A 53,705-nucleotide genomic window follows, 5' to 3' on the forward strand; every position below is an offset into this window, starting at 1 on the left:
GTCGTAAAAACTTCAGAACAGGCACATTTACTTGGTAATTCAAAAGGCTAGTGCCCTTTTTAATAGTCGAAAGTGATTGGAGGGCAACTAGACCCCCCCCCACGCCCATCATACCCCCAAACACATCCCATCAAAATTTTGAGATACACATCCATTTTATCCAGCGTATCTGATTTCCACCTAGAAAATATGTTTTTGAGGAGGAAACTCCCCCACAGCCCTCAGGTCAAGGATTTTTAGTTATGCCCTGGGGGCATATAAGGTTTTTAAAGAAGGCGTTGTCGTTGAAACTTCAAAAAAAGCTCATTCGATTGGAAATATAAAGGGCTAGTGCCATTCTCAATAGTCGAAAGTGATTGGAAGGGGACTAACAGCCCTTCCAAGCCCACCATTTCCCGAAACACATCCAATCAAAATTTTGAGATAACCATTTTGTTCAGCGTAGTTGATTTCCAGATAAAAATTATGTTTTTGAGGACAGTCCCCCACAGTCCTTAGGGCAAGGGTTGTAAGTTATGCCCTGGGGGCATATAAGGTTTTTTATAGAAGGCGTTGTCGTAGAAACTTCAAAAACGGGTCATTCGATTGGAAACTCAAAAGGCTAGTGCTCTTTTTAATATACCAAAGGCATTATAGGGCAACTAACCCTTCTCTCACGCCCACGTTTTCCCCAAACACATCTAATCAAAACTTTGAGATGACCATTTTATTCAACGTAGTTTTAAGTTCTAGAAATTAGGTCTTTGAGGATGACAACCCCCCCCCCCCCCACACACACACCCAGCCCTCAGGGAAAGGGTTGTAAATTATGCCCAGGGGGCATATAAGGTCTTAATAGAACACGTTGTCGTAGAAACTTCAAAAAGGGCTCATTCGATTGGAAATTGAAATGGCTAGTGCCCTTTTTAATAGTCGAAAGTGATTGGAAATCAACTAACACCCCTTCCACGCCCACCATTTCTCCTAACACATCCAATAAAGATTTTGAGATAGCCATTTTATTCCATGCAGTTGAAAGTTCAGGAAATTATACCTTTGACTCCCCCCACAGTCTTCAGGGCAAGGGTTGTAAGTTATGCCCTGGGGACATATAAGGTTTGTATTGAAATCTTTATCGTAGAAACTTCAAAAGGGGCTCATTAGATTTGAAATTCAAAGAGCTAGTACTCTTTTTAATGTTAAAAGTTGATTGGAGAGCAGCTAACCCCCCTTTCACGCCCACATTTTTCCCAAACACATCCAATCAATATTTTGGATAGCCATTTTACTCAACGTAGTTGAAATTTTTCTAAATTAGAACTTTAAGGAAGGCAACCCCCCCCCCACAGCCCTTAGGGCGAGGGCTGCAAGTTATGCCCTATGGGCATATAAGGTTTTATTGAAAGCGTAGAAACTTCAAAAGGGTTCATTCAATTGGAAATTGAAAAGGCTAGTGCCTTTTTAATAGTTGAAAGTGATTGGAGAGCGAATAACGCCCCTCTCGAGTCCACCATTTTCCCAAACCCGTCTAATCAAAATTTTGATATATCCATTTTTTTAATCTTTGTTGAAAGTTATTTAAATTATGTGTTTTAGGATGATAACCCCTTCACAGCCCACGGTACGAGGATTTTAAATTATGCCTTGGGTGAACATAAGGTTTATATAGAAAGTTCCTGTAGAAATCTCACAAGGGACTCATTTGATTAGAAATCGAAATTGCCCTTTTTAATAGTCGAAAGTGAGTGGAGAGTAAGCCCACCATTTCCCCACAAACATTCAATCAAAGTTTAGAGATAGCTATTTTGTTCAACGCAGTTGAAAAATCTGGAAATTATGCATTTAAGGATGACAAACCCCCCAGAGCCCCAAGAGCAAAGTTTGTAAGTTCTGCCCTGGCGGCATAGAAGGTTTTTATAGATAGAGTTATCGTCAAACTTCAAAAGGGGCCCATTCAATTTGAAATTGAGAGGGCTAGTGCCCTTTGTAATAGTAGAAAGTGATTGGAGGGTAACTAACCCCCTCTCACGCCCGTCACTCCTCCAAATACATCTAATTAATATTTTCAGATACCTATTTTATTCAACTTAGTAGAAAGTTCTGGAAATTAGGTGTTTGAGAATGACACCCCCCCCCAGAATTCAGGGCAAGGGTGGTAAGTTATGCCCTGGGGGCATATAAGTTTTTATTGAAATTTTGTCGTAGACACTTCAAAAGGGCTCATTTGATTGGAAATTGAAAGGGTTAGGGCCGTTTTTAATAGTTGAAAGTGATTGGAGAGCGACTACCGCCCCTCTCACGCCCACCATTTCCCCAAACACATCCAATCAAAATTTTGAGATAGCCATTTTGTTTAACGTAACTGAAAGTTCTGGAAATTTGGTCTTAGAGGATGACAACCACCCTAACAGACCTTAGGGTAAGGGTTGTAATTTATGCCCTGGGGGAATATAGCCTGAGGTGTTTATAGAAAGCGTTGTCGTTTCCAAAAGGGCTCATTCGATTGGAAATCGAAAGGCCTAGTGCCCTTTTTAATAGTCGAAAGTGATTGGAAGGCTTGATATTTTCAAACAGTTCGTGGTAACGAACTGTAAGCAAGGAGCGACCCGGCTCAATGGTAACCGAAACTAGACGGCATAATAGTAAAATATTGTCCTGGCACCTTAACAAATTGAGAGGGAATAGTCAACCCGGACTTGGCCCAGTTAAAGATAGGAATGGGGTCGCAATTAGTGATAAGCAAAAAACTAAAGAGAGATGGGCCGAACATTTTGAGAATTTGCTTAACCGAGATAGAGTTGCAGGAAAAAATTTAGAGGAAAATGAAAAAGTTTGTGATACCTTGGATGTGAAGGAAGATTTGTTTTGTGAGGAGGAATTAGCAACAGTACTAAAAGGATTAAAAAATAATAAGGCTCCAGGTGCTGATAGGGTTGTAAATGAGATTCTTAAATATGGTGGCTCTGAGGTTAGACATAAGTTACTGAAGATTATGAATATGATTTTTGAAAAAGGGGAAGTACATAACGAAATTAGGAAAACCTTAATTAAGCCACTTTATAAGAAAGGTGATAAAAGTGAGTGTGGTAATTATCGAGGCATTAGTCTGATCTCTGTAGGTAGTAAATTACTTAGTAATATGATGCTTTTTAGATTGAGAGATGCCGTAGACAAAGTTTTTAAGAGAAGAGCAGTGTTGTTTTAGAAAAGGTAGAGGATGTGCCAAACAAATGTTCACTCTTAGGCTAATAATTGAGAAGTTCCTGAGTTTTCAAACACCTTTGGTCCTCAGTTTTATAGATCACTAGCAAACGTTTAATCTTTCTGATAGAACGACTTTGACAAAGGTTTTATGATTGTACTTTATACTAGACAAAAAACTGAAGTGGTCGATGATTTGTTCGTGAATAGTGCCGTGCCGATCAAGGCAGAACATAAGGCCCGTTGCTAGCTCAGTATTAAATCAGGGGTCAAGCAGTGCTGTGCTCTATCCCCCTTTGTATGAATTATTTTGATGGACATCGTTTTAAGGAGCACAGGAAAGGCAATGGGAGACTACGGAATCAAATGGAAAGGAAAAAGTCTCCTGGACTTTGATTATGCTGATGATATAAGCATCCTAGATGAAAGTGTGAGCAAAATGAATGAATATTTAAAGGTTTTGTGAGTTCAGGGTACTAGAATTGGTTTGAAAATTAATGTTAGGAAGACTAAGTCACTAAGGCTAGGAATAAGTGAATATGAAAAGGTGACGTTGGGTAATGAAAAGATTGATCAGGTGGGCAGCTTCACTTACCTTGGTAGTATTATTCGTAAAGATGGTGGGGGCAGTGAAGATGTTAAATATAGAATAGCCAAGGCTCAGGGTGTTTTTTCAAAGTTAAAAAAAGTCTGGAAGAATAGGAAGATAAGTCTGCAAACCAAGATTAGAATATTAGAAGCTACTGTGATGACAGTGGTTAAATATGGCTCTGAACTATGGACGCTCCGAAAAGCGAATGAAGATTTGTTAAATGTTTCCCACAGAAATTGCTTAAGGATTGTTCTGGGTACCCGGCTGATAGGGTATATCAAACAATAGGGTATACGAAAAATGTGGTTCAATACCGTTCTCTAGGGCTATAATGAAAAAAAGGTTGAGGTGGCTAGGGCACGTTGTGCAGATGAAGGATGACAGGTTGCCGAAGATTGTTCTTTTCGGCCAATCATCTAGGGCTAAACGGAAAGCAGGTCGTCCCCGTCTGGGGTGGAAGGACGTCATAAAGAAAGATTTAAAGGAAATGGAAACTTCGTGGGCGGGTGTAAAAAGGGAGGCTTTGAATAGATTGGAGTGGAGGAGGAGCGTGCGTAGCTGTGTTGGCCTCAGGCGGCTTGGAGCTGCGGTGAGTTGTTAGTAGTAGTAGTAGTAGTATAGATACATCAAAAGAATCAGATTTTAATCCTGACTTCAAATATATACGTTTCATCAAGTTTAGTCCTACCTATAAAAAGTTGGCTGATTTTCGAAAAAAAGGGGCTAAGACCCCCTGAAAGTTATAGAACCTTATGAAAATCACACCATTATATTCAGCGTATCAGAGAACCCTACTGCAGAGGTTTCAAGCTCCTATATGTGGAATTTTGCATTTTTTGCCAGAAGAAAGATCACGGATGCGTTTTTATTTGTTTTTTTTTTGTTTTTTTTCCCCAGGGCTGATCGTATCGACCCAGTGGTCCTGGAATATCGTGGGAGGGCTCATTCGAACGGAAATAAAAAGTTCTAGTGCCTTTTTATGTGACCAAAAAAATGGAGGGCAACTAGGCCCCCTCCCAAGCTCATTTTTCCCAAAGTCGCCCGATCAAAATTTTGAGATAGCCATTTTATTCAGCATAATCGAAAATATGATAACTATGTCTTTTAGGATGACGTAATCCCCCAAAGTCCTCGGGGGGAGGGCTGAAAGTTATTAACTTTACCCAATGTTAACATATAGTATTGGTTATTGGGAAGTATACAGACGTTTTCAGGGGCATTTTTCTGGTAGTGAGGGGGGGGGGGTTGTGGGATGGGTAGGGGGTTATGTGAGAGGATCTTTCCATGGCGGAAGTTTTCATGGGGGAAGGGACATTGCTCTGAAGGGGGCACCGGATTTCCCAGCATTATTTAAAAACAGATCAGAAATTATATATAAAAAACAAGTTTTTCAACTGAAAGTAGGAGCAACATCAAAACTTAAAACGACACAAAACATTATGTATATGATTGGGTTCACCCCCTAGTCAATACCTCGCTCTTTAAGCCAAGAATTATTTAGTACTTTCATAAGTGCAATTTATTCTAATTAACGGCATTTGTGATTAAGGGGTCATTTTTAAAGAATTGGAACAAAATTCGAAATTTAGCTTAAAAATCAAGGTATTGACTAGGGGCGAACCCTCTAATATACGTATTAAAAATATATGAATATATAAGTTCGTTATGTAAGTTAATTCGTAAGTTACGTATATTTATTACTCATAAAAACGTTCGAAAATAAAATTAAACAGGTTTCGAGAAAGCCATTTAACCAAATAAAAGTAAAATTAATATTCAGATTTTGTTATAATTATTCATTTACGGTTAGCCAAAATCAAAACCTGCATTAATTCAAAAACGTTCAAAAATTAAATAAATAAAAAAAAAGTTTTTTTTTAACTAAAAGTAAGGAACGACGTTAAAATTTAAAATGAACAGAAATTATTCAGTATATGAAAGGGGCTGTCTTCTCCTCAACGCCTCGCTCTTTACGCTACAGTTTGTTTCTCACAACTCTATTTTTTTTTAAATGAATGTGCATTGTAAGTTTAATATACATTTACTGAAATTTAGTAATCAAAAGGTTAATATTATTTGATTTATTAAAGTTATAAAAGTAAAAACATTTATATTTTTTCAGTAAAGTGCGAATTTTGTTCTGGCCTTGGGAAGGCATAGGGGTTTTGCGCCCAAATTATGTTAATTTCTGCTCGTTTTGAGTATGACTCGGTTATTTATTTAATTTCTGTTCGTGTTGGGTTTCATTTATTTATCGATGCTGATTTGTGGTAGCTTCACACTTGGTAGATTATTTTTAAATTATTTTTAAATTATTTAAAAAACAGTTGATTTTTTAAGTTAAGTTGTCACATAATGTCAAAACTGTACCTATGCACGTCATCAAATTTCCAGTTTCAACAAGTGTCGACAAATTCATGACAATCGTGCTTCTGGAATGAAGTCTGGCAAGTTTTTTCAGGACACACTAAATAATGTAATGTGGAAATTTATGCTCTGCTTTAAATCTGACACAAAAACTTGGAAAAACGCTTGGAAACCGTTGTTGATAGTAAAGAAGAAAAAGTGCATAGAGCTCGCCAAAAATGATGCTGTCTGTCGTCTGTAATACCTATGTCTTTGACTTTTTTTTTATTCCGTAAAAAACCTAAAACACGGGAGGATTAAAAACTTAGCCACATTTCAGGAGCTAGAGGAAGTTCAAGAATCTCCCTGAGGTAAAAAAAAAACCGAAAATAGAGAAAAAGTTTGCTTTTTTTCAAAATGAATACATCAAAACAAAGACATGTAACCACTAATGATAGTGTGAAAATAAGGCTAAGGACGGCAAGTAACCCCCATGGTATAACTTTATGAAGTCAACCAAGAATCTTCATATTCTATGGTTAAGGGTTTGAGCAGCTTGTGATCGGGCTGGCCGTATAAACGTGTTTCAACTGAGGCAGAAAACTAGAATGGAGTTCTTTCTGTTTTTGGAAACGTGGGGTTTTCGACGTTGTAATTTTTAAGTAGTGCATTGACTTGTAAAAAAAGTCGTGATGTTTTTTAACTCAAACTACCAAATGGTTGAGTAGTAAAAATTGTGCAGTTCTGAATACCTTTTCCGCTCTACTTCCTTTAACATCGTCGTCAACCCGTGATGCCTTTTAGTTTGAAAATGTTGCTCATAAACCTGATTTCCAGAACTTTAAACTACGTTGAACAAAATAGTTATCCCAAAACGTTTATTGGATGTGCTTGCGGAAATGGTGGGCGAGCGAGGGGGGTTTGTTGCCCTTCAATCACTTTAGACTATTAAATAGAGCACTAGCTCTCTCAATTTCCAATCGAATGAGCCGTTTTTAAAGATTCTTCAACACCGTTTTCTGTAAAAACCTTATATGCCCCCAGGGAACAATTTACAACCCTTACTCTGAGGGCTAGGGAAGGATCATCCTTAAAGACCTATTTTTTAACTCTCAACCACGTTGAAAAAAAATGGCTGTCTCAAAATTTTGATTGGATGTGCTTGGGGAAATGGTGGGCGTGAGTGAGGGTTTAGTTGCCCTCCAATCACTTTCCACGCATTAAAAAGGGCACTAGGCCTTTCAATTTTGATTCGAATGATCCCTTTTTGAAGTTTCTACGACAACGCTTTCTATAAAAATCTTATATGTCCCAAGGGTACAACTTAGAACCCTTGCCCTAAGGGGTTTGAGGGGGGCTATCCCCCTCAAAGACCTAAATTTCCAAATTTTTCAACTGAATTGAACAATATGGATATCACAAAATTTTGATTGCATGTGTTTGGGGAAATGGTGGGCGTGAAAGGGGGGTTAGTTGCCCTCCAATCACTTTTAATTATTGAAAAGGACACTAGCCATTTCAATTTCCAATTGAGTGAGCCCTTTTTGAAGTTTTTACGATAACAATTTCTATAAAAAAAACCTTTTATGCCCTCAGGGCATGACTTACAGCCCTGGTTCCGAGGGTTGTGGGGGGTTTATCCTCCTCAAAGACCTAAGCTCCAGAACTTTCAACTCCGTTGAACGAAATAGCTATCTCAAAATTTTGATTGGATTTGTTTTGGGAAATGGTGGGCGTGAGAGGGGGGTTACTTGCCCTCCAATCACTTTCAATTATTAAAAAGGACTCTAGCCATTTCAAAGGACATGAGCCCTCTTTGAAAGGCAAAGGATATGAGTCCTTTTTGAAGTTTCTACGACAACGCTTTCAATAAAAACCTTATATGCCCCCAGGGCATGAATTACAACCCTTTCCCTGAGGACTGTGGGGAGAGTCTCCTCATACACATAATTTCTAGATCCTTCAACTACATTGAACAAAATGAGTATCTCAAAATTTTGATTGGATATTTTTGGGAAAATGGTGGGCGTGAAAGGGTGCTAGTTGCCTTCCAATCACTTTCGACTATTAAAAAGGGCGCAAGCCGTTCCGATTCCCAATCGAATAAGCCCTTTTCGAAGTTTTTACGACAACTCCTTCCATACGAAGTGCCCTGGCCAAAACAAAAAGAAAATAAATAAAAAAATAATGCATTGCGCCAACATCGTTCTTTACTTAGGCAGCGGTATTGCGCTGCCTATGATATTCTACACAATACTGAATACTTAGTAAAGAGTAACGGGCATTGCTTTTTCTCATTTTAATTTTATTATCTTCGGCTTCTTATAGGAAAGATGATTATAAAAAAATTGAGAGAAGGGTTGTTCGATCAAAAATTTAGACCCATTGGTCTTTTTGAGGGACGGCCCCAACTTCTTGAGGAACAGTAGCGGTTTTAGTCCTAATTATCTGGAAGGGAAGATAGAGTATAACCTACAACATGAGTGTAAAAATATAAAATAAAAGGAATTTAGAGCTAGATGTCTGAAAAAAAGGGGGGGGGGAGATGCCCCTCAGCCCAGATCTAGAAATGCCGCTCTTGAGTTGTTAACAGTATACGTGTATCCTCGCGGCAAATGTCAACAGCTTATACCACTAGCCGGTTTCAAAACAAAGGGTTTAAAGATGCAATTTAGTACAAAGATGATCAGCCATACATTGTCGAAATCAAAGCCATGCAAGTTTGAATAATGTGCCAAGTTATAAACAGGCTCCGTGCCAAAAAAAATTAGCCTAAAACTTCGGAAGAAAGAACCTTAAATATGAATATGTGCGATGTTGGGACAATATAGTTCTAATGAAAGCGGTAAAAATGTTTCGTATAAATTTAATTTTAACGACGATGTTTGAAAAAAATTAATTTTCAAAGAAAAGTAAACAGCCATATAAGAACCATAGACGAACAACAATTAAGTCTTATTCAAGCTTAAAATAAACATAAAGTACTAGCTTATAAGTGAAATAATGAAATCCAAAACAAAGAGAAATTAGAAAAAATTATCAAATGAGATATAAAGATAAAAGATGCTAGTTATATAAATGAATCCTAAAACGAATAGAATTAAAATTAATAATCCAGTCAAATTTAAAACAACCATAAACTAACACAAACAAGAGCAAGTCAACGCCCCCTAAGTCACCGCCAGTCTAAACATCATAGCATCATTTGCCCTTTACTAGAAACAACTTGTATTTTGAGGGGTATACAAGTATTTTAATTTTTTTAATAAAATATAAATAAAATATAACAAGAAATAAAAAAAATAAGACAAAATAAAATATAATCACCCTAATAATCAATATGACCAAAAACAAATGAAAGTACAATAATTGTTTAAAATATAACGATATTTATTGCTGGAAATCAAGGTGATCTTTGATTTTCCAAGATTGTAACACTTAATTATGTTTTGAATATATATTGTTATTGGTAAAGCGCAAGTGATGTTGTGACCCTTAGAAGGTTTGGTGGGTTGTAACCTTAGTACTATTATTCGTAATTTCTGTCCCTTAGAGTTTGACTGGATTGTTGACTTTAATCTCTGCTTGTTTTCTGTTCCATTTATTCATATATAGCAGTATCTTCCTTTTGGATGTAATTTTAATTTTTCTTCATTTTGGATTTCATTTATTCGTTAGTAGTAATTTCTGTTCATTTTTAAATTGAATTATAACAGAACTTTGTTTCCACTCGCCTGAAAAATAAATGTGGCGCTTTATATTTCTTAGAAAACTTCATTTTTAGCATTTTTTTTTAATTTATCTTTGTTCATTTTTATTTGAAATAGTTTTATTGTTAGCTAACACCATGAATATTTGTGAAGTTTTTGGCTCAACCTGTGTGCGTAAACTCTTAGATGTAAACAAATTCTAATGCCCACTGGGACTTAAGTAAAAAAAATGTTTATGTGGATCAGAGACATAGCACTTCTTGAGTTTTCCACTCATTTTGACACCCTAGATGGTTTTTTTTTATTATTATCTAAGTCAACAACTTCCTCGACATTCCCCAAAATTCACAATTTAATAGCCTTTGCTGTTCCTGAGGTATTACCGGTATGTCCTTTTGACGTCTTGTATACTCATTGTGTCTTTCCATTTAGTCCAATACCCCCTCAAAATTTCCTCAATGTTTCAACTTAATACCTTTAACCGCTCCTGAGATATTGCTGAAACGTTTTTTACAACTGCCAATATGCATTATTTACAGTATCTGGGGGTTACAGAATATGGGGGTTATTTAATCACCAGAGGCATATCTATAGGGCTTTTTGCAATTCCTAAGCAATATCCAAGAATTTGTTAAATATCTTTTCAGGTAATGGAAGGGGGGTAAATATAAAAAAGGGCAAGGGCAGGGTGCTGGTTGCCCTTCAATCACTTTTGCCCTCTAGAAAGATGGTCAGAACTTACAAATTTCCAATTGAATGAACTTCTTCCAAAGTTTCTATGTTAGCTCTTTCAATACGAAATGGTCTTGAAAAAAAGTAGACGAATAAATACATTGGAGGCTTATGGCTGTTTGCTATGGACAACGCCAGAGCGTTGCCTCTGAAGTCAATAGCGATCTTCATAAGTTTTCATAATTTATAATTTGAAAGTTGTTCACATACTTTAATCTTAAAATATACTCAATTTTTTGGGGGGTAAATCTGAGGAGAGTACCGACTTTACTTGCGCATAATGTACATTTGTGGAGATTAAAACCTTATTAGGTATAGTTTTGTAAAATTAACTGATCTGTAAAAATAGAAGTCAGCTTCATATGCAATGATTGTCGCTCTAGTTACTGGAAACAAAAGAAACAAAAAAGGGAATTTTTAAGGGTTATCATGGGATAAGGTACATGCGTGGAAATAAGACTTGCCTGAATAGGAAGAAATCCCACAAGCGCCGTCGCCTTCTCTGATGATGAAATCCATTGGGGATATCTTGTAGAAGATGCAAGACAGTCTCTTACAAAAATGGCATGATTACAGACTGAATCCTACAGGCTATAGTGTAGTCTTAGAGTATAGAAATGGGGAGAAAGTTTACTAAATCGCTCTTAAAGCCCCTTGCTTCCTTTAATATAGTAAATCATTTCTCAAGATACAAGAAACGGCCTGAACCCGTAAAGCTTTTGAATGATGATGAGGATGAGCTGCTAATTGATGCGAATAACCCGGATCATATTGCTTTAGAAAGTTTAACGAAAAATGATAGCTCACCAAGGAGAGATAAAACAGAAAATGGTCAAGTGTCTGTGACTGAACATGAATTGAAGATGCTTAGTGAAAAAATAGTAAGTAATTCACATTTTCTTGATTTTATGTAAAGTTTCTGCCAGTATATCTCTATGACGATAAGATCAATAAATAACATTTATTTATACATACTTGTGAAATACTATTGTAAATATATTTGCTAATAATATATATTAGACAACAGACAATTTTAATAGGATAGATATGATATACAAACATTCTTGTAGTAAGTGAGCAGGTAAACCGTCACTGTAACCCCCTCCCCTAAGAAATATTCCCCGCTCTTACTTTTTTTATTGGAAGGGGGTAAATATTAAAAATATATATACATATATTTGATAATTTAAATTAGAGTCAAAAATTTCAAGAACGTCGAGAGTTTCGGGGATGGGGGCTCCAAGCTTCCCCTCTATGTTTGTCCGTGCAATTGGTTGCCATTTTTTTTAAATAAGGAAAATTATATTTTCAGATATTAGCTGTTACAATTATGCTGAAACAGTCGTTCAAACACTGACAACAACGCAATCGACAACCCAGCATTGTGATCCAGGGGATTTCCCCCTGATCCACAGATGAACACTCATCTCTTTTACTGGTGTATAGGTAAAACAGATAAAACAGCTGTAGGCCTTCTCCAGCACTAACTAGGGATGTAAACATAATCCTGGAAATCTTATTCACCTTGATAAAAAACTTTCCAAGATAGCAAACAACCTAAGTCTTGGAAAATGATGCCAAAAAAACTAAAAGAAACATCTCATTGCAAAAATATTTACAGGACTTAAAACGCATGAAAACAAAAAATATCTGAAAAGTCACTTAATTCGAGTCTCATTAGTTGCAAACAAAGACTTATTGCTTGAATAGATAACATGCATTATGGGAAAATCATTGCAATAAGTGAGCAAGTAAACAGGGATTATGATACCTTGCAGCATTGTAAACAAAAAGATATGTCAGGCAACACAGACGGTTATAGTCACCAAATGTTTTTCTTGGAAAAAAATAAGTTCAGTTTCAAGAAATCCCCTACCATAAAATGGCTAAAAACCATCTTTGTTTATAAGTTATTTAAAACATAGTTGATTTTTTAAGTTAAGTTGTTACATAATGTCAATAGCAAGGGCAGATCCAGGATTTTTTTTTCGGGGGGGGGGGGTTTACAAATTGTTTACTCAGTTTTCGACTAATTTACTGATTTTTACCTAGGTTTTACTAATTTTCGACTTATTTTCGACTCGGTCAAAAATTTCGGGCGGGGGGGGGGTCCAACCCGGGGGCCCCCCCCCCCCCCTGGATACGGCCTTGGTCAAAAGTGTACTTATGCACGTCAAAAAATTTCCAGTTTCAACAAGTGTCGACAAATTCATGACAATCGTGCTTCTTAAATGAAGTCTGGCAAGTTTTCTCAGGACACACTAAATAATGTAGTGTGGAAATTATTGCTCTGCTTTAAATCTGACACAAAAACTTGGAAAAACGCTAGGAAACCTTTGTTGATAGTAAAGAAGAAAAAGTGCATAGAGCTTGCCAAAAATGATGCTGTCTATCGTCTGTAATACGTATGTCTTTGACTTTTGTTTTTTTTTAATTCCGTATAAAACCCAAAACACGGGAGGATTAAAAACTTAGCCTAATTTCAGGAGCTAGAGGAAGTTCAAGAATATCCCTGAGGTTAAAAAAAAAAAAAAAAAAAAAAAAAAAAAAAAAAAATAGAGAAAAAGTTTGCTTTTTTTCAAAATGAATACATCAAACAAAGACGTGTAACCACTAATGATGGTGTGAAAATAAGGCTAAGGATAGCAAGTAATCCCCATGGTATAACTTTTTGAAGTCAACCAAGAATCTTGCTATTTTATGGTTAAGGGTTTGAGCAGCTTGTGATCGGGCCGGCCGTATAAACGTGTTTCAACTGAGGCAGAAAACTAGAATGGAGTTTTTTTTTTAGAAACGTGGGGTTTTCGACATCAGAATTTTTAAGTAGTGCATAGACTTGAAAAAAAGTCGTGACGTTTTTAACTCAAACTACCGAATGGTTGAGTAGTATAAATTGTGCAGTTCCGATTACTTTTTCCACTCTACTTACCTCAATATCGTCGTCAAGATTATCGTAAAATCCTATGATGCCTTTTGGTCTGAAAATGTTGCTAACTTTATCAAAATTTAAGTAAAACTTGATCGATCTTGACGATGTTTGTCCTCACCATGGGGATATTGTTTCTTCTGATTTTCGGTTAAATTTACAGCTATTGTTTCAAATGTACCTGTGTCACTCAATAGCACTTGATTATTTTTTTGTGTGGGACGATTGGTTTTACCCATAAGCCATTGGTCCTTAGTATGCCATACCAGCTGCCCATGAAAATGTCGCCAACTCTCTTATGGTTTGCTTACACATTGCGGAAATTCATGTGGATTTAGGAATCCGTGCGGAAATTCCGTCCGTTTTTGTGCTAGAAAAAATCTCTAGCTTTCCGCAACGGTTTGGTCAAATCAGGACGGAATCTTGGCAGAGGTTTTAAATTAACAATACCATGAGTATGGATTATCAAAAACTACACGATCTTATAACTTTGGATCAAGGCTACCCCAGCTTGTATGATCCTGCACACCTAGGCTAAAAGAAAACTAAGAAAGCGGTGTCATTTGGCTCTCTATTGCTCAACAGCTTTCAGAAGAGGGTAAAAACATCATACCCATCTTGATGTTTTGATGATAGCCATAGGGGATATCCACCATATGACTACCAATAAGTCCTTTCACCTCTTTGACTCTAGGTCACGCTGTTGCAATAATTTGAAATCTTCGCCTTAAAACGCAGCGTTATTTAGCCATAGTTCGAACAGAAACGGACGGATTTCCACATGGATTTCCGCAATGTGTAAACGAACCATTAAGGGTTAAAGTTGGCTATTCTGTTTGTTTTTTCCATCAGTGTGCTGCTTCTTTTGAATTTCTACCATATTAGCATAATTTGTTTCAAATGTTCTTGCGTCAATTCTTAGTCCCTGATTATCATTATTTCTTTTTCTTGGGACTATTATTTCGACTCTTAAAACTATTAAATAAAAAAAAACAAGTTTTTTTTTAACTGAAAGTAAGGAACGACGTTAAAACTTAAAATGAACAGAAATTATTCCGTACATGAAAGGGGTTTTCCCCTCCTCAACGCCTCGCTCTTTACGCTAAAGTTTTTTATTGTTTAAAAAAAGAGAGTTTTGAGAAAGTTAAACTTTAGCGTGAAGAGCGAGGCGTTGAGGAGGGGACACCCTCTTTCATATACGGAATAATTTATGTTCGTTCTAAGTTTTAACGTCGTTCCTTACTTTCAGTTAAAAAAAACTTGTTTTTGTTTATTTAATTTTTGAGCGTTTTTGAATTAATGCAGGTTTTGATTTTGGCTCACCGTACATGAAAATTTAAAACAAAATTTGCATATTAATTTTACTTTTATTTGGTTAAATGGCCTTTTTCGAAACTTGTTTAATTTTATTTACGAACGTTTTTATTAGTAATAAATGTACGTAACTTACGACTTAACTTACGTAACGAACTGCTATGTTCATATATTTTTAATACGTATACTAGGGGGTTCGCCCCCTAGTCAATACCTCGCTCTTTAAGCTAAAGTTCGAATTTTGTTCCAATTATTTAAAAATTACCCATTAATCACAAAGACCGTTATTTAGAATAAATAGCTCTTATGAAAGTGCTAAAAAATCTTTGGCTTAAAGAGCGAGGTATTGACTAGGGGGTGAACCAAATCATATACATAATATTTTCTGTTCGTTTTAAGTTTCGATGTTGCTCCTTACTCTTAGTTGAAAAACTTGTTTTTTTATATTTAATTTCTCCAATGAGGGATCCAATGATCCCTCCCAAGATGTTCTAGGACCACTGGGTCCATACAATCACCCCTTTGGAAAAAAAAACAACAACAAAAAAAACAAATAAATACTCATCCGTGATCTTTCTTCTGGCAAAAAATGCAAAATTCCACATTTTTGTTAATAGGAGCTTGAAACCTCTACAATAGGGTTCTCTAATACGCTGAATATGATGGTGTGATTTTCATTAAGATTTTATAACTCTTAGGGGGTCTTTCTACCTTTTTTCGAAAATCAGCCAAATTTTCTCAGGCGCATAACTTTTGGTGGATAACTTACGTAACGAATTTCTATATTTATATATTTTTAATACTTATACCAGGGAGCTCACCCCCAAGTCAATACATCGCTCTTTAAGCTAAAGTTCATTTTGTTCCAAGTCTTTAAAAATTACTCCTTAATAACAAAGGCGGGTAGTTATAATAAAAATCTCGTATGAGAATACTAAAAAATCTTTGGCTTAAAGAGTGAGGTATTGACTAGGGGGTGAACCCAATAAAATACATGATATTTTCTATTCGTTTTAAGTTTTGATATTGCTCCTTATTTTCAGTTGAAAAACTAGTTTTTTTTTTATATTTAATTTCTTATCTTTTTTTAAATAATGCCGGGAAATTCGGCGCCCCCTTCATAGCAATCTCCCTTTCCCCATGAAAACTTCCTTCATGGAAAGATCCTCCCACATAACCCCCGACCCACCCAGCCCCCCCCCACGACTAGAAAAAAAAACCCCTGAAAACGTCTGTATACTTCCCAATAACCAATACTATATGTTAACATTGGGTAAAGTTCATACCCTTCAGCCCTCCCCCCGGGGACTTTGGGGAGTTAAGTTATCCCAAAGACATAGTTATCATATTTTCGACCATGCTGAACAAAATGGCTATCTAAAAATTTTGAGCGGGTGACTTTGGGAAAAAAATGTGCTTGAGAGGGGGCCTAGTTGCCCTCCATTTTTTTGTCACTTAAAAAGGGCACTAGAACTTTTAATTTCCGTTCCAATGATGCCTCCCAAGATATTCTAGGACCACTGGGTCGATACGATCACCCCTTTGGAAAAAAAACAAACAAAAAAAACAAATAAACACGCATCCGTGATCTTTCTTCTGGCAAAAAATGCAAAATTCCACATTTTTGTAGATAGGAGCTTGAAACCTCTGCACTAGGGTTCTCTAATACGCTGAATATGATGGTGTGATTTTCATTAAGATTCTATAGCTCTTAGGGGGTCTTTCCCCCTTTTTTCGAAAATCAGCCAAATTTTCTCAGGCGCGTAACTTTTGGTGGGTAAGACTAAACTTAATGAAACATATATATTTGAAATCAGCATTTAAATCTGATTCCTTTGATGTATCTATTGGTATCAAAATCCCGTTTTCTAGAGTTTCGGTTACCATTGAGCCGGGTCGCTCCTTACTTACAGTTTCTTACCACGAACTGCTTGGTCTTACAGTTCACGTAGGTAGATCACTGGTGCATATAATCTTGGTAAAATGCACGGGTAAATTTTGATGATATTTTTGATAGATGATGTAAATTAATTTGGGAATAAGATCCATTTTGGCTGCCAACAAGAGTGTCATGTATTTGTAAATCTTTCTGTGATGCTTCGTGGAAGGGAAAACTATTCCTTCCACATTGCCTAATTCTAGGCTCCACAGTTTCGTATCCAAATGTACTTCTACGCGTAATACTTTCTATACCTTTAAGAAAACCATCTTAGGATTTTTCTGAGATATAGATAATCGGAAACTACACCCTCGCTACCAATATCAAGAATATAGCAGGTAATTTTTAAATCGAGTGATTTTTATAGTAGAAAGGCCCCTATTGATACAAACGGGGCACCATATACGGGCATAGAGTCCCTAGGGAGATTGTTTTCTCACTGAGAATAAAAAAAGAGAATTTTTCTCACTTGAAAAAACAGGAATTTTCTCACTTTTATGGATGTTTCTTGGACGGTTATGAGTGTTGGTCAATTTATTTGATATTTTTAATGGATGTCAACATCAATTTATGTCTGTTTCATGGTTTTTGTCAGTGAGAATGGAAAAACAGGAATTTTCTCACTTTGATGGATGTTTTCTGGATTATTGAGTCCAACGGGGACCGGTGTTAATGACACTTCTTACGAATGCTTTAAGTTTCCATGAATTAATAAACATGATCAAGTGTTTCCTTTTCGGTCAATCATCGAGTTGGTTTACACATTAATGACGGAGGGTATTTGAGGAAAGGATTTTCGTAATAGTTTTATTAGTCTGTAACTAGAATTCAAAGGGGTGAGATGAACAGTTTGACTTTACTCATTTGGATATATATATATTTGTGCTGATGATGAGTGGAATGTTTACCCTCTTAGAAGTTGATAGTGGAGTTGATGGTAATAATACAAGAGCACCAAACATTGCGGTGGAAATCACGAGAGGATCACAGTTTTGTCTGGAATGGGATGAAGTATATGCAAGATATGTGATATCCTTGAGCAAATTTAAAATGGAGGATCAATTATATTTCGCTGCAAAAGTTGATATAGCACATGTGAATAGACTTCAATGTGCTTTAAGTGCATTAGTGAAACATATTGAAGACAATAAACTGTATCGCTAATTGTACATGCTTAGTATTATTGTTGTTGTTGTAATTATTCAATAAAATTGTTTCGAAATCGAAAATGTTCCCTTTCTTTTCGGGGCAGGGTTAACGAATCAGGGTCAGTCTAGAGTCAGCAGTCAGAGTGAAAGGATTGAAAAATGAATAAATTTGAGAAAGAGAGAATTAGATCAAATCTAGTGTTTATGGAAAAACATTTGATTTTGGATGATGATTTTCTCGAGTTATCTCTTCAACGCAGGATATTCTCTCATCAGGGAACACTTGACAATATAATGAGGAGTGATTCTCCCCCATTGGACTATTGTATGAAACTTCTAAAATGTGATTCAAATGCTTATAGTCAATTTATTGAAACATTAATTTGAACAAAGCGGGATCATACCGTGGATATACTTTTGTAAACGTTGCCAATAAATTCAGTGTAGATGGCGCCTCCTTCGAAAGAGGTAACTTCGCAGAGTAACTCCTCACACTATTCCTCTACCCTTAATTTATCCGTCGGCAGGAACGATCAGTTTTGTGTTAGCTGTGAGAGAGTTGACAACCGGAACCAAAAAAATTTTCTATACATGTCCATTGTGCATGTACACTCTTGGCAGATGGACTCAATGGGAGAATTGTACAATTATTGATGACTACAGTGAAAAGTGTAAGTTATGTAATCCTTTTAAATTACATAGATGCTATGCAGTACAAATTGAAGGATGTAATTCATGTCTTGAGGAGGTGTGTGACTCTCACCCTAGAGGACACCTGTGCTCCAATTGTCACTATGATAAATGTTATCAATGGGAGAATACTTACCCCGCTATTACTGGAGAGAATCCCAAATGTGATTTTAGTTTATTTCTACGAGATTGGTATCGTCGTGGATTTAAATTATTCTGGGAAGAGGAATCTGGTCTACGATTCAACTGTTGGGTTAACAAGACAATTTGGTTTCTATGTCATCGTTGTGACGACACTGCCTACTATGACTATAAACCAAGTGATTTTTATTTGGCAGTTACGGATTGTGATTCAATATTTGAAAACACTGTATGTGATATTGCTTCAAATAGACAGATTGAAACTCGTGAATTTCATAATATGAATGTAAATAGCATCATTGACTATACAAAGAGATATAACAGGAGTGAAGTTAAATTGTACTGTAGAAAATGTAACACTGACTTTGAAGTCAAACAAGATCAATATACAGTGAATCCAAATGATATACCGGCATTAGTGGTTCACGACAGTTACCTATACATCGATGAAGAAGAAGAAATCTAAAGTGAAGATTTAAAGACATGATTAAGACAGATTTTATGATTATGAAGATTTTAAGACAAGATTTAAAGTGAAGATTAAAGGAAATACCTCTCCTCAACAGATGCTTTCATTTTGCTAACAAATGCAATAAATGAATCTTTCTAAAAAAATAATATCCTAGTGGCAGCTTTCCTACATTTTGAATGGGCATTATGACAATGGGAACCTCCAAATCCTTTTAAATAAACTTGCAAACCTTGGAGTACCCCCTAAGCTAGTATCTTTTATTAAATCCTTCATAGAAGTGCAAAGTTTCATTGTTTGTGTCGATTCAGCCTCTTCACCACAAAAAGCAATATCCAAAGGCCTACCTCAGGGAGCAGTCCTCAGTTGCCTCCTATTTGCCCTATATCTCTGGGACATGAACCTACCCCACACAAATCTAAAATATGCTGATGATCTGGTGCTATGGTCATCTGGCAACACCTTTCAGATAGCACAGTCAAATCTACAAAAGTCACTTTTCCAGTTTGAAAAATTCTCTCAACATTCAGATTTACCCATTGCACCCACCAAGTCAAAAATAATCCAATTTCACCGGAAGCGAAACCATGTTAATGCAAAACTAACTCTAAATAAAACAACTATTCCAGAAGATAATAATATTAATTACCTAGGTCTCATGCTTGACCAAAAACTTAATTTCCACCTCCACATTTCAAACACAATAAAAAATGCTATAGAAAAGCAAATATACTAAAAAGACTTCTTTCCACACCCTGGAGTTGTAAAGAGAAAACCTTACTCCAGTTTTATAAATCACATATAAGACCCCATATTGACTATGGACTCATCGTCTATGGTGCATGTGCAAAGACCCAGATGCAAAAAATTGAAACAATACAAAACGATATAATACGTCTCATATTTGGTCTTAGGAAACCCACAAGCACCAAGTTTCTGCTTATGGAGAGTGGATTAACAACAATAAGGGAGAGACGTAGCTTTCTCTTGACAAAACATCTTACAAAAAAATTGAATCAAATAGCTCACACACATTACATAATTGGTTAAGAAATCCAGCCATGTATAGAGGTATTGCAAATGAGTATGCCAATATTCAAAAGAAGTTCCCTGTACCAGCAAAGTCTATTGCACCTACTTTCCCCCAATCCTCTCCATGGAATTGGTCATTTCCCATAATAAATACTGAGTTTTCAAAATGGAATAAAGATTTAACCCCCATTGCTTTTGTCCAGAAAAAATTTGCAGAACTTAATACAATTACCTATAAAAATCACTTCCAAATATTTGTTGATGGGTCAAAAATGAATGAGAAGATTGCAAGTGGTGTTTTCCTTCCTCACCTGAAAATTGCAATGGCCGAGAGATTATTTAATAATTTATCTATAATGTCTGTTGAGTTAAATGCCATAATCATGGCATTAGAACACCTTAAGCAAAACCAACCTTTGATTGAAAATTCGAATAATATTATCATCTATTCCGACTCTTTATCAAGCCTTGAGTTGCTGGCCTCAGCTCCTCAATATAAGTTGGACATTGACACTTATCATTGTCTCAGTATTGTTGATAATCTTGCTTCAAGTGGCATAAAAACTTATTTTCAGTACATTCCTAGCCACTCTGGCATAAGTGGTAATCATCAGGTTGATTAAATAGCAAAAAATGCTATAAATATTGACCAGCCAAGTGGGAGATCAATCCCAATTAGAGATATTTACCGATGGAGGCTATCAGATATTAATTTTAATAAGATTAATCCTATCCTTTCCCCCTTTCCCAATAAGTATATTTCTAAAATTTATCATAGAATTTGTTCTGGAACAAATGGACTAAATTTCCTTGCATTCTCATATAAGCTTTCTAATTCAAGTGGTTCAATTCCCCTGTCCCCTCTTTGCAGGCATTGTAATATGATTAATGAAACAATTGACCATTGCCTATTTGAATGTAATATGCTGACGTCTGCACAACATACCTTGCTTTGTAAACTGTTAAAATACTTCAAACACCACAAAATCCCACTATCAGCCAAGAGCCTAGCCATTTATACCTGCACACAGAGCATAGAAATCGATATCTATCATCTTAATTTGAACTCCTAGAGTCGAAAGATCTGCTGAAAGATATCTGAATATATCTAATAAATATGAGGCAATCAAGGCAGTAGCTCTGTAGCCCACAGAGTGAAGCAAAAGGAAAAGGGCTAAATAGTTTTACTGAAAAGCCCGCCTGCTGTTAAATAGAAGAAGAAGAAGACATTGTTGTATATATATATGCATTCTATTAATAAACAAATTCACAAATATATTTTAAGCACTTTACTCGTAGGACACTGTAACCAATACTGTATAGATCCGAAAGGAAATTTTCCACTAGAAAGCCGTTCAGACCAAGAGTGTCTCCCCAAATGTGGACGAATTGCCTTTAAGCAAAGCTGTAGCATTATAACACAAAATATAATAGTGCTTGGAAGCCACAGCCTTTAGTCGTTAGATCCTGCACCCTCTTCCGATTTTGAATAATAGTTTTCCCACTGCTCTCAATATAGTTGCTGATGTGGGGTGTGTAAAATGTATAGGGTAGACCAAGAGGATCAAAAAATTCAATCGTCTTCATTGTTTGAAAGATGCACAGCCAATGACCCGTCAGCACAGTCGACGGACTGATATTAACAATAATCAAGGTATTGTTGACACGTTGAATTTTTCCAAGATAGTCCGAGGGTAGACAATAGGATTGGTACTGGGACATGTAGGGGTCCATATTAAATACATTGATTATTTGACTGGTGTTCATGGCGCCAAGTCTAGTAGAACACTGCCTTCGGGAGTGATTTCCCAGTAGGTTTCATATTGATTTAGTGAGATTAGTGCAATACTCTCAGCCAATGGGTCGGCAAATGTACACTCTAAACGCACACTCCCCGTACGTACTATACTCATATCCTGTGTGCCAGACAAATCCAGTACAATGATACCATGTGTTTTAGCAAACATATCTTCGGTTATACCATTTTCAAATAGTTGCGAATCATGATCTAAGGTTTGTATGGTCAACTTATGCAATGTTCGATAGGATTTATCAAAAGATAGATTGTAGAGTGGGATACCGTTTACTTTGCACACAACAGATGAAAGTCCAAACATCTCGAATTTATGTGGGCATTCAGTCCACGATCCTATTGCACTGGCGCTTTTTACAAATACCAAAGCGAGTTTTGACGGAATTTCGCCATTGATAAAGGATGAATCGGTGAAGGTGCGTGAGCCCATTGCAATATGACGTTGATTGGTGATTGTATAAGGAACAAGTAGTTTAATATTATTTCCATTGGCTCTCAGTTTTTCCACTGCCAAAGCAACAGAACTCATGACCTGTTGTTTGAGTACATGAAGTATTGCCGAGGTGAGGGAGAGACTTAAATCAGGATTGGCAGCAAGTTCTTTTCTCAATATGAAATTGGATGGTGCAAGCGTTAGTTTTATATCCACTTTAACATTGGGCGGCAGCCATTGGGGTATATTAAATATTTCATTATATATTTTTCCAACTATATGTAATTCACTAGTTGTAGCATTTTTAATTGCATCTGTACTATCAGTATTAGTAATATATTCATATCCATTGGAGGTGCCTCGCAATTCCTTGTATGACTTGGGTGTCATCAGCATGAATTGCATATAACTTGTATAATTTTAGAGATTGTTGCTTGTGCTCAGCAGTCTGCCATTGATGTAGACACTGATTTGATGAAATAGATTATGAAGTATATAATTTTCATAGGATATTCCATCGGCCCGAATTGGCATTGTATTATCGGATTTCCGGACTTTCATTTGTAAATCTATAAATGTTGAAGACATGTCCTTAAAGTAGTCTTCATTGGAATAAATTTAAAGTGGATATTGTCGGAGAGGGGTTGAAATGGATAAAATTGTTCATAGTATCCATATTTGACACTCACATCAACATTTTCGGCATTGAATAGATTCAATGAGGTGGTGATTGAAGGCTGAGAATCCTTATGCGGTAGGTAGGACATTTTAGGAGAAGAAATCTAGTTTCGATCTAACAATTTTCTTTCTGGGGCTTCTTCTTCTGTTTACAGCACGTGTCGGCTTTTTCCTTCTTTTCTTTGACAAGAGGGATGATGTCTTTCGTTTCCGACCTGAGTGGAGACTGATGAGTGATGCATTGTTTCTCGACCTTTTTAAGCCTTTACCATTTTGTTTTAATCTCTCTCCAAGGGTTCGCGCACTGGACCTAAGATTTTCCTTAGCACTTTTTTTAAAATCCTTGCCAGAGCCCCAATCGTATAGTGTAGAGGATGCAAAATCTGTCGCAGCCGGTACAAGATATTTTCTAGCCAGTGGTAGTGAAGTGCGAAACAGCTTAGCAAACCAACTGCCAAGACCGTAGCCAGACATTGACGAGCGACCTTTGTAATAGTCCATTCCATTGCCCTGTTGTCTTGGGCGAAGAGTATCAACATAGCAGTCAATATCAGGACAAGTGAATACCACTTTTTTATTACACATCTTGTTGTTGAACAATAGGACGGAAATGTCCTGTAATCACAGCCAAAGCTTTTGAAATTGCTATGGGATACCCTAATTCGGTAATTAGTGTTAACTGTCAGAGTTAAAAACATGAAGTTTGTTCAGGAATCTAATGATGGTGCTGTGTTTTGTTGGGGTGAATATGCTCTTTAGTGGTTTTTCGTTAAAGAGCTCGTTTGAGGGGAACATTTGAATTACCAACCCGCGATGTTTACACAAATGAAGCGTAGAGAAATATACAAGTGTCTGTGGAGAAGGCAGGCGGGTAGTCAGCAAAAATGAAATGAGTGTTTCTGACAATTTTACCATTCATTATATTGAGCTTAAAGCCAAGAACATCCTTTAGATTATCATTGAGAATAACCTTTTCACTGGCAATAGGTGAACTAATGTAGATCTTACCCTCCTCCTTTGAATAGTTGAAATGAAAAGCTCCCTTTTTACGAGCGGAAATTCTTTTATTAATAGAACGACATAAATCATTCATACAGGTGAGTTCCTCGTAGGGTAATTCAATATGTGGATAATCCATCCAATTGATTTTTTGAATTTGTTCTTGATCACTTGAGGATGGTGGTGGCCAATCATAGGGTCTAATTTTTAGTTCATATTTACGATCCTTTCTCAGGATGTCGTAGGTATTTTTGAGAATACAGTCGACAAGAGCCACTTCATACTTTCCGTTGAATTTGATGGTGGGGGGAGAGTTTCGTCCAAAAATCACTTGTTCTATTCAAGTCATTGTAGAGAGGATCAGAAACATTGGACATGAAAGTCACATAGAAGTCATTTGGGCATTGTTAATATATTCAGCACTGACCCAAGAATCAAAATCTAAGTTTTATCCTAGCCAGCGAACAAGCAACTGTCTCTTGCCCCTATGAGTACGACTCTTTAATATATTTTCAATTTGATAGATTTCCCTAGTGTTTCTAACTTTTTGCAGTTAATATTCAGAAAAACCGCCGAGAATCTCATCATCTTTGGTATATCGCCGTCGATAGGTCGTGTGCTCGGTATACAGGATTTTGGACACTTTAAAAAGTTCGATGCTCAATAAATAATTCCCCTTTTCAAAAATATTGGTGGTTCTATTAATTCGAACAGTATCACCAACATTGAATTTCTTCTTCACATTTTTTTCTTTTTCACCATTGAAGTATTGCTTTAGAAAAGCATCAAATGTATTTTCACTGCAATGAACTTCCCGTGGGTTTGAGTTGGACAGAGATGAATGGGATCCATGATTGTACATCCACATGATTTTATCTGAATCATGAATAAAAACCAATATGTTTTTCAGTGTACAATAGCTTGAAATTAATAGACAAATCGTTCTTATTAATCGTTCAGCCATTGCAGCCTTTATCGGGATGTGACTATGATAAAGTGCTGTATTACATTTCAATAGAACTTTTTGCACATGGGGATTAACAAATTCACTGCCACGATCCGATTGAATTTTTCTATACGAATCCTGTTCAAGAATATTTTCAATGGCCCGAGCAACTTCAACATCTCTCTTTGACCGTAGTGGAATGGCATTGGCATGGCGACTAAGGACACTGATTGCCACCAGAATATATTTGTAGGGTGTATTGCGATACTGTTGAAGAGCGGCTAAAGTTAAAAGATCCGATTGCATTACATGCAGAGGGTAAAAAGGCTTTAGTTTATCGATATTGTTTGCTGCGAAGCCTGTTATTCCGATGCAGTGTGTAACTCGGTTCATTTTCTAGATACTCTATTGCTTTGTTAAATATGATGCCGGAGACACCTCTAGATAGCGTTTTGGGAGAAATTAAACTTCCCGCTTCACCAACATTTTCGTAGAGACGTTTCAGAACTTCATCCATTTTGAACCTAAACACGTAGTGTAATGTCCACTCCCCTTTTGCACACTGGAGGGTGAATCAATTCGTCTTCGCTTTTGACTAGCAGCCATGGGTGTTGTAAAATCATTGCTGCTGCTGCTAGTATTTTCAAATATTGAATCTTCTTCTTCTTTTTAAATGGTGGTGCTGGTGTTGGAAGAGGACTATATTCTCTTAGTTTCTTTAGAATTTGCTTACTGCCAATAAGACTTTTGGGGAAGTTTGATACACTTAGAAAGGTGTATAGGTTATTGTCAAAGGATAAAAGTCCTTTACGATTCGTCACCATATCGCAAATTAAATCAAATAGATTCTAACTTTTTCCCTGAATTATAATTCGTTTCCCTGTGCTTTCGAATTGAACTTGATCACCACCAGTTTCCAACATGAGATATGATAATACTCTTTTACTCTGTTCTCAATAGGTGAGTTGCAATAGGTTTCCAATTTTCGATACATTCGAATTCAATTCCTTCTCCTTTGATGCTGCTGAAGAATCGTGAGGAGATGTTTCCTGTTTAGAGGGATCAGTGGCGGCGGTGGGTCTCTCACGATAAGGTTTATGTTTGTCCACACGTCGCAATGCATCTTGAAGTAAAAGCAGTTTTTTGTCATCGGCAATATTCTCATCATTAATGAATTTGCTTAGATTGTCTTCAAAATGTTCGACGGGCGAGAGGACAAGTTCAAATGGTGTCAATTTATAGGGTTTTGCCATTCTCTCTCTCTAGAGAAAACTGTTTACAAGTCCAGCTATTATTGGCAGTAAAGGTGTGAAAAACCTACCACCCGCTTGAAGGAGCCGTTTTGTTTTAAAATATTTTCTTTTGTTTTTTAAATCCTGCGTACGTACAGTGGAACGATGTTCCTTTGTGCGTTTTCTGACACCTTCTTATAGATTAGAAATGCACTCGATTAAATATAAACACAGTTCAGACACTCGATTTATGATAACGCTTACGACCCCATAGTTGAGTAAGGCCTTTCTAAGCAGAGATTTTGAAGTGCTTAAAACGAACAATAAATACCGTTGTTCGTGTAGTTTCTTCAGTGTTATAACGCCAACTAATAGTCTTTTCTACTGTTCACCGGAAGATATACTGTAATTTCAATGTCGAAAATGTCGGTGACTACACGTAGATCCTCGGGTGTGCTCTGATTAAGATCCAACAAAATGTAACCATATGGTTTGTTAGTCACCTGAGTGTACGCTGACAGCAGAAATTTTGGGGCGCCAGGGTATATCTGCTTATTGAGAGTTAATAGCAAGCTAGAATCACGAACGACTCGACAGATAATATAGATGGTGCAATTCAAATCAATGGTTCGCATACATTTGCTCTGATGAAACAGATTGTGTAGAACTAAGGTTATGGAAATGTGTTCATGATGGGATCGAACGGTGAACAGTTGTAGGATTTCCTGTGAGAACTGTTCAATGGATTCAGCCAAATCATCAATAATCAGCCACGAGTTCGGTTCAATACTATTGAAATCATCAAGTCCCCGTATGAATTGTATTGGTATGGTTGTGGCAATAGCTTTTATTTGATCATAGGACTCCTGCCAAATACTATAGCAATAGTAGATTTTTTTCGGTTTTTACAAAAACATTTTATCGCAATGTTTTATTATTTTAGCTAAAAGTGTTGTTTTCCGCAACATTGACGGTCCGTACAGAAAAGATCTGAAGAGTGTTTTAAATTGATATTTGCTGCTGCTGCCGCTGTTGACAACAGTTGGACTACAACTAACTGTAAATCATACGTGTCCAATGAATAAGTAGTAGTAGTAATAATTTCCTATAGATCTATCTAGTACGTTAACAAGAACAGTTGACAATATTTCATGGCAGCATTTATTTCAGCAACATGAAAACAAATATTTGTTCAACATGAACAATTGACAACGATAAAAATAACACTTTATGTACAACATAAAAAAAACACTTTTTGTCCATCAACAGCAATAACACTATCTGTACAGCACTTATTGTCTTTAAACACTTTTCTGTACAACAACAACACTTTATATACATTAGCACAGAGTAGCACACTTTTCTATACAACAACAACAACACTTGAAAAAAAAAACACTTGGAAATTGAACTAGCACAGTTGAACATTATGAATTTAAAAGTGAGGGCCTCCCCCCAGGGCTGCGGGACCGAAGGCCGGCCGGCCGCTGGTGGGACCCCCCCCCCCCCCCGGGACCCCTGGGACCGGCCACGGGAAGGCCCCTCAAACACCCCCCAACCCCCGGGGGCCCCGGGGCGAAAAAACAGTACAATAGTTGTCGTCACTGCTACAGGTTAGTCGAGGTTGGGTTAGTTGGGTTAAGGTGGTTAGTTATTTTATAAACGGGTTGGTGGTGGTTAGTTAATTTATGAACGGGATGGTGGTTAGTGGTTGGGTTAGTCAGGTTAGGTTAATTTATCCAGACCAAGTTGATTGCGATAGTCTATGCATTCAACTCGGTCTGAAATGCGGTAGTGGCCATGAGGCAGGACACTCACACCATTCTCGAGCACATAGACTTTGTCAGATAAACACGACATTGCATTTTTTTCCACTCTCACAGTATAATTTCTATACTGTAGAGAGCGAATTGCAAGCACTTGTGCTCTCGGCACTAGGCTACTGTCTACACAGTCTCTGTACACGCTCATGTTGAAATTGCTCTTTACAAAATTTGTAGGCACCCCTTTACACGCCTTCTTTTCATCCCCACTATGAGTTTTAACGCAATAAACTTTAGGACCCGGGAACACCCCCCTGGATATCAAATCACTCCCCGTCTCTGATTTTAACATTAATAGTTGGTTGGGGGCTTGACGTTTCACCAACTTGTGGTAGAGGGACTGATTCCAGTTCATGAAATCCATCCGCAAGATGATATTTTCCACCTCTTTTAGATCACCCAATAAATCTTCGGTCCCAATTACGTTTAACAGCAGAGAATCTGTATCCCCATAGTAAACTTGAACCTCCCCCTCCCTTGGCCATTGTACCTTGCACACATTGTAAAAAAACGACAACATGAGCTTTTTGGAAATTTCCAGTACTGAACTGCCGCCCGCTATATTCTTGTTCAGTACCACATTTCGCTTTCGCCTGTGTAGAAGAACCATGCCAGCCTCTATGCTCGTGAACGATGTAAAATTGGGGTCGGCAATAGTTCGTGCACACTCTAGAGGGTCAGTCACAACGTCGCAGCGAGATCTGTTACGTACGCTTTCACACATTTTGCCAAACGCTGAATTTAGAATGAGTTTGTACATTTCCTTCTCCACCTTGGAGTTTGCCCTAGAGCGTTTATAGACACAAGTGTCGATAAATGTTTTTAAGTATGGTCACTGATTGAACTGCAGGACTCTATATATTTTGGTGATTTTGAAGCCATTATTCACCGTCCAGTGCAAAAGCACATGATGAACAACGATATTCTTCTTAGGGTCCAAATCAGCAATCAGTTTTTTTTTATAGGGAGTCCAGTGCATCCCCATATCCTCAACCAATTATCTATTGTAGGTGCTCAATGAGTCCATGCTCACGGGTCGATTGATACAGGGAAAAACAAAATCTTTGACGGAGTCGTGAAGCGCCAGAGGAATGTGCCCGTCAATTTCAAAGAACCATCCTTGCGGCCCATTGTCCTCGACGGTAGTAATGTCGGTGAACTCACAAGGATTCTCAAGCCATTGATAGTTCCCACACGGCAAAGAGTAGTGAGACATTGCAGAGGGGTACAATGAGTTCATGTCCAAGAACACTGCATTTGACTTTGCACCGGTGTTGCTGTTTTGTCCGCTCGGATCGGTTGACAAGACGCGATCCCCATGAACAACATACCCTCCCTCATTGAACACTCTACAAAAAGGTGCTGATCTACATCAGTCATTAGGCCTATTTCCTCCCTACTATTTTTTAAAATCAAATCCATCACCAAATGGGGTGTGGAAAAATAGTAGCCTATATCTAACACGAACTCTGAATAGATTTGGTCTGTGTTCTTACAGACTATATCCAACAGAGTTAAAACGTCACTGGCCAAGTACAGTCTACAATAATCCTACCCATTTTTACAACCCCCCTTAGACCACACCTTCTTGGCAAACTCATATTCCTCGGCTGTGCATTCACTGCTGGTAAGTGAATTGTAAAAAGCTTCAATTGGAGGTAGTTTCACCTCGTTTAAGCGTGCGCCAGAACAGGAATAGTCGTATGCGTATACACCTTTGCAGGTCAACAGGTCATACATTTCACTGTCTGGAAAGTGCTGTTTAAGCAAGGGAAAGCTATCAAAATTGTCGCTTTTCTGCACTTGAATCAATTGACTCAATGCCTTGGGAAAAAAACAAAAAGAATCTAAAAACCTGATTTTATTCCAACACGTATGCCCATTATCCACTGCCTGCTATTTCAGCTCGAGAAGCAACAAATTCTCGGCCGATTTGGGAATAATGTTATAGGTAAATGAACTGTTTACCCATGGACTGTCTACTCCCCCTCCCTCCCTGTGCATACGTGCCAGTGCCGGTGAAATAAATTTTAAATCATAATTTGAGTTGTGGATAAAAACAGGGATAAAAAACTGCTGGTTAACATTTAAGTTACACGATTGATGCGCAACCCCTCTAAAATTACTACCCCCACAGGATATTTCCTGCCACAAGTGATTATGATCCCTGACTGTCCCCCTCCCTCCGCCTCTTTTCCCTTTAGTCCCCTTATCCCCCTCTACAAACTCCCCCTTACAAACCCAACATATTTTTTGATTTTTAATCGCGAGACGATCCTCTGCAGACAAAACCATTGGGTAATGGGTATTTCTCAAACGAGAAATAGCACCATTAGCTGTGCCAATTAGTTTAGTCAGTGCCTTGACCATACACTCCTCCTCATCGAATGTTTCTACTATTTCTAACAACCGCATAGTGTTAGAATTATCTCTTTGCACATGAGCATAGGACACTGCAATAGCTTGATATTCTTTGACTCGGTTTGGAAATCGAGGATCGTTCACCTCCACCAGCTTAGCTCCACAGTCCAAAGATATTTTGTTACACTGGAGGAGGGTTTTCTGAAAATTTTTAAAGCGTAAAATAGCCCTATCCCCTGAAACCGTTTCCACTGTCTGGTAGCCATGCCGACTACAATGCCTCATATGATTTTGCAACTTTAATTCAGTCTAAAATCGAGAGAGGCATGTCGGACAGTAGAAACGTGAACTCTGTTTCTGACCCTCCCCCAGAACTCTACTGATGTATCTGATCGGGTTAAAATGGCCAATTGAATTGGCAAGGTCACTAGATGGTGGTGTATACAACAACCAAACCCAGTGTTTGACTAATTCAACTGACGGGCCTCTTACTGGGAAAACTACCCCTTTCTTTTTTAAACGAACCCCATTTTCAAATTCAGTTTCATACTGAACAACAGTAACGCCGATATTTAAATGGGCATTAACCCTTTCAAAAATATCAATAGATCTTTGGCGTCACTGGATATTTTCCTTCTAAACAAGAGAAATATACAATTGGGAAATTGGATCCTTCCTTCCCATGTACAGCTCAATCGTCTAAATTCGTCTTGGTAGCGTCACGTGCTAGAGGCTCGAATGCTGATATGAGGAAAGCATACTTGAAACATTTTTGACTTGTTTCAAAACAGATCCGCTGGACACCACGACAACCTTCTAGATCTGGATTATATTTTAAAACTGTACCCGTGTCCCTATGCCCCCCTCTTAAAATAAAATCTTTCTTAAATTTACAGATATTAACGCTTAAATTTTCAATAAATAAAACTACAGACCCGCTACCGTTTTCATTAAAGTTCTCAAGATGCGCTATAATATGACCTACCCACTCCGAAAAAACACCCTCAAAATTTTCTAAATTCGGATAAATCACGCGCATCTCGGAGTGTACATAATGTTGGTAAACTTCATTTTTCCCCTCATTTAAATAAAACACCTTTAAAACAAGTGAAACCTTAATTGAATCCCTCCCCCACAATTGAATTTTGTTCTCCAGCAGTGCACGAATTTTATCTACATAGACATGCACAATTTCTACGCGATCAAACACATAATTTCCCCCCATAAGTGAATTAAATGGATCCCCAAAAGCAGCAGTGTAGACAACTATTGTATTTAAAATTGTGCTGGACAGCTGAAAATCGGGAAATGGTGTAAATTGGTCATTATCCCCCTCCCCAGCTTGTATATCATCAACACTCCCTCACCCACATTGTTCAACAATATTTGGAGTATGCGAATGCGAATGTTCCACTTCAGTTGCTTGAAATGGATTCGTTAGGGTATCGGAGGCTAGAGGAGGAGGGTTCCCCGTTAATTTGTTTGTAAAATCCTCCAAAAGCTGTAGTGTATTTTGACTCAAGTCCCCCTGCCCAACTGTGCTATTATCTACATTAAAAAGAAAATCATCTAAAATCTCATCAATATTAAACGGTATTTGACTGTCAGGTAAAATGTTATCGTCCCATGTTAAATTGTTGGGGGACTCCACGTGTGCCTCCTCTCCTCCAACTGATGAGGATGGTGACAATGAATATGGTACCAATGGTCCAATCTATAAATGAAAAAAATAGCTTATTTTCAAAGTGTTCAAATCATCCCTACTGTTTTTAAAATTTGGATTATTATTATTTAAAACGCGCTTAGTAGTAGTAGTACCAGTATGCACATAGTAGCATTTGGTTAATTCAACTGAAAGAAAATTCAACTTAACGAAAATCTAAAACCCCGCTTTACATAGAAGAACAAAATTTGATTTTGTTCAAACAACTCCCCTCCCAATTTCCACTATTTAATGCTCCCCCCCCCGCCGCGCGGGCCCAGCGGACCCCCGCCGCGCCTCCCTCGGCGCTTTCCCCGGCGCTTCTCGGGCCCACCGGCGCTTCCCGGCCGTTTACATAATGTCCAAAAAAAAATATTGTTAGACCATAAGTCGTTTCTCTCTCTCTAATTCCATACAGGTTGTCTAGGACTCATTAGCTTAATTATTGTAAGCCGTGTCTGTTCTGTTCCATGCGTATTCTCAGGGAAACACTACAAATAAATTGGAAACCGTTAACTCTTATTGTCAATGCTAAGCCCCTAAATTCTTGGCAAGTTGTAAGCTGTCAAAAATATTACGTAAATTAGAATCCATATGTGCAAAGAGATAAATGGGATAATCTCTGTCCTTCCCCATAAAACTATAATATTCAATTGTGAAAAATAGCATTTTGAGTTTCATAGTGGAGAGATAGCAGTAAACTAGAAATTACCTAAAAATATTATTATGAGATATCGAAGAGATAGCAACAGTGAGGGGACAGAGAAAATAGCAATGATTAGAAAAAAAGAGCGGTTTGACATGCAAAAGAAATTACATTATATTTAGATATCTCTGTGGGAGGGAGGGGGGAGCAGAGAAATTTAAAACAATGGTTGGGGGCGAGGGGTTAATATTTTAATACCCCTGAGATACACTTTTACATAGTGTTGAAAAATAGTGAAAAGAAAAGACTAAAAAGACATTGGAAGAAATAGATATATATTTCTATAAGATTGGTAGGAAAAATGCTCACATTCGCAAATTCCGGGTGTATTTGAATGCCCGAAGGCCCAGGCGAAGCATGCTGTACCATCGGCGGACCTTGTGTTGGTGGGGCAGCGACTTTACCTGGAGCGGGACTCGCCATCCTGTAGGAAGTAGCCCATTCACTTTTGAATTTCTTGCTAGTGGATGGACCAGCGATGTCACAATCCTGCGCAGATTGGGCTGCGGCTTGGTCAGGTAACACTTGTTTAGGAGGCTTCGGCCAGCGACCATATTGGACAACTGTCGCCTTCGCAGGGGGCGCATTATTACCCCTTGCTCTCTTACTGGGTGGCGGCGGACATTCTTCACAATCTGTCGCCTTCGCAGGGGCCGCATTATTACCCCTTGCTCTCTTACTGGGTGGCGGCGGGCATTCTTCACAATTTGCCTTAAAGAAGAGAAAAAAGTTAGTATCGAAAATAATTTCCCCCTTTTTTACAGAAAGAAAATTAGTACCCTCATCCACATAATTTTGTCTAGAAAAGCATTTATCACTAAGAGAGCCCCCCTACGCAAAGCATTTTCAGTAAAGCAAAAAGTAAAAATAAACTAAACTCAGAAATCAAATGTTTTTATTACACAACTTGTGAAAAAAAATCATGACAATCAGTAGTCTATAGCCTTAGGATAGAAATCAATGTTTCTATTTTTACCATTTAGAAAAAAATTAAATGTTCCAGTCTATAGGCTTTAAATTAGATAAAAAGATTGTTAAAGTAAAAATTTCGCGAAATATACTAGGCATCCTTTTGAATCTGAGAAACCTTTGACTTGGCCGCTAAATCGTAAACACACAGGAAAAGGGTGACAGCTAATTTTAACCTCGCGCTAAAAGAGCCTTATGTCAAAACCAGAGCGGCATAATGCCTTAAGACATGACAGAAGTCAGTTTACACAGAAAAACACAATACAGAACAGCCAAAATGGATTTAAAAATAAAATTATTTCTAATATGATACTTATCATTGTAAAACACTGGGGGGGGTTAGGGTTTGAGGGTAAAAAGAACATATTTTATGTTTTCTATCGAGTATAAAGATAGCATGGAGGTGTTTTGTATTGTGGGGGGGGGACTTAGATATACTGGAGGGTGACCAAGGAAAATAATTTTATTTTGAAAATAAAAATTAAAAATGTACTAACATTGCTAATTGTGGCTGCCAAGGCTTCAAGCTCATCAATAATATTTAGTTTTCTATCCATTGTAAGGTTACTTTACTTTCTAATAATTTAATCACATTGAATGCCCGTTATATACGAAATCTCAAGGGTGAATTGTTATGTAACAGGGAAAACCATATGTAAGCAATCCCTCTGATTGGCTGAGAAGGAAACACTTGATCGAACTGCTTCTTATTCCTGGAAACTCATAACAATCGCTTCGAGCATGCACTTGCTCAAAACAACAACAACAACAAATACTGTTTCCTATTTCTGGAAAATCATAACATTCGCCTCGAGCGTGCACTTACAACAACAACAACAACAACAATCAATTTATCTTGAAAGAAGAGGTCATTGACTCCGGTCCCCATTAGACTCAATAACCCAGAAAACATCCATCAAAGTGAGAAAAATCCTGTTTTTCCATTCTCACTGACAAAAACCATAAAACAGACAAAAATTGATGTTAAAATCCATGAAAAACATCAAATAAATTGACCAACACTCATAACCGTCCAAGAAACATCCATCAAAGTATGAAAATTCCTGTTTTTTCAAGTGAGAAAAATTCAGTTTTTTTATTCTCAGTGAGAAAACCATCTCCCTAGGGACTCTATGCCCATATATGGTGCCCCGTTTGTATCAATAGGGGCCTTTCTACTTTTTTCCCCATTTAGTGATTTTTTCGCAACATTTTAGTGAGTTTATTTTTGACCTGGTTGAAACCCTGCTTTAGGAGCTAAAAGTGCGTCTTATTATTAGAGAAAGTGGCAACCCATGGCAACGTGTAAACTTCTAATTTTTGGTTTTAATGTCTTTCTATCTTTTTGCTATTATCTTTGTTCTTAATATACATTCCATTTGTTCTTTTCAGTTTGAGAAATGAAACACATGCATGTATACATAAATATGTACATTATTTCTCTTGAAATAAAATGTTTTTTTCTTTATGCTTTGTTTAGACACCACAAGCAAAGTGAAATTAATCTTTATTCTTGTCCAAGTGTTTCTTCATATATCCAAATGATGGAAGATCCCCTTTGGCAGAGACTGATAATAGGCTTTTGCAAAGTAATAATCTCTGGACTAACGACTTGCGGTGATATGAATCACATCTTTCGGCGATATGATGTGAATCACATCTTGCGGTGATATGAACCACATTAATGTAAAGTACCTCTTTGCACCATGTTAACTTAATAGAATTAATGTGAAGAACAAGAGTCCATTTATATTTCACTAAAGTAACAATGACAGGAAAAATTATATATGATAGTATAATTGGCTAAGTGGAAACAACCGTGAATGTCTCAGAAATTAGGAAAATTCGGGAGTTGGCTTTTTAGTGAAAATACCTTCATATCCAGTTATACAGTTCCGATAATTATGGGTGCTAAATTAAAAGACAAAAAACAACAAAAAAAAAACGGACGTAAAAGGGAAAAATAAAACAAGCTGTAAGAGTAAGTTAAAAAAAGAAACACCCTGACATTGTTGTAAGCGTAAGAAAACATATATGACTCCAAACAGCTTTAGAAGATGTAGCTTTTCTTTGAAGGTATAGCCATTTTGGGAATTAACAGATTGTTAATTTGCACGGACGAAAAGCGTTTGGAAATTCAGCCAATTAGTTTTGATTTCTTATTAATATTTTGACAGTTTAATATGGCAACACTGACCAAAATATGGTTCAGCCCTATGAACTGCATAATTATGAAGTAACGTGCAGGGAAATTAATAAAAATCGGGGTTTTTAGGTATGAACAGACCTAAGACAGTCGAGGGAGTAAAAAATGCTTACATTTTAACGTCATTGGTAATTCATATTACCAAGAAGTATAACGTCCTAGAAGTATCCTAGAAGTGGCCTAGAAGTATCCTAGAAGCGTCCTAGAAGTATCACGAAATGGTCCATTTTATATTTCGGTATAAACACAGGAAAAACACGCAAAGGAATTGTTTCGTAACTCAAAAGACCTCTTAAGAGATAAGTAAAAAAAATATTCAACTACACACTCAAACTTTGCTTATTTGGATATTGTAACTAGCTTTTCATATTTGAAGAATAAATGCTTCCTTACTCAAAAGTCTAAGGAGAGAAAAATATTTGACAATGCCAATGCTTTCGACATTACTAATAAAAATTGTCTTGCTAATTTATTCAAGACTACTAATAATTTTTAAGGCTACTATTTTTAAATGTATCCAGGGGGATTCTCTTGAGAATTTTTTTTCAGGGGGCCTCCTCACCACCCTTTCCACTTTAAGCTAAAAAATTTCCATAGAAATAGGGGAGCTGTTACAGCTCTTACCCCTTCAGCACCATTTTGGCACGCTAAGTTGAATGTAATCCTCTAGAAGAAGGAAGACTAAGTGACACACCCTTCCTTCTATAGTGACTGGAAAGACCCTTCACGGAAAGCTAGGTCTTAAAACTTCACTTATTGTTCTCTTACTTTGCTCTGTATTTAAATGAAGGAGCATAGACAAAAAAAAAGACAAAGACAAATAAATAAGACTCAAAATTCATAATGCTAACATAAACAGTAATACTAATAGTAATGAAAATTACAGAATTACCAACTTATTTAATGAACACATATTAACCTCACCCTGTATACGGATGGGCGTGCACCCCCCCCCCCAGGAATTTGAGTTTCACTCTTTAGTTTCATTTGAAAACAGTGCTGTTTTTTTAAAATTGAGTTCATTTCCGTTTTTGATACCACACCGAAAATTATCCTAAGTATGAAGGGATTTACCACTCTCTCAATTCCCATTCTTTCAAGTTTTTTATTGTTTTAAAAAATAGAGCTTTGAGAAAGAGTCAAACTTTAGCGTAAAGAGCGAGGCGTTGAGGAGGGGACATGCCCTTTCATATACGGAATAATTTCCATTCGTTTTAAGTTTTAATGTCGCTCCCTACTTTCAGTTAAAAAAACTTGTTTTTTTTTGTATAATATATTAAAGATTACATTTTGCACAACAATGCTTCGTGAAAAAAAGTTTTTTTTAGTTTACAGTATTTAATTGTCAAAATTAGATGGAATTCTGCTTTATAAAGTGACATATCATCCAAAAAAAAAAGAAAAAAAAGAAGCAAGTTATCATGACAGTAAAAAGACACTGACCTCGTTGGAAATACAAATTACTGAGTGAGAATTGGAGACAAAGGATGGCATCCTATAGATAACTGTTCTTGTGAATGAGTACGTATTTTTCTGCAAAAGTAATGTGATTAACAATACTACACTTCTCAAAAGATAAGAATTCTGGGTCCCTGGAGGAAATGTGGAGACATTTTACAAAATAAAAAAAAGCAAAGTTGCGACTCGATTGAATTTTAGACATCTCTTAGAGCGGTTGTATTTCATGTTTATAGTTTTTTTCTTCTTATAGTAAAGTGTAAGGGAGCCAACCTTTTCCTTTGCAGTTCATGACTGGAGCTAACATTTGCAGTTTCTTTTATATCTTAAAGATGATCAAAAATTACCATTTCGAAATCTATGTTTTTGTAGTTATTGGTTTGATGCATTTTCCATTGATATCCAGAAAACAGTGCAAGAAAAACTACACTAAAGAATGAATTAGCCTGGAAAACTAATCAGATTAAACCCATGCAAAATTGAACCCAGTGAAACTTGGCCCTCCGAGATTCTAAACCTACACAAAATCAAACTAGTGTAAATTTCAATCAAATTAGTATTTTTTCCCGTAGATAGTTCAATTTATACAGAAACCAACTTATTCTAGCCTCATCAGCCATACCGCAATTTGACCCACACAAAATTCAAGCACAAGCGATTGACCCCTGAAAAACTCAACGCATGTTAAGTTCAACCCGCACCAAACTGAAGCCAGAATTCAATCCAGTTCGTTTATTTAATACTATAAGATCTAATTCTAATGCAACGATACACAAAAAACGAAATAGTAAAACGAAAGTGAGAACATATACGGCGAATATTTCAGCACAAAAGCTGAACTTGTAGGGGGTTTAATCACTAGAACAACAACACAAATGCGGGAGAAACAACAATACCTATTTTTCAACAACAACAACAACAATACCTACAACAACAACAACAACAACAATACCTAATGTAAGATAGATCAATGCACCAATACGTAACTGAAAAGTGGCAAAACTTAAGGACAAAAATAAAAAATACCGACAAAGATCAAAAGATGAAATTTTTGCTCCAAAATATGGAATTTTTTCTCACATGATATATCAGAGAGAAGAGAATTCCACAGCATAGTAGCTAGATGAATTTGGGAACGCTGGGAAAAAGTGATTCAAAATAGTGGAAGGTCGATGGATAGATGAGTGTTACGAAGGGAAAGGGAAAGATTCAAAGAAGGAGCTTTTTTGAAAAAAAAACTACACAGGCTTGTAGAAAGGGAACAATGTAAAAAATTACAAGCTAGGAGGAGACATTTCTTTTTTTTTACCAGGGAATCAAATTTTGTAATATCTAACTATAATTTTACAAATGAACAGCGGGATAACTTGGGAGAAGGTCAAACACAGCTTTCACACATCTATTCTGGTATATATTGGTATATATATATTGGTATATATATTGGTATATATTGGTATATTCTGGTATATCTTATAGATTTAATAGAGAAGAACATGCCACACCCGAAACAAATAAACAATAAAAAAAAATTGAATTGAAAAACGCATAATAAAGTGAGACTTGTCAAGTATAAATTTAAAGTCTCGGTACTAAATTCCCGATCATGGCTTGGTGCCAACAGAGGCTCCAAATCTGGTTCACATCATAACCTGATAATTACCTAGAATTGGAGTTCGTTTATCCACCAAGCATAGTAGCTGTTTACCCCCCAGAAAAGATGTCACGGATCTAAAAAAAAACAGAAACCAAAGCTGTGATCTGCCTGGCCTCGTCAAACAGATTTGACGTTATGTCCACCCTGAATAATAAAGGAAACGGTGAAGTGTCTCTTGATGGTTATGGAGAGAAAAAGTGGAAGCAGTTTGCTGTAACAATGCAAGAGTCAATGAAAGAAGTCCTTGGTATATCAAAACCAAAAAAAAGCTGGACCAATAAAAAAACCCATCAGTTCTGCTGGCAAGTGTCGAGCATCCGTCTATAAAACGGAGCACATAAAGCAAAGAGCAGAAGTCAAACAATCACCCAGAATAGACAAACAAATGACTGGACGGAAATGGTGGATTCTATGGAAGTCACGTCTAAGACACACAACATCCGTAAGCCGTACGAATTATCTCATAATATTTTTTGCACTTCAACGGTTGCAGTGAACCATATCTGTGTGAACATTTTTGCAAGTTTTCTGCATCCGCAAGCCTTTTTGTGTTAAAAATTGCATCAATGGGAAGCAAGGGTTACTCAGGCTCTTTTGAGAGAAACTTTATATAAAGAACATCTTTCAGAGAAACACTATTTAGGGAACCTTCGTCGGAGATACGCCTATTAAATTATGTGAACTCAACTACTTTAAAAATATCTTAAAAATACATTATTTTTCTATTTTAAAAGACATCCTAAACAGCCCTAAGTTTATACTTTGTAAATATCATATATTGTTTCATCTTTTCAGTAAAGAACTAGTTTTTCTAAATTCAAACATATATAGGGAAATACTACGTTGCATGGGCTAAGTAGCAATAAAGTTTGTTTGTTTTAAGTTTCAACTTTACTCTTTACTTCCATTGAAAAGCTTCTTTTTTTTTAAATAAAGTCTTATCAGAGAAATTCTATTCAATCGATTTTCATACTTGCTTTCGGTATTATCGCTGACTAAGAGTAAGTGAGAAAAAGAGAGATTTTGTGGCTACACCTCTATAATCTCATTTTCCCGAAATGAGATTCTGACAAACTAAATTTTGCCAATTTAGGTTTTGGCTCAGTCAATTCCACAGAAGCACGTCTTACATCTTAAGAAATGTAAAAAAAGAAATTATTGCGTTCCTGCATGTTTGAATTGTTTTGCAACTTTTTGCTAAATAATAAATTAATCTTTTTTTAGGAGAGGTTATTGATAAAGCTGAATTCAGCGGACAGAGAAGGTGTGGACCATGAAATTGGAGATGAACTGATGCCACGTGTACGTTAAATATGTTTATTATCTTTTATATATGCTCTAATCAAGACTTGTATCAAACGACCTTGTATGCTGATTTTACTTAGTACTTTTATTATTATCATTGTTATTATTATTATTATTATTATTATTATTATTATTATTATTATTATTATTATTATTATTATTATTATTATTATTATTATTATTATTAATATTATTATATTACTATTTTATGTACTCACTAAAGTGAGCCAAGGCACAGGCGGCAAAGGCCCACTGCTTTTACATAAAAAAACGAAACACCTGCTTGAGGACTATGGGTAAACTTCTTCATCCTTATCATATACTATGTCAGCTGCTAGATCTTACAATCCAAAACTATTTGCTCCAGCTTAACATCCAAATTATGAAACATCTCCAGCTGGCACCGAATTTTAGCTAGAAATTCTTCTATTTGATACCTTCTTCTTTCCACGGCCATATGACCTCTGGCAAATCAAGGATGAGCTCTTCCAATTCGAGCGACATGACTCTAAAAATTCCTGATTCCTGTAATGACTTCAATAACTATTCATATTTCAATCCTGTTAAGTCCAAGAGGACGTTATAAGCACAACCAATGTAGTTAGTGGATAATTCTTTTCTTTCTTTTACTGATTCCCTTTTAAAACATTTAAATACAAAAATTTTACCTTTAAAAAAAATGTGCAAAAACAAGCTGTGCCATTTTTGAAGCATTACGAAAAATTCTATTTATTGCATTCAAATTGCCCTTGTTTAAAAGTCATTCTTAAGCTATTAGGAGAAAGGTCAAGCTATTAGCAATAGGAAAAAAAATGTACCTCAAATTAAAATTTTGCCATAAAAAAAAGTTACTGTCGATTGAGGTAGTGTCAGCCCCTCTCATATTTGGAGTTAGTTCTCTTCGCTGAAAGTTTCACTATCGTGTTTACTTTCAGTTAGAAAAAACTATTTTAAAAGTACTAGGAAAAATCGGAAATTTTATTGTTTAATTAAAGTAAACTCTATATATAGAAACACTGTTTTTGGTAGCATTGGGCACCAAAAAAAAACCTGGGTGAAAAATCAGCACAAAAAGTGAAAAAATAAATTGTCGGACCAGACATTTTGAAAAAGTGTAGCTTTCCTTGAAGATTTAGAAATCAACGTTAGATTAATGTTTGAATCTAAATAAAGTCAAAAGTGAAAGTTGTCAAATTTAAACTTATTAGTTTTGCTTATTTGTTTTCACGTTCAACCTGGCAACACTTTTGGCTGTATCACCATTATGAATTTCTTAGGAAGTTTAAAGATTTTGTCAGGAAGTATTTAATGGGAAGTTTTCAGGTAGGTTTAAAAAGAAAAAATACAAAATCATGATATTCTAGATTTCCTTTTCTGTTTCATTATTCTGTTTAATTTATGTTTCATTTCAAGAAGTATAAACAAGCAAAACTCATAAGTTATATTTGACAACTTTGACTTTTGATTTTATTTAGATTCAAACATTCGTGGCTAGAAGGCCGTGGGTTTTATCATCTCACGAGCCAGGTTTTTTCAGTCGGGCTTAAAAATAATAAATCCAAAATTTTGATATTGTAGATTTCATTTTCTGTTTAATTAGTGTTTTATTTTCTGTTTAAGTTAATGTTTAAATCTAATATTTGAATCTAAATAAAGTCAAAAAAAAGTTGTCAAATTTAACTTGTTGGTTTTGCTTTTTTTATTTTCACGGTTCAACGTGGCACCACTGACGAATGCTTTAAAGTTCCTAAAAATTTCATTATGGCGATACAACCAAAAGAAAACTATATATGAAAACTGCTTTATTCAGGCATTAATAAACCTAAGATGGGCCAAGGGGGCAAAAAGTCTTTTGTTCCGTTGCCCTTGGTAGTTTAAGGTATAGCCTATTGTATCCTAGTACGTCTAATAGGGGGGCTGAAGATGGCGACCATCTTTGTTTGGTGCAGGGTAATTTTTGCTCGTTTTAATTCAAATTTAAACTTGCTGCCTTTGCTTCTTTACATCCCACCTTTCTCTACCGATTTCTATCCACCCTCTCAAAGCCCATGTCTTTATGGCAGCTTCCTAGTAACTTTAAGGAACAAGAATGAAATATTCTAGTCCATAACAAGTCATTTATGCCCCAACCTTAGATTTTTCATCTGCCAATTTGTTAATTCTGGTCCCAGAATGTCCCTTGGTCCACATCAGTTAAATGTGGCTATCATTTGTCTGTCATAGGCTTTTTAGCATTCAATTCACTCTTTTGTCTGCTCTTGACATTCTCAAGAGTCTTCAGTCATTCCTGGTAATCAAATTTGATATAAATGCTCCTACCTGCACATTGTAATTAATCATTTATCTGAGATACCTTCTATTCCAAACATTTAAGCATGGAAGACTGTTGCAAATTCTTCTAAGTGATAACTTGTAATATCTTCATTCAGATCAGAGGCATGATGGCACATCACTGATCCTATCCCTGCTTTTCAGTGCGTTTGCGATTCATTTGTGTAGAAGTTTTTTTTTTTTTTTTGTGGAGCAGTATGATTTCCAACTCAATTTCATTTCTTGCCTTTAAGATGACTATAAGTTGCCTTAATGGTTTTATATTTGACATAATCGTGACCTTGGGCATCTGTACCTCCCTGCACTTAAGCAACAGTGAATTACATACTTCCACGTTGGTTTTAATTTCCTCACTCCGTAACCGGTGACCCTCAGTCCATTGGTCAGCAATCTTTATGCCTGAAATTATGTTAAATTGCTTCTTCCTCTAGAAATAGGTTTAAGTTCTTCACATAGGTCCATGCCGTGGCCGTTCCATAATACATTGCCGTGATGATAAGACAGAGAGGCCTTTGTGCTCTTATGAATGGGGATATATGTGCCTGAATTTGAGTCGAGTTGGTCCAGAATACTACACAATACGATAGAAGTGGTCGAATTACTGCCTTATATAGATGCATGATAATATCTGGAGCTAAAACCAGATTTCCCCACCGTTTTTGGCACTGGGTAAGAGAAGATGTAGCGTTCCGCACTTTCTCTGCACAGTGGACTGATGATCAAACCTGATTCCCAGATATTTCACCTGTTTTTTAGTGATATCATTGATGCTTTTTTTGAAGCAAAAGGAACTTTCTGATTTCATTTATTTGTAGATAGTACCGCTTCAATCTTTTTAGGAATAAGTACACTTCATGCTTTTGCACCCTATCTGAATTGATTTTAGCATACACTGTCCTTATTGAAACATAATATTCAGAAATCTGTGTCGTAGAAGAGATAATAGATAATTAACGAATACTGAGTGTACCGAAGATTAAAAGACCTAGAAGATTACTCATAACTAGTTTCTACATATACGGAGAACTCACTCTCCTTGAGTGGCAGTCTATCAGAATAATTTTTGTTAGCCCCATCAGTCAATTTTTGTTACCTCAAAAAATCAAAATGATTTTTTTTTGTTGCCCCCATCAGCTCTATAGCTACTTGCCAGCTTTTGAGAATATGAGAATTTCACTTTTGCATTGTTATGTCTATTTTCCCTTCTGCCATGGATATTACTATATATTCCCAATACATAGTAACATCCGAAGCTCCACTCTCAATTTCTTCAGCCAGGTCTGTATCAATGGCTAAGCAAGTATATCTAATATGTCCCTTGACATGAAACCTGGTCATAATTATAATAATAATAAGAATGTATTTATAATTTGTTAATAAATACAAAGAAAAGCGGAGTACAAAGAAAAAAAAGGAAAAAAAACACAAAACAACAGAAATACAAAAACTATACAATTGAACGTGAAGACGGATGAGTGAAGCCCGAGCTTGCCAGGGACTGACTTTAGCAACTTAATGTGGAGTAGCTCAAGCTTATTTGTCACATCAGATGCGCTATTACTATGAATAAGTTTGCGGTTCCGAGTACGTGAAGACAAATAGAGAAGGAACTTAAGATATCCAAAGTAATATGATCGCAGTCGCCTAACATTCTGATATTTTAGCAGACTAAAAACACCAACACGAAAAAGCACAGCGTGATCTCAAAAAGTTGAATATACTTATATAAAGCCTTTTGTTTCAATTTTTCTCTTTTTGCTACAATTATAAAAATATCCAACCTGAATCTTTTTTCTAGAATCATCTACAAGTTTATTACGCTTACTGCTTGCTGCTGGTTATGTATTGCAATTTCTGTTCGTTTTGAGTTTCATTTATCTATTGATGGTGATTTGCGATGGTTTTACACTTTTAAGGATAATTACCTTTGTTCCTGCTCACTTTTGGCTTAGTGGAGCTCTTTACTTTTCTTTGATAAACTTTTTTTACGGAAAAAGTTCTGTAAATTAATTTTCATGGAATTTTTTTATATATCTTTTCGGGTTTTTCTTCTATAGGAATGTATAGTTTGGCTTGCTATTTGTATGTTGGCGATACTTTTTCAACAATTTTTACTCCTGACACAAATAGTATTGTTTAATTTAAGTTTATAACTCCTCGAATTTACCTGAAAAATAAAACTTAATATTATTCCCAAAAAATTCTATCTATGCTCTTTGATAACTTGCATACAGTTACACTTTTGATTTATATAAATTGTAAGAGCAGAAGTAGTAATAGTTGTAGCCCCGAAAATTTCAAATTAATACTCCAAGTCCTACTCGATATATTACTGAGGTTTCTTATTGGTAATGACACATACGGTACCTTTTTATTTAATTTTAAGGTTAAATTTAGTTTTAAAGCATAATAGGCCAGTTTCATAATTGTAGGGGGTTGACATACCCAATATCCCTTGCGACATAGCTGCTGGACTGTTCTACTATGCTGAACAAAATGGCTGTGTCAAAATTTTGATTTGATATAATTGGAAAATGAATGTGGTTGGGGGGAGGGGGACGGCTGCTTGCCCTCCAATCTCTGTTTACTCTTGAAAAGGCCATAAGAACTTTTAATTTTGAATCGAATTAGCCCCTTTAAAAGTTTCAATGACATTTGTAATTATTTTAGAGAAGCGCTATCAATGATATTGCTATCAATGATACCCGTTTTGAAAACCGATATGCATCTAGTTTTTTCATTTAGTTGGAACTCCCCTTAAACATTCAGTTTCTTAAAAGTTTCACCTTAATACCCTTACGTCACTAGTTACAGTAACTGTAGTGGTAGTGTTAATAGTGTATGTATTGTCTTTTCGTGATTTAAACATCATTTTTATCAAGTCCTTTAAGTTTCAACCTAATACAGTTAGCCTTTGCTATGACATTGCTGATATAGCTTTTTGATAACCAGTATATTTATATACTTTCTGGTTTTAATCTTAATGCTCTTAGCCTTACAAGTAGTTGCAATAGAAGTAGTAGCTGAAGTAGCAGCAGTAGTAGTAGCAGTAAATGTGAAGAACAAAGAATTGTGCTGTTAGAAGTCAAGCTACAGCAAAATTCAGAACAATTCAAAAATGAAAGTGAAGAAGAAAGAAATATTACCTTAGAAGAACAACACCACCACGATTTTCGATGCCCACAGAATGTTGCGCCAAACCCAGCACACACCTACAAAGCAGTGGCACCATTTGAGAAAACCTCATGGGGGACGAAAGATTAATTTTGGGCCCCCGTCCAGACTCAAAATGTAATTACTCTGTTTGGTAGACTACTCCTCAAACTAGTCTAATACACGTTAAAGCAACGTAATTTATTTAGATTTTGCCTTTTGCAACCTGGCTAGGGACCAAAAAATCGTTACAAGATGGAACATTTACCACACAAATTAAAAACTGAAAGTTACATGCAGTTATTTAAGCAATGAATTTCTCCTTAACTTCATTTTTACGCAGTAGTCCACAAGCTTTTAAAAATTGAGCTCCTTCACTGCAGAACTTTCACAGAACATAAGGAGCAAATGCGAAAGTCACTCGTTGTTCATTATTGTCCGATGGTAATCCTTCACAAATGTCAACAAAGAGAAAAATCGTTCATTTGAGCATGTTGTGAGTGCGAGTTTGAGGACTACCCTCACGACCTCAAGAACCTGAGAATAAGTTCCTTTCAATCCTGCTAGGGTTTCTGAAAAGATCTAAAGCGTTTGCCGGTTTCTGTGGATGCTGCGACACATATGCATCGTGTGGCTTCTAGTACTTGTAGCTGAACAGAAAAACGCTCTTCAAATTCATTTACCACTCTGTGCAAACCTCGTAGAACTCCTTCGCATTTTCTCTTCTGTTCTTGTGCCCTCAGATTTAGTGCTGTGCTTTCCAAGTGTTGATGTCATCAAAAAATCCCTGAGTCTTCCGGATATCTTCTGAAATCGTTTTGATTTTGCTTGTATGGTTGAAGGAAGAGCGCTTGTTTCCGACCGATCAGCTCCGATATTAATAGCCATCTCCTTAGACTTGCTTTTTAGGACTCGAAAATACTCGACATCACGCATTGTCTTCAGTTGTTTTTTTTTTGTGGTGATTAAAGGCAGGCGTCTGAAATGATTAGATCTGGGGTCTGCAGTTGTTCAGAAAGAGGGTTGATCGCTGCAAGAACTTTGTGAATGACATGCAAACTGAATATGAAGGGTAACGACTCTAGTTGATTCTTAAGACCTGTAGATTCTGCCACTTCTTCCGTGTCAGAAGATTATTGAACCATTGGCAGAACTGTGAGTATGCAGTCATATCTTACCATGATTTTAGCCACTGATCTATACCAGTAAGACCAACGTGTCACAACTGTCCTTTCAAGCGATAGCGGACACGTTTGCAGTTTTCTGGGCCTCCACAAACATATGGTGTCGAGTGTTGCTGTTGGAGACAAAACCATAAACTGTTTGCAAAACTGAGAATGCTGACGAAATTATTTGTATTTTCTTCACATAATCGCCAATAACAGGGTTAAGTCTATGGAAATGAAGGTGAGTGTACACTACTTGCGGTGCCTTTTCCCGGAGACGGGCCTGTACTCCTGAAAAACGTCCGCTCGTTACACTCGCCCCGACGAAACCATGCCAAAGGAGATATTCTTCAAATGGGTGACTTCGCAGGAAATATTTGAGTGTCTTCAATTTGCTGTTTTCTAATGACCTGATTTTTGGTTTTTCAGCAATCAAGTGAAAGCAACAAAAAAAAATTGGAAAAGGGTTAATAAACAAAGAGCTTCAGAGCTAAAAATTAGGCCCCTCAAAAAATCAGGGAGGGCATTACACCCCTGCCCCCTCCCCCCCCCCCCCAATGGTGCCACTGATACAAAGATGCCATAAACTATGCAACTGTTAACTAAAAATCGTTGGGACCCTTCAAAGTTATATGAATTCCCTGTGGAGCCCTCCATTTTCCCAAGCAAAGAGTAGAAAACAAAGGTTGCTCACTTGGAGATTGCTGCTTACAACGAGAATCGATATAAAAAAAGCCTGCCGCATGTCGAGTGCAGGGGCCCGGTCTTGAAATTGGTTACATAGTTTTTTTTTAACTGGCATATTTAAATTTCTGGCCACAAAAACGATCTAAATAGGTTACAAGTTTAAAAGGAAGTATTTGAATTTTTCTAAGGTGGTTGTATTGAACCTATGGTGACGCCATGAAATCTAGAAGAGGCTGACACTACCTGCGGTTAGAACCCAAGCGACAACGAGAATCAATATATACAAGCCTACTGCGTAGCAGTGCCGAGGCTAGGCCTCAAAATCGGCAACTTTGTTTTTTTTAAACTGCCATATTGACATTTCTAAGTAGGTCCCAACTTTAAGAGAGAATTTCAATTTTTCCTAGGGTAGTTGTATCGAACCTATGGTAGCGTCATGACATCAAGAGAGGCTGCGGTAGAAAGACAAGCGGCAATGATAATCAATATATATACAAGCTTGCCGCGTAGCCATGCCGAGGCCTGGCGGCGCTGTGGTTAAGGGAAGCCTGAAGCAGAAGGTGGTATAACCACATCCAGCACTAAAAGATGTAGAGACCGGGCCAACAGTAACCGAAACACTAAGTAACCGATTTAAAAAGCTTTAATTTTACAAAGGCGCTACTTCTAATGTAAGGCCCACTTACTTAAACAAAGTACAGACAACATGACATGATTTAACTTTCAAAGGTTAGAAATGTTATGTCATTTGAACAACAGGAAGAAATTTTTGCCCAGTAGCCCGGACCATCAAATGTAACAAGAAGTATTCAAATAGTTAAAGCAAAGGACACGGAAAAATAATTAAAGGTTTGCTTAATAAAAATGAAGCACAAATAAATGTGATTAGATAACAAGCGAAAGTCATAATTGCGACAGCTAAAGGAAAAGGAATGGAACAAACAACAGTGAGAATCACATTGAATTGCAAACGAAAATTTTGAACAGCAATCTGTGGTTAGAAACTGAAAAAGACGTTTTATGGTATCAGTGACGTCCTAAGAAGTTTAATGAGATGATGCATGAATCTAAACGGCTAAAGCAAGAGGTATGGAAAAACATCTGAGGTAATGGTAAATGAAAACGAACAAGAAAATCTGTAGTTGCAAGACAAGCGACAGTGATGATCACACCGAACCGTAAAGGAAGTCTCTGCTTAGAAGAGAAGCATCAGTGAAAATCACAACGAATCAAACAAGATCACAAATCAAATAAAATTTCAGAAGGATTAAGAAGAAGAAGGAATTGAATTCACGCCAGGCTTTCTTAACTCAATTGTAATTGCTGATTTGACACCCATGACTTAAAACAAACGAATAGAAAACATATATTCTCCCTTTAAACGAACATTTGTGTATCGATTTAAAATATATTTTTATTAGAGTTATATGCCTTGTTAGTATTTTTCCCAGGGTGGTTGCATCAAACCTAACCTGAAGTCATGACTTCAAAAAGATGTTCACACTATCTGCAGTTAGAAGAAAAGTGAAAAAAAAAATAATATATACAAGCCTGGCGAGTGCCGGGGCCCAGCCTTGAAATCGGTTATATAGGGTTTTTCTTAAAACTGGTATATTGACATTTCTGGCCACAAAAAAAAATCTAAATAGGTCACAACTTAAAAAAACAACAACTCGTATTTATCCCAGGGTGGCTGTATCAAACTTATGGTGACGCCATGACATCAAGAAGAGGCTCACATTGTCTACGGTTAGAAGACAAGTGACAATGAGATTCCATATATTCAAGCCTCCCACGTAGCCATGCAAAGGTCCAGCAGCGAAGCTACCGGGCTCCTTTTATTATATATATATTCATGTGCCTATCATACAAAAACAAAAAGATATTGAAAATGAAGATTTTATTGGAAGACAGTGATGAATATATAGGCCTAATCAAAGCAAATATTTCCCTTATATTACCAATAACTGTCCTCAGTCAAATAAAAGAAAACTAAACCAAAGAAACCATAAAAAAACTAACTCGCGACTAGAATCTATGTTTATTATATTGATTGTCATAGAATCAATTATGATAAAAAAAAACAATTATTAAAAGAGCGTTAGCTTCATTTATTCGCACACATTTTACATTTCATACATTTTACAAATCCATATTAACTTTGCTGAGGCCAATTTTACTTTCTCTTTCACTATTCAAGCATTAGTTCTGAGTCTTAATGTTAGTGAAGTTTGCTTTTCTTTTCAGTGTGTCATCTGTGTAACTTCCCGAGCTACAATGCAAACTTTTCCTTGCAGTCACCGTGTCGTTTGCAGGAAATGCTTCGTGAAGACAATCCAGATAGCTGTGAACCAGAAATTACTTCCTTTAAGATGCATCGTCTGCAGAGCCAAAATACTCAAGTTAAAACAGATAAAAGTAAGGATAATTCCTTGAATCCACAGTGGCATTTAAATAGGCCGTGGACAGAGCGATGACGTACTGCGTGTGCTGCAATCACATTTTAGCTATTGAAAACCAGTTGATTTTCCGTCAATGTTGATAGATAAAGTTAAAAAAACAAGTTTATTCTTCTGAAAGGAAGGGCCACCATTAAAATTTAAAACGAAAAGAAATTATTTCAAACATGAGAGGGTTTGCCCCCTCTTCAGTCCAACCCTTCTTACGGTCAAGTTTGACTTTTGTCAAAATTATTCCAGAACATTTGCTAAAGCACAAGGGCTGTTAAATTAGAATAAGAAGCTTTTCTAAAGCACTAAAAGACTTTGGTGTAACGACCAAGGAATGAAGTAGAGGGCAGTTCATGTCATTTATGGAATAATTTTTGTTCATTTTAAGTATTAATGTTGCTTCTTCCTTCCAGTTGAAAAGACATGTTTATTTTATTTCAATTTCTGATCAATTTTTAAATCATGGTAGTAAATCCTCCTCTCCAGTTAAAAATTCCCCCCCCCCCGCAGAAAATTCTCTATAAAATGAACCGTATATTCCCCAGTAATAAATACTGTCCGTAAACAATGGGCAAATTGCATAAGTTAAATTTCTTTCCATATGGGCTGTGAGGGGCTCATGATAGTTATTATATCTTTCAATTATTTGAATGGGCACTCTCCTGATCTTTCGGGACCATTGATTCAATACGATCACCCCTGGAGGAAAAAAAAACGATAAAAACAATGCAAACACATGTCCGTAATCTTTCTTCTGGCAAAATTACAGAATTACACATTTTTGTAGAAAGGAACTAGTACATATGGTATACATGTACAATACTATATGTTTACATTAGGTTTTAATATTGGGATAGGTGGTCATGTTTGATCTTGGATCTCCAAAAAGGCAAAAGGTATTAAGGAGAAATTTTCAGAGAAATTGGTGGGGGATATTGATCAAAATCAAACACACTGCGTGCATCCAGGTTGTCAAAAGGCCGTATCAGTAACATCTCAGAAACGGCATAGGGTATCAAGTTGAAACTTAAAGGGCATGTTGAATAGGAAGTTTAACTAATCGAAAGACACTATCTACCTACTATTACTACTATACTACTACTACTACTACTACTACTACTACTATTACTACTACTACTACTACTGCTACTACTATTACTGCTACTACTGCTACTATTACTAATGCTACTTCTACTATTATTACTCCTAACGCCACTACTTCTACAACTACTACTACTATTACTTCTACTGCGGCTGCGACTGTGACTTCGGGTACTCGCGACTGCGATTGCTTCCAATTGTGACTGTGGTGACTTGTGATACGGTAGTGACTACATGCGACTGCGCAACTTACAACTGTAACAACTAGAGACTGCGACAACCTGTGACTGCAACTGCTTATAAGTGTAATTTTGACTACTTGTGACTACGACTAAGGTTAAGACTACTTGCGACTTCGACTGCAACTATTTCCGCCTGGGATTACGACTACTTACTGCTGTGATAACTTGTAACTGCAACTACTTGCGATACGACTGCGACTACTCGTGGCTGCGACTGCAACTACTTGTGACCGTGACTAATTGCGATTGCAACTACTTGCGACTAAGACTAATTGCAACTGCGGTTACTTACGACTGAGACTATTTGTGACTGTGACTACTAGTGACTGCAACTACCGCGATTATGAGTGTTTGCGCTGCAACCGCTTGCGACTCCGACTGTGGACAACATGCAATTTGGATTGCGACTACTTGGAACGCTGACTGCGACTACTTAACACTGTGACTGCGACTACTTGCCGCTGCGAATGCAATGATTTGTGACTGCAACTATTTGTGACGGCACTTACTTCCGACCAAGGCTACTTAACCCTGTGACTGCGACTGCATGCATCTGCGACTGCAACGACTTGTGACTGCAACAATTTTTAACTATGACTGTGACTACTTACGTTTGTAACTACTTTATACTATGAAGAGTTGCAACTGACACTACTTACAACTGTGAATACTTGCAACTGCGACTACTCTCAGCAAAAACTACTTGCGACTGCGACTGCTTCCAACTGTAACTGCAACTACTGGCGACTGTGACTTCTTGCGACTGTTATTATAACTGCATGTAACTTCAAAGACTTTTGACTGCACATACTTGTGACTGCGACTTCTTGCAACTACGACTGTGAATACTTGATACTGCGCCTACTTCCAACTACAACTGCAACTACTTGCAACTGCGATTACTTGCGACAACGACTGCTTTAAACTAAAACTACTTTTGACTGAGACTACTTCCGACCGTGACTGCAACTACTTGTGACTGCGACTACTTGCGGTTTCGACCACTTGTGACCACCACTGCTAAGTCCATCCACGTTGTCAAAACGGCATAGAAGCAATATATTAGGAATGCAATTGGGTGTTAAAATTAAATTTCTGGTGAAAATTGAGGGGAGGGGAAATTAAACCAAAGGATAACGTGAATCCAAAAGGTCAAAGAGACGTACCAGCAATATATCAGAAACGGATAATAGTCAAATAAAACTACGGGGGAAAAGGCCAAACCTCGGAATCGGAGCAACAGAAATGTTTTTGGGACCAATATATTCAAAAAATTACTAAATAACATATCCAAAATCGTCCAAAATTGGACGTAAAGAAATACCCATTTTTTCAGAAAAGAGAGGGGAGGGGGGGGGGAATCTTGAATTTAAATTTTTGCAATTATTTCTGGATTGAAAGCTCGTTTTCTATTAATTCTAGTCCGGGGAAACCGAAAACGATCCGAAATGAACCCTCCCATTTAGTACCATATATCTACCCTGTGCGAGGTAAAAGGGGGGGGGGGGTGATGAAACATATTCTTAGTTTGTGAAGTATTCGCAATAAGTTGAACACAAAATGTTCAGAAAAGTTCACTTAATCATAGGCAGCGCAATAGCGCTGCCTAAGTAAAGAACGATGTGGGCACAATGTATTATTTTTTTTCGGGGTCTTCAAAAAGGGCTCATTCGATTGGAAATTGGAGTTACTAGTGCCCTTTTGAATAGTCGAAAGTGATTGCAGGGGAACTAGCCCCCGCCCCACGCTAATCATTCCCCCAAACGCATCCAATCAAAATTTTGAGATAGCCTTTTGGTTCAGCGTAGTTGATTTCCAGATAGAAAATATGTTTTTGAGAAGGATACTCCTCCACAACCCTCAGGGCAAGGGTTTTAAGTTATGCCCTGGGGCCATATAAGAACGATGTTTGCACAATGTATTGTTTTTTTTTCCTTTAGAGCAGGGCACTTCGTATAGAAGAATTTGTCGTAGAAACTTCGAAAAGGGCTCATTCAATTGGAAATTGGAGTGGCTTGTGCCCTTATTAATAGTCGAAAGTAATTGAAAGGCAACTAATATCCCTTCCACT

At 36.8% G+C, this 53,705-nt stretch overlaps 1 protein-coding gene across 1 annotated transcript; it reads left to right on the forward strand.

Annotated features, from left to right (window-relative positions):
• The first annotated feature begins 11,143 nt into the window (after positions 1-11,143).
• LOC148951590 (uncharacterized) lies at positions 11,144-50,277 on the forward strand. The gene is made up of 3 exons (XM_089091154.1): positions 11,144-11,441; positions 40,424-40,501; positions 50,089-50,277. The coding sequence occupies exons 1-3, from the start codon at positions 11,178-11,180 to the stop codon at positions 50,275-50,277; spliced, it is 531 nt and encodes a 176-aa protein (XP_088947280.1). The 5' UTR covers positions 11,144-11,177.
• Positions 50,278-53,705: the final 3,428 nt, after the last annotated feature.

This window comes from Artemia sp. Qi Xiang Cuo, chromosome 6, assembly GCF_049724085.1.
Source record: "Artemia sp. Qi Xiang Cuo chromosome 6, ASM4972408v1, whole genome shotgun sequence".
Taxonomy (NCBI): Eukaryota; Metazoa; Arthropoda; class Branchiopoda; order Anostraca; family Artemiidae; genus Artemia; species Artemia sp. Qi Xiang Cuo.

What these genes read in the sequence shown, in the direction of transcription:
- LOC148951590 (XM_089091154.1), top strand. Translation starts at nt 11,178, where the DNA reads ATGGGGAGAAAGTTTACTAAATCGCTCTTAAAGCCCCTTGCTTCCTTT. An exon ending in AGATGCTTAGTGAAAAAATA is followed by an intron (nt 11,442 to 40,423) that starts GTAAGTAATTCA and finishes ATCTTTTTTTAG; the next exon opens with GAGAGGTTATTGATAAAGCT. An exon ending in GAGATGAACTGATGCCACGT is followed by an intron (nt 40,502 to 50,088) that starts GTACGTTAAATA and finishes TTTTCTTTTCAG; the next exon opens with TGTGTCATCTGTGTAACTTC.